Source organism: Cynara cardunculus, assembly GCF_001531365.2.
Source record: "Cynara cardunculus var. scolymus isolate 2C chromosome LG 3, CcrdV1, whole genome shotgun sequence".
Taxonomy (NCBI): Eukaryota; Viridiplantae; Streptophyta; class Magnoliopsida; order Asterales; family Asteraceae; genus Cynara; species Cynara cardunculus.
This window is the reverse complement of record NC_037530.1, coordinates 2,305,707-2,361,122: the sequence shown is the minus strand read 5'-3', so window position 1 is coordinate 2,361,122 and position 55,416 is coordinate 2,305,707. Positions and strand designations below refer to the sequence as shown.

Genomic DNA, 55,416 nt, shown 5'->3' with positions numbered 1-55,416 from the left:
TATATATATATATATATATATATATATATATATATATATATATATATATGAATATGAAAACTCTAAAATTTGTGAGATTCATGAGAACTTCTATTTTAAGGTTTGTTTCATATTATTTTTTTCATCTAAGTACAATATTTAATGTATTGATCATTAACATATAACTATTTTATATGTATTCGTTTCACAATGTGAAATTTTTTCATGCGAATTTTTTGTTTTACAAACAGGCCAAAGAGGTTCACATTGTGAACTGAGTACATATGAACCAAACAAATTGTGAAACAAATGTAAGTTATAAAATTTTTAGTCTGAAATTAAAAAAATCATATGAAGAACACACGATGCATTGATTATCAAAGTGTCATGATTTAGAGAGTTCTCAAAGGAAGGTCATATATATATAAGGTTTACTTTGCAAACCACGTTATTTATACAAACCGTACAAACTTCATTCAATTAATCATAATTTTTCATTTTGTTCATTTTTTTTGTAATTATGAGAGGTTGGTTAATCATTTTTATTATGGAGGGTGTTAATCATGAATATTATCATCTTTATTATATTAATTTTAGATAAATACATAAAACAGTTTCATTAAAATTTCATAAACATTATATGAAACAATTTCATAACCATGTATGAAACAACTTCATAAAAAAAATATTATATAAAACAATTTTATAAGATTAAATAATTTCATAATTTTTTTATAAAATTAAATAATAAAATCAACAAATAAAAATGATTTACACGATTTATACAAACATATGGTTTGATTTTTAACGCTCTTCTCTCTCCATAACAAAAGTCAATTAAAAAATGACAGCAGTGCACGAAACAAACAAGAAGTTGCAATGGTCGACTTAAGAGCCACCGATATTCCAATAATAGCGTCTATCACCACATGTCTTATATAATATTTTATTTTTTGTTCAATTATTCATATATAATATTAAATTAATTCTTATTTTTTTCCCATATATATTTTACATTTTTTTATAAATATAAACTAAAAATTAAATGTTTTCTTCATTAGGATTCTAAACATTTTAATATGATACTTATGGGTCGTTTATCAAACGCTTGCTGAGTAGGAACTTATCGACAAGAGTCACAATTTCCATTTATCTTATGGGAGGAACAATATATTCCTGACCATCAAAATGGATTGATGGTAAGCATTTATACCCGTTAATATTTTATTGGGTATATGTATATGTATATGTATATGTATATGTATATGTATATGTATATGTATATGTATATGTTCGAGAGAGAGAGATTTAGCCGTTGGTTTATTAGTTTGGGGTCCGATAGTCAGGATCGTCCCTTAGCATGTTAAATGTGAGATTTTGGACAGGGCCCCCAAAATTTTGGGGCCTAAATATACATGTGTATAGTGTCTTTTATCGACCTGTATAAAACTATAGCCGAAATTATTTAGGTTCAAATCATTAATGGTTTATGTTTAGTTTCAAATTATTAATCGTTTTAGGTTTAGCTCATTTTTGTTCTTAACATATATTATATGTTATCTTATTTATGTAATGTAATCAAAAGTTTTGGATGTAACAGGACCTCCAAAAAGATTGGAACGTCCTTGCCGATAGTTGGATGAAGGGTTCTTCCTGCAGAAGAAAAGACGACAAGTGCAAGGAAAACAATAAAAAAAGAAAGTGAGACGATTGAATATCATCTTGTGAAATCATGTACTGATTCTTACATCTTGGGCTGATGCTTCGAGATAACGGCTAATTTTCCGGAGCAGTTATCATCTTCTTCAAAAACATTTCTTCAGTTTTCTTGAAAAATAGATATCAGAAGTATAATATTAAGCGATACTGATTGCAACACAATTACCATGACGCCAAAAATCTTCTTAAAGAAAACAACCTCCTCATAAACTCAGCAATCCAATTTGATTTTTTGATAGTTGACCAAAACACATCAACCTTCATCTTCACTTTCAGTCATCTTCACGAACTTTAACGTATCTTCAATCACTTTCGAATGCATGAATTTGCTAAAGTTTCAGTCATAGTGATAAAAATAGGTAAATAAATACAGTTAAAAATAAATAAAGGTACGTAAAAGTTTTGTTCTCAGTAAAAATTCATTCTCATAGGGATCCAACCGTATATAACTGATAATTTTGAGCATTAATAATTGATTATTGAAGAGAAAAAAAAAACGAGAATTTCTTTCATCGTTTATTTATATTATCAAGAGTACATTCGTAGCATAACTACATACATGAATCATAATTTGGCGTTCTAACTTCTTGCTAGTTTTTTTTATGAAATCTCCACCGTTCAAAAAAGACATACATGGATCAACGGTAGAAACTATTGAAGACGACGATCATATGTCTGTTCCAACTGCCCCATCCACCATCGTCACTATGTGTATGAGCTACTTTATCTCGTTTCACAACAACATTCCTTATGTACATAAACAAAAAAGAAATAGATATGTATGTCCTTGCATATACACATACATTCATATATGTAAACAAAGATGACAGATATGTGATAATTACAGATGATATAAGGGTTCATTCAAGGGAGAACTGATTAGATCGTGGTAACCGTGAGATCCAATGTGAACCACTCGTTTGAGATATTTAAGGATATTTTTTAAATAAGCTAAAAGTGTAATATAGTAATTCTATTTTTGACAACTAATCAAAATATTTAATTAAATTTTTTAGAATGAAATATTTAATTAAAATTAGTTAATTAGTATATCAATTACCTAATACACATTGTATTTTAAAGACGTTTGTGAATCAAAGTGTATCATAGTGATAACGTTCACAATGTTTCAAGTGTATCACAGTGTATTTTCTTTGTTTTATGAAATGTATCATAGTGTGCATTTTTGTTATTCTCATTGTTTTACAAAGGGTATCACATTGTGCATTTTGTATGTATATCTGGGTATCACAGTGAATGTCGTTTGTAGGTATCACAATGTGTATCTTGTGTTCACATAAGGTTCATCGGAATAAAGATTCGCCGAATAAGATTCGCCGGAGAGGTGAAAGAGAAAAGACGAGAGAGGATATTTATAAAATCTCTAAAATATCCTTAATTAATATTTTAAGTTAAAATTACCAAAACTATTAATTTCATAATTTAAAATTTGATTTGTGTTTGAAATTGAATCTCACGGTTACCATAAATAAAACAGTTCTCATTTGATTATGACTCTCTCTCTCTCTCTCTCTCTCTCTCTATATATATATATATATATATATAATTACAGATGATTGTAATTTCTATTTTGTTTAAACACAAATGTTTGATTTTTATCTTTAATAAATAATTAGTTTTTTTTTTTAATTTTCGGTTTACAACAAAAATTTACATCCACTATATCATACGAATACAACTGGTATTGACATTGTACAATACATGGCTTTAACCGTTTAAGTGTTTTAATATTGTCATCTTCTGTTATAAATCAAAGATCAGACGTAAACCATCTATAATAATAAAATCAGATATTATAGATATATTTATTCAGAGTTCCGACATACTACAAACAACAGTCTCTTATAAAGGACAACACTCGAAACAAACATACAAGTTGCAATAAGAGTCTACCCAAAATCCAAAAACAGAGGTGTCTTCTATCACCAACAGTCAATAACTAAGACGACATGTCTCGACTGATTTATACAAATTTGAAAGAATATTAATAAAAAAAATAGGAGGAGAAATGAACAGTGACACAATAAGTATGGAGAGTCATTGGAAATTGATCTGCATATTAATTTCAGGACCCCATAAAATTAATCGATGTGCACAAAATTTGTCTTGGATGTTTAATGTTATAAACAAAGTAGAGGGCCACCATTCACAATAACCGTTTAATGATAATTTGGCGGTGTTCTAAAAGGCACACTGGACGACAGTCGACGTGTCTCAAGACTTGTGTCTTACGTCATGTTAAGCATGTGGCATGCCATAGCTTAACGCACGGTTTTTATAACATGATGATTGATATTTTTTACATTTTTAATTTCTTATTTGTTAGGTTTTAAAAGATAGTTTAAAATTGTTAATAGTATTAAATCATTGAGTAATAGTATAAAACATATGTTTATATATATATATATAGAAGACTTGGGATCACGTGAGACCAGTCTGTTTTCGTGAGACTCGTGAGACCACTCTTTTACACTTGAAACTTCACAGCAAAATGCTGAAGGTTCGACTTATTTTTTTTTACCTTCACAGCGTTTTGATGTAATGTTTTAAGTGTAAAAAAGTAGTCTCACGAAAACAGGGTTGGGTTCACGTGAGACCAATGGTTTTTCGTGAAACTCGTAAGACCAATTTATGTTCATTGATCAACTTTATAAGCTAATGATCTAATGGTCTAAAGTTGTACGGTGACAATTTTGTGATTATTGAGAAGTCTCGTGACAATTTTATTATTATGAATGTTCAGATTGTAGATCTAATTCAAGGATTGAGAATTGGTTTTACGGGTCTCACGAAAAATCCTTAGTCTCACATGATTTCAAATATATATATATAGGTTGGTTCAAATACTAACCAAAACTATTGTGCAAACTATGCTAACCAACATCAACCAATCATGTTCCATCTTTTAGTTAAGTTCAAATGTAACTCACATATTAATTGTAAGGGTATTTAGGTAATTTATCATTCTTATGTAACTCCCAAATATTTTAATTTGGAGTTACAAATCTTAAAATATCACTAATTGATCTTCATGTAATAATGACATTAAGTTTCACATGTGTTCATCTTACTGAATTTTACATTTATTCTTCCTATAATGGTTTTGATATTGTAAATTTGAAAAAAATTCCCTTTTGTAAAGATTCCGTTATAGTCCGAGTAATATGGATAATCATACAGTAAAATGGATCGACGACAATGAGAATGAAAAAGCTAAAAGCATCTACTAATACATTCGGAATTTGAATTCCGAAAGTAAAGAAAATAATCAATAAGTGTCCCAATATGAACATACGATAGCTATGAACACGCTAATGTGAACACGCTAATGTGAACATGCCTACATTAAAGATTTGAATTCGGAATGACAAACAATATACATTGTTCACTAAGTTTTGAATTTCAGTAAATCCACATCCTTGTTGCTCTTTTTAATTATCTACTTTGTGTAATAATAGTTTTAGTTTTGAAGACTAACTACATAGGGGTTGTTCATTATGTTCATTAAAGATTTGACTTCGAGATGGCAAACAATATACATTATTCACTAAGTTTTCAATTTCAGTAAATTCACATCATTGTTGCTCTTTTTAATTATCTACTATGTGTAATAATAGTTTTAGTTTTGTTACTGTTTTATGTCATATAGCACAAATCATATCATGCTTATATAGGGGTTGTTCATTATGTTCACTGTGCTATGTTACTTGATCACACACATAACGATTACATTTTTCATACTAGGATGCATTAAGACATTTGTGCACAGACACACATATATTAACAGATATCAAATCAGCACAAATAACACAGACGTAGACGTTGGGATTCGTTACTGTTTTATGTCATATTGTTGATGTTCATTAGGTTCACAAATCCAAACTTGTATGTATTTGTGAAGTGTTACGTGTGTGTGATGTTCATTAGGTTCACACATCCAAACTTGTATACATTTCGCCAAAATCATCCATTGTTTTGATGAATATTATGAACCAGATTTTTCGCTAATGATATACACTATTGATCGTATAGATTGGCAGTTTCGTAGTTGATTGGAGGTTACGAAATCGTCTGAATAATATAGGTTCACGATGTGATGCGATTGTTTTTTACAAAATTACTCTTTGAACAGTTGTTCATAGACATCTTATTTAATGCATTAATTAAATGATTATTTTTGTAGTCTCATTTAATAGGGACCGTTTAATGAGAAAATGAACGATCAAGATCGGTTAGCATAGTTTGCACAATAGTTTGGGTTAGTATTTGAACCAGCCACTAGATATATATATATATATATATATATATATATTATAAAGCATTTGACAAAAACTCTTAAAAACCATTTTTATGCGTAAAGTACTGTTTATTAATGCATATTACTTAAAACTCAAGATTACAAGTGAATTGTGCGTAAGTACAACTTATTAAAGMTYYATRTYTRAATTCGTGTAACTAAYTGYAGATAAACATAATCAAATACAGGATAAACATCTCATTTTAAATATAAAAATCTAAAATATAATTAGGATAATCATTGAATTATAACATAATATTTAATTATTATCTTTATAAAATGTTATATTATTAAACCAAAAATAAATTATTTTATTATTAAACTTAAATTAAATTATAATAAAAAAATAATGAAAACTTGTAAATAGTTGATTTGATATTAAATTGATATATATTTTTTAAATTTTTTTATAATATATTCAAATTTATATTTTATTTAAAAATAAAATCATTATTGATTTCTTAAATAAAACATTAAAATCAAGATGTGTCTTGTTGTATTATACGAGTACTCTTCTAGTATATATATATAAAGAGAGAGAGAGAGAGAGTATGTGTGAGTGTGTATGTGTGTGAGAGTGTGTTGCCATTGTCACATGCCCTCTAAATATTGTCTCCGCAATTATTGGGTGTGGGTGTATCTATTACTTCCAATCAATCGTACGTTAAAACCACTATAAATCAGCAAATAATTTATCATACTCTTTTAATACAATACTTATGGGTCGTTTTACCAAATATTTATTGGATAAGAGCTTATTGGTAAGAGTCATAACTTCCATTTATCTGGGGGAACAATATTTTTGGCCATCAAAATGGATTGATGGTAAGCCTCTCAATTCTTGCCTTCCCTCTAACCGATAAGATTTTTGGTCCTTGTTATTGTCACACTGTAAGGTAATCGAACATAGAAGAGTTTATCAATATAAGTGTTTAATAAATGACCCTTTAATCAGATATTATAGGGGCAATGGCTGTACATCCTATCTAAATATGTACTTCATATTTAAAGGCGTTACAATAAGTTGTTAGATTGAAGTTACCTGATTTAACTATCTAAAAGCATTACAAATAAGTTGTTAGATGACCAAACCATATCTTAAAAACGTCATAATAATTTGTTTGGACGAGTAAAACGATTTAGTATAACATTTTCAAAAAAGTATCGTATAAAAAACTAATATGATCCCCATGCACTTTTGACCTTCGAACACCAAGCTCAAACCAATCAGACACCACCCATGTGGTTAAAGAAAGCCTAGTTTTTGTGTAACATTTAATTATAATATATATTTTCGAATAAAATTAGGAGTTATCTATTTTAATTTAAAACTAAAGTTCTAAATATTAGGTTAATCACATCCGTTGATTCTTTGAATCAAATTAATCTAACAAATATCGGTTGACGTTTGTTTTCTATTGACTAAATCTACATGAAACATGTTGCTAATTCATCCAAAAAGTTGAAGTCGGACTCTTAAAATAATATCTGAAATTGTTGTCTCATGAAAACATTTTTTTTATTAACCTGGATATTCAACCTGTTATGCGAGCCAACTAATCTCAGGACGACCACCCGTTTTATGGATAGTCCGGAGTTATCGCATTTGAACCTCCATGGTCACAAGAGGAATTTTTTTATTCCTCGTTTGATTTAAACATGAGACCTGCAAGCACTTTTGATCTTTAGAGACCAAGCTTAATTAACCAATTAGACACCACCCTCGTGGTTAACAATAACATCTCTTACGTACCAACAAAAAAATCAACATGCATGTCCTTGCATATGCACATGTATGTATGAATTATAAAATTTGTTATTGAATCATTCAAATACACTTTAAAAATGCGTCTTATTATAATTAACGATCATACAACGGCTATATTTTTCAAAAAAAAACGGCTACTTTTTAGCCGGGCCGGTCCCTCGAAACCCTCCAAAACCATAACCAATCCCGGTCGGCAGTCCTATAACTGGTCCTTACCGATCCTAGATCAGGCCGGTCCTTTGCCGGTCCCGAGCCGGTTTGGCCATCACTTGTACATGTAGGGCCATATCCCCTACGATTTTTTATCTTTTAGGTAGATAAAACTTAGTCAACTATATTAAAGATTTATTTTTTCCACTTCTGCTTAAGTACAGTCACCCCAGTTAAAAGACATGTGTTCTACTACTGGTGTCGACCCCATCAACCATTTTCAGTCGATTAATCATTTGTTATTCACATACTGATGTACTCGTGATAATTTAACTTAGATTATTAATTGTTGTTTAACTTGGACTTATTTATTGTTAAATTACAAGATAGTTTTAATTTTGGCATGATAATAATTTTCAGTATTTTATAATTCATTAACTAATGTGAAATACGAGAATTATTTAATCATATAATTTATATAATCGTGAGTACATTTGTAGCATAACAACATACAACGATTGACCCATCTCTGAAGCTTAGATTATCAGAGACGACGACCACGCTTTGGTGGCCAACAACGCCAACAACCACAACAACCGGCTGCTTTGTCTGGTTGAACTACTTTCTCTGCTTTAACCACATCGTCACCTGCATACATACACGAAAGAAATCAACATGCTTGTTCGTGCATATACACACATATGTTTGTATGCATCGTGATCGAATTACCTTTTGGTTTCTCGTTTTGCGATTGGAAGGTTGTATCGAGTGTTCTTCCTGCAGACGAAATGAGGACAAATGCAAAGAGAACGACCAAGAAGAGAAAGAGACGATTGGACTTCATTTTGTGAAAGTGTGGGTTGATATATACAATATCCTCGATTTATATAGTGATACATGTGAAGTGGTGACCCCATCAATCATTTCTAGTTAATAATATTATCTTTTTGAAGTATATAATATAATTTATATACGATAAATGCAACAAATAAACTCACATACCCTCTTCATTATTGGTGAGCTTTGAACCCGTGACCTACTAGAAGGCAAGAGGCTCAGATACCACTAGGCCAAAGACTCTTTGGTTAGTCACTAGTATTTTGTTATACATTTATTGATGTATTCATGATCATTTATCACAAATTTACACAACCAACAACAAATGATAATAAATGTATTGGTATTATTGGAGTCGGGTTCCGTGTGTGGCCGGTTGGGATTGCTGAGAATCAACTTTGAACCAGATATTAAGATACTTCACTCTTGTAAGTAGAGATGGTCAAATGGGCCCGATCCGAGATTGGCGGAGGACCGGCCCGGTCCGGGGACCGATTGGGACTGCCGGTTAAGGACTGGTTGTGGTTTTCATCCAAAAACAAGGCCCGGGACCGGTTATAGGCCCAATTTTTTTTTCCCAAAAAAATGTATTTTTATATATTTCTAACAATTTAAGTGTATTTGATTGAAAATAAAATTACAAATTTACAATAAAACATATTTTTAAGTGTATTTGAACGAAAAACCAATTATAGAACTATAATAAAACATAATTTTTAAGTGTATTTTATTGAAAAGCAATTATAAAACTACAATAAAACGTATTTTTTAAGTGTATTTGATTGATATARTTAGATATTTTAAAGTGTATTAAAATAACATTAAAGTATTTTTAAAAATTTATCAAAAAAAAATTTAGGAAAATATATAAAAGGAAAATGTTTCTTTTAATATAGGACCGGTTTAGATTCGGCCCAGGACCGGGACCGGTTACCTTAACCGGTTACAAGTACCTTTAACCAGGCCTTAATATTTTGGATAGAACTGGGATCAGGACCGGTTACAACAGGATCGGTTCAGATTGTTACTGTTTCAACCCAAGATCGATATGGGCCCGTCAAATCTTACAAATAGAACCTTACAAATTTCAAATATTTGACATGCTTGCTTACAAAGTCGCGTAAAAGGATAAATGAGCAAACAACATGTTGCAACGATCGACCTAAAAGTCAACCCAAAATTCAATAATCGAGCTATATATTAATACATTAAATATTAATATATTAAATATAAATTAAATATTCATACAAAATCCTTTTATTCACTTAATGAAACGAAAATTACACGTAAAAAATATTTAAATGGTGAAACAAATGCATCTGAAAGTATCATATTATGAAACAAATCTATGTAAAATAATATCTTAAATCCTACCACTTGGAAAAAAAAAATCATGTAATTTCTGCTCCCACAAGTTTATAACCTTCTTTTTGGTTCTCATTGATTTGATATATATATATATATATATATATATATATATACATGCATGCACACATATATATAGATCAATGTGAAAATTCTAAAATTTGTGAGATTCATGAGAACTTCTACTTTAAGGTTTGTTTCATATTTTTTTTTCATCTAAATACAGTATTTAAATGTATTGATCATTAACATATGTATTTGTTTCACAATGTGAAACTTTTTCATACGAATTTTTTGTTTTACAAACATGCCAAAAAGGTTCACATTATTAACTGAGTACATGTGAACCAAATAAGTTGTGAAACAAATGTATGTTATTAAATTTTAGTCTCAGATTAAAAAAAATCATATAAAGAACACACGATGCATTGGTTATCAAAGTGTCACGATTTAGAGAATATATATATATATATATATATATATTGGGATCATGTGAGACCAGCCTGTTTTCGTGAGACCCGTGAGACCAGCATTTTACACGTAAACTTCACAGCAAAAATGCTGTGAAGGTGACTTTTTAAAACCTTCACAGTGTTTTTGCTGTGAAGGTTCGGCTTTTTTTAAACCTTCACAGTGTTTTTGCTGTGAAGTTTACGTGTAAAATGCTGGTCTCACGGGTCTCACGAAAACAGGCTGGTGTCACGTGAACCCAACCCTATATATATATATATATATATATATATATATAGAGGGAGAGAGAGGGGGGGAGGGGGAAGGTTTACTTTGCGAATCATTTATTTATATAAATCGTACAAATTTCATTCAACTAATCATATTTTTTTATTTTGTTCATTTTTTTTTTGTAATTATGAGAGGTTGATTAATCATTTTTATTGCGGAGGGTGTCAATCATGAATATTATTATCTTCATTATATTAATTATAAAGAAATAAATAAAACAGTTTCATTAAATTTTTATAAGTATTATATGAAACAATTTCATAACTATATATGAAACAACTTTATCAAAAAAATATTATATAAAATAATTTTATAAGATTAAACAATTTCATGAATTTTTTTTATAAAATTAAACAATAAAATCCACAAATAAAAATGATTTACACGGTTTATACAAACATAAATTGTCTCATTTTTAACGATCTTCTCTCTCTATAACACAAAAGTCAACTAAAAAAGACAGCAGTGGATGAAACAAACAAGTTGCAATGGTTGACTTAAGAGTCGCCAAAATTCCAATAATTCCTTCTATCACCACATATGTGTTATAAAATATTATACATTTTTGTTCAATTATTGAGATAATATTAAATGAATTCTTATTTTTTTTCCATATATATTTTACATTTTTTTATAAATATAAACTAAAAAATAAATGTTTTCTTCATTAGGATCCTAAACATTTTAATATAATACTTATAGATCGTTTATCAAATGCTTACTGTGTAGGAGTTTATCGGCAAGAGTCATAATTTCCATTTATCTTATGGGGGGGACAATATATTCCTGGCCATCAAAATGGATTGATGGTAAGCATTTATACCCGTTAAGATTTTATCGGGAGAGAGATTTTTACCTTTTGATTTATTAGTTTGGGTTCCGACAGTTGGATGAAGGGTTCTTCCTGCAGAAGAAAAGACGACAAGTGCAAAGAAAACAATAAATAAATAAAAAGTGAGACGATTGAATTTCATCTTGTGAAATTATGTACTGATTCTTACATTTTGGGCAGATGTTTCGAGATAATGGCTAGTTTTCCAGAGCAGTTATCATCTTCTTCAAAAACAAATCTTCAATTTTCTTGAGAAATAGATATCAAAAGTATAATACCAAGTGATACTGATTGCAGCAGCCGAAAATCTTCTTAAAGAAAACAACCTCCCCATAGACTCGGCAATCCAGTTTGATGTTTTGATAGTTGACCAAAAGACGTCAACCTTCATCTTCACTTTCAGTCACCTTCACGAACTTTAACGGTATCTTCAATCACTTTCGAATGGATGAATTTACTGAAGTTTCAGTCATAGTGATAAAAATAGGTAAATAAAGACAGTTAAAAATAAATGAAGGTACATAAAAGTTTTGTTCTCAGTAAAAATTCATTCTCATAAGGATCCAACCGTATATAACTGAAAATTTTGAGCATTAATAATTGATTATTGAAGAGAAAAAACGAGAATTTATTTCATCGTTTATTTATATTATCAAGAGTACATTTGTAGCACAACTACAGACATGAATCCTAATCTGGCTTTCTAACTTCGTGCTAGTTTTTTTTATGAAATCTCCACCGTTCAAAAAAGACATACATGGATCAACAATTGGCGGATGCACATTATAGGTGTAGGGGGCACATGCCCCCAACAAAGTAAGCCTAAAAACAACCAAATAAAGCATTAAAGGTAGGTTTTAAAAAAAATTAACAAAAAATTATTAATAGGCTCCTAACAATTAAGGGGCTGTTTGTTTTTAATAAAAAAGCTCTTAATATCCTCTTAAGTCTGAATCGGTCAAACATAAGAGGATTTAGTATGTTTTTTTTTCAATTAAGAGCTTAAAAGCTCTTATTAGGTTTGAAAATTTCAGTGGTTGAGAAACCTCTTATTACCTCTTATTTCAAATCGCCGCCTACCTACTCTGATCTCTTTGCGCTCGATTTCTCTTGATCAACTTTTCTGTCTCGATCTCTCATCTCTCAACTGTGTCAACTGTCGATCCATATCAACTCTCGATCTCTTATCTTCAAACTTCAGATTTCAGACGCAAAAAACAAACAGTCTGACTGATTCAGATTTCAGACTTCAGCACCTCTTAAACATCAGAAGTGAATTCAGACTTCAGACTTTATCACTTCTTAAAAAACAAACGCCACCTAAATGTAAGGTACCAAATCTAAATTTATGCATCTCATTTCAATTAAACATCCTTAAGTTCCAAATCTCAATCTATTGAAAATCATTTTGATTAATCACTATTTTGATTTTTTCCAACTTTCTTTTTGCATTTTATTGTTTTACAGATTTATATTTATTGCTATTTATTAATTATTAATTTCTCTTTCTTAACTGTTATTTGATTTAGGATTCTTTAATTTGTTATTTCATTTGGGTTTGTTATTTTGATTTAAGGTTTGCTACTAGTTTGTCTTTTATTTTTGATTTCTTGGCCTTTTGCTATCTGATTTTTTTTAATGGAATCTGAGAGGCCGTTTACCAAATACTTAACTGGTAAACACTTACCGGTAAAATTCAACACTATCATTTACTTGTCCGGTAAGATTTTAGTTCACGAAAACGACATTATATGCAACAATTTACCTGCTAAGCGTTTACGATGGTAAAAGCCATCGCCCTCACTTATCGGGTAAAACTCTTTTCCTTATCTTGCTCTTACCAGGTAAGATTCTTGGTCCTTACGACATTCATCCGGTAAGGTAATGTGACTTGGTAAGCTCTTACCCAGGTAAGCGTTTGGTAAACAATCCCTAAGTTATGGGCCTCTTGCCCTCTAATTTCTTTTGACTAACTATTAATGTGTAGTGTGTTCATTGGCTTTGGTTTTACCGAAAAGTAAAATATGTACATAACAACATGATGTCTCGGTTTATCCAAAATAGTCAAAAATTAATTGAAAACCAAACCAAATAAGTTATATTTATTCACACACATATATGTATATATATAGCAAAGTAAGACACTTGAGCTTCATTTTCTAAATCTATGTTTTGAGCTTGATACTTGTGATATACATATATGTATATATATATATATATGTATATATATGTGTATATATACACACACACATATACACATGTATATATATATATTCGACAACTTGCAATACAAGACTTTTAAATCTACCAAAAACTGGAGATTTGTTTCATCAGAATTTTTTTAGTTTTTTATGGACATATTTGGAAATGGTAGTTAATCAGTACAATTTTTGTTATTTGTTTATTGTCGATGTATTAATAATAGGGTAGTTAAAAGCTCGTGTTTTTTTAGCAGTTAGATAAATGATGAAATCAGCTCATCTAAATGCTCAAAAGTACTGTAACTTATATTCTCACTTTGTGTGTGGAAAAAAAAGCAGTCATAATTTTAAACATATGAAACAACACTATATAAACACTGTATTTTTACATATGTTGTTTTATATATTACACAACACATGAAATCTATTTTATAAGAATATATGATTTATTGAGTTCGTAACGATTATATGTAAGTCATTAACTTTGATAATTTCATTTTAATATACAACAATTTCAATTTGCTCATGTTTAATTTTCATGCAACAAATAGCTATTTAATTTAATTTAATTAATTGCAAATATATAATTTTTAAATGAAAAACGTAAAATGATACATTACATTAATGGATAATTATTTTCAATTTATCTGGTAAGAGGTAAACCAACTTTTTATATGTCTCTTATTGTTCTTCAAACCATCAACAACAACGTTTCTCAATCGATTAACCTTAATTGATCATTTTTCTTATAAAAGTATTTTAATTATTCTGATCACTTAATCATTTTGCACCAAACCATTCAACAAATGGGTTGATCCTCAAAAGTCTCATTAAACGACGACACTTTTGAAAGGTTTGACTTCAAATTTTAGGGTGCGTTTGGTTCATTTGTAGGAATAGGAATGAAAATGGGAATTAATATATTAGGAAATAGGAATGAATATATTCATTACATTATTTTATATTCCATTATATTTCTTTATATTGTTGATGTTTGTTTGACGAAGGTATTATCAAACAAGACATTCACCAACAACATCTATATAGTTGAAGGGATCTGCATCTTTACACCAAAAAAAGTCTATCTCCATCTCCAATACATCAGCACATAGCATCCATCAGCACCTARCATCCAACAGCAATACTTTTCCATCATCAATACATTATCTYCATTMTTTATCATAAAAAGTCTATCTCCATCTCCAAGCTACCAACAGCACATAGCATCCATGATTTCTCTCTTTCTCAGAAAACCCTAACMGAGTAGAAGAGAAACCATCCCTTATTTCTTTCTTCATCAGAAAACCTTGAACCGAGTATAACGAAAACCGGAACAGAGATGTTATCTATGTGAAAATCGGAGGAAATAAACAAATCTATGTGAAAATCGGAGGAAATAAACAAATCGATGTGATAAATCAAATCGAAATCTTCGATCCGATGGAGAAAACCGAGTTCSCCYTTTTTGATYGAGATGGAGAAAACCSTAACTGAAATGGAGATTAATCTTCGAAAAACTTGATCGTCAAACAAGATTTGTATCAGATCTGAGGTGTAGGAAGAGATAGATGGAGAAATGGTAAGGGAGAAGAAGATACCTTGAGGAGGATAAGGGGAGACGATGGTAAGGGAGAAGAAGATACCTTGAGGAGGATAAGGGGAGACGATGGTAAGGGAGAAGAAGATACCTGAACAAGATTTCTATTCCCCCCAAATTGGGGAGGAATGGTTTTTAATAAAATCTATTATAATGATTAATTAATTATCTGTTACCAAACACCATTTTTCATTCCATTTCCATTCCTTGTTTGAAACAAACACAATCAATGATTATCATTTTCATTCATTACCCTTTAATACCCCTAACCAAACACCCCCTTAGAATTGGTTTTCTTTAACTTGGAAAAGGTCAAAGCATGAATATTTGCAATTTTTATAAAATTACAAAAAAAATTGTATTATTTTCAATTATATATTGTAATAAAAAAAATTAATAATTATATATTTTTTATATTTAATGTTATTTTGTTTAATTCCAATCAAATTATAATATATAAAACAAGAAATTATTCCGTCATTTATTCATATTATTTGGAGTACATTTGCTCGTAGCTACATATATCGACTGACTCGACCATAAAGTTTAGTCTGTAGAAGTCGACGACCACGTGTCGGCGGCCAACAAGGCCAACAACCACCTTCAACGTTTGGTTGAACTACTTTCTCTGTTTTAACAACAGCGTCTCCTGCGTATATATAAACAAAAAGAGATCAACATACATGATCTTGCATATTGCATCGACACTTATATGTATATAGGATCGTAAATGAATCGAACGAACACGAGCTGGGAGTTGTTTGTGTTCTTTTGTTTGAGTTAACGTAACAAACACAAATAGTAAGAGAAGGGGATTTTTGTATTCGTGTTCGTTTGTTTAGAAAATGTGTGTGTTCGTGTTTGCTTATGTTCGTCTGCTAAAATACTAAACGAACAAACAGAAATGAACAAAAAGCAACCACCATTACCCATCATTATAACATAATAAAATGAAAAACTGGTAAACTTAGGAGGGATAAAAAGGGAATTCTAAATGATTAATTTTAATTAATAATTTTACGTATTAATGTCATAATCTATATATATATATATATATATATATATATGAGGTTTCCTTTGCAAACCACGTTATTTGTGCAAATCGTACAAACCTCATTCAACCAATCATAATTTTTTATTTTGTTCATTTTTTTTAATTATGAGAGGTTAATTAATCATTTTTAATATGGAGGATGTTAATCATGGATATTGTCATCTTCATTATATTAGTTTTAGAGGAATACATGAAACAGTTTCATTAGATTTTCACAAGTATTGTATGAAACAATTTCATAACCATATATAAAACAACTTCATCAAGAAAGTATGTATGAAACAATTTCATAAGATTAAATAATAAAATCGACGAATGAAAGTGGTTTGCACTATTTGTACAAATATGAGTGGTTTGCATTTGATCACTCATCTCTCTCTCTCTCTCTCTATATATATATATATATATATATAATAAATATAAACAAACAAACATAAATGAACGAACAAGGTCATTGTTCATGTTCGTTTATTTAACTAAACAAACAATAAAACATTTTCATGTCCGTTCACTTATTAGATTAACGAACTTCACATTGAACAGTTCGGTGAATGTTCAGTGCCGATCTGTGGCCACCCAACCGATAGAGTTGGCTAGACCCCTTGCCATGTAGAAAACATTAAAATGCTTAATTTACAGCCCTATATGTATGCGATCTATTATACCTTTCGGTTTATTGTTTTGGATCCCGAAGGTGGCATGTGGTGCTCTTCCTGCAGACGACACGAGGATAAGTGCAAACAAGACAACCAAGAAGAAAGAGAGACGAGTGGACTTCATCTTGTGAAATTGTGCGTTGATGCATATAGTTTGCTCGATTTATATAGTGGTGCATGTGAATTGTCGATCCAAAATCAATCTTTTTCAGTCGACTGATATATAGTTATTCATTTATTAATATATTCATGATAATATATCATAAATTCATAGACATAACATATATCGAATAATAACAAATATCTGACAAGCCACAAATAAATGACTTAATTTTTATGGACATAAAGATAGTTGACTTCGTGAGTTTACTTCAAAAGAAATGTAACCAACTTACTAAAGGGTTTTTGGTCTAGCGATATCGTAGTTCTTGGTCTCGTAGGAGGTCAGGGGTTCAAACCTCACCAAAAAAGAGAAGAGTGTGTGAGTTTATTTGTTATATATATATATATATATATATATATGTGTGTGTGTGTGTGTGTGTGTGACGTTTCAAATGCAACATATCACATTTGTACAACCAATGCAACTCAATCAATTGAGATATTTATGGAAATGGTGAGAGCTCATTTATTATGATTTGAATATTTATAGAAGATGACTAAGGTTTATTAATTATGATCAATTTTTTATATTATGAAACAATCAAAACTTTTATGAAATTACATATTCATTAAATTAAATGGACGATTGAGATTGAGTTGTATTATTTGTACAAATATAAAATGTTGCATAATAACTTATATATATATATATATATATATATATATATATATAGGGTTGGGTTCACGTGAGACCAATGGTTTTTCGTGAGACCGGTAAGACCAATTTATGTTCATTGATCAACTTGATAAACTAATGATCTAATGGTCTAAAATTCACGGTGGCAATTTTGTAATTATTGAGAAGTCTCGTGGCGTTTATGAATGTTCAAATCTAACGATTGTATATCTAATCTAAGGGTTGAGAATTGGTCTTATGGGTCTCACGAAAAACCATTGGTCTCACATGATCCCAAGTATATATATATATATATATATATATATATATATATATAATACTTAATAAAATGTAACTAACTTTAAAAGAAAAATTAAATTTTTTTGAAATCTAACTTAAAGAGGACCACATTTCAAAGAAACAACCAACAAGTTGGAAGGGTTGACTTAAAATTCTACTAAAAATCCAAAAATAGTTGAAGGCTTGAATGAAAATATGGTCAAATAAGAGAATGATCGATCATACGTGATTTTGTATTGAAATCACATGTATTTACGGAAAATGGTCAACACAAGAGTGTGTGGCCGACTAGGTCACGACCAAGATCACGCGTTATCAAATGTGATTTTACATATTAATTTAAGGACCATTTACCGAACGTTTACCCTGGTAAGCAGTTACCAAGTCACATATCTTAGCGGATGAATATTACGAGAACCAAGATTTTTACCATGTAAGAGTTAAGGCAAGGAACGGGAGTTTTACCCGGCAAATGAGAGTGACGACTCTTACCACGGTTAGTGTTTACCTAGTAAACTACTGTTTTGGTGGACTAAAATTTTACCCGGTACAGTAAGTGATAGTGCTAAATTTTTACCGGTAAACACTTACCCGGGTAAACTTTTGGTATTATTTGACATTCAATTTTGAGCCGAAGGTAATAAGAAGATAAATCACTAACTGTTACGAAATTTAAATATTCACAACATAGAAGTAATTCTTACTGTTTTCTGTTTCGTTCATCTCCATCATTGATGGTATTTAGAAACTCTAACACCAATGATCAGTAAGTGCTCTCATATTAAGAGTTAAAGGTTGTTTGACAGTTGCTAAATGGTTTAATGCAAAATGATTAAGAATTTTCATAATATAATGTAAAATAAAATATAACTATTAAGTAATTGTTTTCGATGAAATTAGAGCGCTAAATGGTTAAGAAAGACCCCATGATATAAAATCATAGGGTTTTATAACTATTAAAGAGGCACACTTTATTTTATCAAACAAGATTCACCTCTTAATGCTTCAGAAATTACGTCTTAATGTAACTGTTAAAAGGTAAACAAATAACTCATAACCACAATATTTTAATCGAAGAAATTGACCAAGCATGAAATGCTGAACCCTAAAATGCGGCCAAGCATGAAACCAGTTCTCTAATGGGGATGAAATCCATTAATGGTGATGAGGATTTTGCCTCCTTTTCCTTTGAAACCACTAGCTGATTTGCTTAATTCCCTTGTTGATTTCCCTGTAATTGTATCGTTATTTCGGAACCCTAATCGTAGTTCTTCATTTACTTCCTTTCATTCTCTGAGGAATTCTGTAGAAATTGACCTACAAAATGACCTAGCTTTATACGATGAATTGGTTTCTTTCAATAAATTTGTTCAATTCCAACCTCTTCCCTCCATTAAAGACTTCTGTAAATTATTAACTCGTATTGTTAAGATGCATCACTACTCTGTTGTTATTTCCTTAATTCAACGACTAGACGTTTTAGGAGTTAAATCCGACATTTATGCGGTTAACATCGCCATTAACTGCTTCTGCCACCTGAATAGAGTGGATTATGGTCTCTCTGTGTTTGGTAAAGCCTTGAAACGTGGTTACGAACCTGATTGTGCTACGTTTAACACTTTGATTAGAGGACTATGTGCTGATGGCATGCTTGATCACGCACTCCAACTGTTCGACCAAATGCTTGAGAGTGGGTTCAAACCGAATGATGTAACTTACGGGACGATGATATATGGTATGTGCAAATCGGGGAACACGAGTGATGCGATTATCTTGCTTAGAAAGATAGACGAAGAATCGAAGAGGGTTCGTTCACCTGGCATTATTGTATATAGCACCATCATCGACACCCTTTGCAAAAAGGGGAAAGTTATTCATGCTTTGAATCTTTTCTCAGAAATGATTCAGAAAGGCGTAATGCCGAATGTTGTGACTTACATGTGCCTGATGCAGGGGTTATGTGGTTTCGGATTACGGGAAGAAGCCAACAGATTGTTGGATGATATGATCGGTCGTAACATCTCACCAGATTTGCAGACGATTAATGTGTTAATAACTGCGATGTGTAAACAAGGCTGGGCAACCGAATCACATAGCTTTCTTGATTTCATGGTTGGAAGAGGTATCATCCCCAATACCGTTACTTATAACGCATTGATAAACGGATATTGTATGATTCATAGAGTTGATAACGCTAGGCGCTTGTTCGATGTCATGACCAGCCAAGGTTGCGCTCATGATGTTGTTAGCTATAATGTTTTGATCAATGGGTATTGTAAGAACGAAGAGATAGATGAGGCATTAGGATTGCTGAACGAAATGTCCCGAAAAGGGGTTGATCCTAATGTCGTTACGTACACTACTCTTATTCGGGGTTTATGTCTTGTTGCCAAACTTGACGATGCCCTTATAATGTTTCATAAAATGCAAGATTGCGGCCAGTTTGCTAACGTTGTAACTTATAGTACTTTGATAGATTCCTTCTGTAAACATGAAAGACTCGATGAGGCTTTAGGTTTGTTTAAAACGATGGATTGTGCAGGGGTGGCGCCGGATGTGTTTACTTTTACTAGCATCATCGATGGGCTGTGCAAAGCCGGGGAACTCAATACTGCAAATGAACTCCTTGTAGAACTTTCTTCCAGAGGGTTAAAACAGAACGTCTATACATATACTGCGATGATTGGTGGTTTTTGCAAGGGTAGGAAATTGGGTGAAGCTAAAGAGTTGTTCTTGGAAATGCAGGATCGGGGTTGCCCGCCAAATGTTCATACGTATACTGTTATGATTCGTGGGTATTGTAGGAATGGGGAACTGAACGAAGCAAATGAGTTGCTCGTAAAGATGCAGGAGAATGGTTGTTTACCAGATGGTTGTACTTATAATACCATCATCCAGGGATTTCTCGTACACAATGAGATATCAAAGGCGATTCGTTATCTTGAAAGATTGAGGAACAACGGGTTCTCTGTAGATGCATATACAGCAGCCTTGTTGCCGAGATTTCTGTCGTGTGGACGATTAGAAGATTCATGTAAGAAAGTTCTTGAAGTTTTTGTTGACGATCATCGTAGACCTTAACGACATTGTGAAAGAAGGGTAGTTAAGGGGTATAAAAGGTATTGTGCAAAATTTACAGGAAATTCTTTCATAGTTTCATGGACATTGGCTGATACTTGAAATGTGGCATAGAGTGTGCTTACTTAGCGCCGTTTATCAAACGCTTACCCGGGTAAGCGCCTACCAAGTCACATTACCTTACCGAATGAATATGATAAGGACCAAGAATCTTACCCGGTAAAATTAAGACAAGGACTAAGAGTCTTACTGAGTAAGTGAGGGTGACGACTCTTACCACGGTAATCGCTTACCGGCTAAATTGTTGCATACAATGTCATTTTAGTGGACTAAAATATTATCCGGTAAGTAAATGATAGTAAATTTACCGGTAAGTGTTTACCGGATAAGTGTTTGGCAAACGGCCTCTTAGTTATCTTTATAAGATGAACGGGTAAAAAGGGTATTACCACTTAGGGGATGGGTCCAGATTTTGGGATCCCAGATCAGGAACGAACAATCAGAACTAAAGGTTGCCTTGTAAGGTATTGGGATGGAACAAAAAAGGTTTTGAAGAGTGAGATGTATGCAAAACTATTAAGACAAATAGATTCAGTATATGTCATTTTCATCTGGATATGAGAAGATGTATGCAGACCTGACATCTATTACATTGAAAGCAGCGGTTGTCTCTATGAGTATTGTAATTTAATAATTTTAGTTAGGATGTTCTCTAAACCGTCAAATCGCAAACCGTCTACACCATACCGCACAGTATAGAACATCCATGATGCGCTTTGTAGTTTGCAATTTTACCAAACCGTTCGCGGTTTACAGTTTTGAGTTATTAAACCGCGTTCAAACCACGAGGCACCGTATATTTTATATATTTTTTAATTTTATAATATTTTTGGATTTTGAGTTTGAAGTTTATTGTTTTTACTTCTTAGACTATTTTTAATTTATGCAATATTGTATTCGAGAATCAGATTTTTTTTTGGGGACTACGATCACGTTATCGTTTGATATTATAATGTATTTTCAAACTTATAATTATTGGATCATAGACATAAAGTGTGATAAGTACAAAACATATAAACTACATCGCACCGTGTTTTGCGGTTTGAGGTTTATGTGGTGCAGTTTGATAAGATGCTCAAATCGTATATACGATGCGGTTTACGTTTTGATCCCAAACCGACCGCGAACACCCTAATTTTAGTTATTAAATATAAAAAATCAAATATAAATGTTTTTGTGACCACAAACTTCTCAATATAGTTTTATGATTTATTCCTTACGTAGATAAAATTTTGGTAAACTACAAATTTGGTCCTTGTGGTTTGCCAAAAGTAACACTTTTCGTCTCTTTAATTTTGAAGTTATAAGATGGCCATTATGAGTTACAAAAACGTCCAGATTTGGTCCCTCTCTTTAATTGTTGTTAAAAAATTATGTTAAATGAATGACATTTTCGTCTTTTTATCGTCCTTTTTTGTCTTTTAACTAATCATAATTAGGGATGAACATAGGCGGGTACCCGCCCTTTTTGACAGGAACCGGAACCGGCGGTTCTTGAGATATTGGAACCGGTTAGAGTGGTTCTTAAATTTTTGGAACCGGAACCGGAACCACCGGGAACCGGTTCCGGGTACCCACTTCCTAAAATATTAAAATTTTGTTATTTAGAAATAAAAAATAAAACATTGCCAAAACACTAAATAAATAAGTAAGAATACAAATTATACAGAATAATGGTTACAAATATTGTTTAACGATTACAAACCATAATAGACAAATAAAAAATGTTCAAAGTTTAACGATTACTACTATAATGATAAATATTTAAAATTTAACGATTACATACTATAAATCCAAGTGAACACATAATTTGAAAAAATACGAACCATTCTATATGAAGAATTTAGATGAAGAATGAAGATGATGGCGTGTTTTCAAGATGTAAACTTAATATAAATTTGATATTAAAAAATAATTATTATTTTTTTATTGAAAATACCGGGTACCCGGCGGGTAACGGTTCCGAAAATTTGAGAACCGGAACTGGGACCATTCTCAATCGGTTCCGTATTTTAGGAACCGGAAACAGAACCACTCATATCGGTTCCGGTTCCGGTTCCATAGCCAGGTACCCGGTTCCGCAGTTCACCCCTAATTATAATCTATTTATAATTTGGTCCTTGTGGTTTTTCATTGGATCAATGATAAAAAAATAGATAAAAAGACAAAAATGTCTATTATTTAACGGAATTTTTTGACCATTGTCAGAGAGGAACCAAATCTGAATGTTTTTGTAAACTATAATAGTCAATCTTATAATTTCAAAACTGGAGGGATAACAATCACAAATCATGGAAACCAGAGGATATATCTTGGAAAACGACACCGTTTAAGTCAAAACCCCTCGGCTGGCTCCATCGACGCTCGCCGTCGTCTCTCATCACTCGATAGGTAAGTACTCTCTCGATCTATACAGCCCTCTTTTCTGTGTTTTTCTTTTCGATTTTCTCGATTTCTACTCTCTAGTTGTTTTAAATCAAAAAAAGTTCTGGGTTTTTTTTAGTATAAGAGATTTGACCTTTGTTGATCAACACTCTACTTTAGTTGTTCACTTGAACGATGGAATGGGTGTAATCGTCATGCACAAAATTTGTTTGATAAAATGTCCAAATGAAAAATCTTGTTCAAGCATGAACTCGAATTGCCTCTTTTTTCTTCTTAGAATGATTATGTTGGGAGCTCAATGTCAGATGAATGTACCAATTCTCCTAGATAGCACTACTTTTCTGCAGAAATTGAACCAGTTCGCAATGAATATTATACCATAAAATGGACATGTGAGAATATAATAAAATCAAACTAATTGATTATGGGTTTGGACTACTTGGTTGGAAGCTGTAAGGGTGGTTTGACTCCTGGTACAATAATCCTTTTGCCTGATTGATTATGGGTTTGTGGGACTTGGTAATTTGGTGAATACTGGAAAATATAATGTCTGATGTTTATACCTTATTTAAATATTTGGGATTTTCTAAGAATGGTTTTGAAAGTTGGTTTTGTAATTTATGGTGTGAGTTCCAACATTTGATGAAATGCAGTAGCAGTGCCGGTGAGATGTTACCGTGAAAAGACTTTATAGGGTATTTCTTACTGGAATATTGGCAAGAGATTGTCTTTCAAAATTGTATGATAATGGAGGCAACGGTGAAAAAGTTTCAGCAGAAATTTAGAAGGGTGAAAGATGACATGGATCGATGGGACGAGCTCCAGACTCGATTAGTTTCACAGTTCAGAAATGCTTCTTCCATCATTGGAAGGTTACAGGTCCTTCACATTTCACAGACGTAGTTATAGGGTTGGCTTCTCGTGAGATCAACCTGTTTTCATGTGACCTATACCGCAAAAATAACATTGAACTTTTGCAGTAAAACAATATGGAGGTACAAAACACACCCGAACCTTCATAACAAGAACACGAAGGTTTTGCTGTGAGGGTTCAATGTTATTTTGTGGCCTCATGGGTCTCATTGGAACAGGCTTCACATGATCTCAAGTCCATACATACATATATATATATACATATATATATATATACATATATATATATATACATAGATATATATACATACATATATATACATATCTATATATATATATATATGTTTCAGTCTCTTGATTCTTCTCTGTTTGATTTCCTTTTTCCCCTCTGATCAGTTGCTGGAAGATCCCAAAAATTATGGTTCCCTGAAAAATCTTGATAACATTAAAGATGCCATCTTGACAAACCAGATGGAATCCCTGCAGAAAATCATGCTTTCAATGAATAAAACTCTGTAAGTTTGTTGTTCAGTTACTCCAATTTCATTAAAGAAAATCTATGATCAACGTCATATTTGCCTGTTACAAGATATTGATTGGCGATATTCATTTTGGTCCACAAGATTTTTCAAATTTGTTTTATTAGGATGCGTTTGGTATGCAAGAGAGGCTAAGACAGAACATGACAAAAACTTGTTATCCCATGTTTGGTATACCATCAAGAATGGACATGACATGACTTAGCAGGACAAAAAAAATATTTTTTTATCCCACTAAAATAGTTGGAACAAAAACCAGGGAGATAAACAAGATTGATAAATCATGAAACTTTCCATGTCAAATAAAAAGTCTAAAACCTTGCACAATTCTTTAGCCCACCTACCTCACCCTTGCCCGTGCAATCTTGTGTGCGTACCAAACACCCCTTAAGGAGCATTTTCGGTATTTGATTATTAGTCAAAGTCTCTCGTTAAGTACGTGCACATTTTCTTTTGGTACGGAGGGTGTATGTTATAGAAGCTAGTGATTCGTGTTACATGAAGTAATTGTTATATTTTGCGGCTTGTACTTGCTAGTTTACTTCACTTGTAGATGTAGTTTAAGGAGTTCGTTTTCATTGATTTATTTCATGGGTTGAATCACATTTTAAATTTCAAAGCAAGTTTACTTGACTAATCTTGATGTCGCCAGGGAGGAATTAAGCAGCGTTGTTTACTCACTTGCAAAAACTCTTCGTGATGCTAAGCAGCAAGTGAAAGGTGGTTCTGTTCAGCCCTCGGTGAAACAACTTCATCAGCGAATTGGCATAAAACCAAGTATTGTGGACTGCTTGGAAGGGCTTCGGCTTCTTCACGAGATGTATCAATCAGAGTATGGATACACATACTTTTCAGTATTGTTTTAATGTTCTCCCTTAAACTTGTCTTTCACTTTGTGAAACCTACTGTATTATTCCCTGTCCCAAAATAAAAGTCCACATTCCACGGTGAAAAAGGCACACATTAAGAGTAGAATTGGAAATTGGAAAGTAAGCACATACTTTTGAAAGTGGACACTTATTTTGGGACAACTAAATATAGAAATGTAGACACTTATTTTGGGCCGGAGGGAATATATTATGATCGACAATAATTTGCTATTTCACGATCGACAATAATTTGCAGCTTTAATTCTTTTCGTCTAATGGTCCAGGTACCTGCTTAAATCGTCATTGATATCTGCACTTGCTAGCATCACCTTGAAGCCGAGGTATGCCTCTAGTAGTTGTGTCCTACATCTTTTGCTTTACTAGAATATAATCGTGGTCATTACATTTATTTATTTATTCCCGTTGTTCTTAAAAGAAAAAGGGATACATTTACGAGTTCTTGTGAAAAATGTGGTACTTCCCGTTGTTATTCCAAACTGATGTTTGAATTGCTGTGTACGTATCAAGAATCGTGTCGAATTGTGTCGTAGATTTGTTTCAACTTTTCTGAGAATAATCCATATAAAATGTATAACTATAAGCACAATATGTAATAAGTATAGTTTCAGCTCTAAAATGACTCCTCACATGTGGTTCCTAGGGGACGGGTCCCATGTTGGGCCAGTCAGGGTTGCGGGTAATCAACCTTTTGCTCAAATATCAGTTGCAGTTGTCAATAAGTTGAAAACCTTTCTTCTTTTTCTAAAGTGGCAAAGCTCATATGATGATAACATTAGTTATGATTCTAAAAAACCCATATGGAATGCAGACGGTGTCTGAAAATTGATTTTAAATCTGAGTTCTGTAATGGGTTTGAGGGTTCATTCTTGTTCTTTTCTTTTATAATAGTGTTTTTAACTACTATGTCTATCAACCGTGTATAACAACATTGAATTTTTATTGTTCGTACAGTGATGTAGAATTTGCTTTTGACTAACTGCATTTCAGTGTTAGCGATATACATGCTCTTGAACAAGTCTTGGTGGATCAACCAAATATTCCCAAAGAAGAAGGTAAAAATAAAGTCCCAGCTTAAAGAGCTTAATGAGACTCACAACATATTATGTTAGCTATACATGACTGTTTGATAGTGACTTAATGATATAGAACGTGGCTTATTCAGTTTGCTTCTAGAGGTGAGCTTTATGGAGAAAGCCAAGTTTTTTCCCTTTTCCATTTAAAAAACACGCTCATTCTATCTATGAAAAAACCCTTCCAAACAAAAGTCTTCCCAATCTATACAAACACATTAATCCACACAGATAGTTTTATCCATGCAGGACTTAATGGAAAACCAACCAAATAGCCCCTTAGTTTTACTTGCTTTGACGGGTTGCTAAACGTAGTGCTCCCCCTGGATTTAGTAGTTTATTTCATCTCATCGTTCCTATTATCCGTTTGCACATGCTTGTTTCCCCATTCTTTTTGTTTTGCAAGCCGGGGTCTTCACGGAAAATCCTCTCTACCCCTAGGCGTAGAGATATGCGTACATCCTACCCTCCACATAGCCTACCTCGGTGTGGGATATACTAGGTTCGTTTGGTTTTACAGTCTTGTAAACGAAGTGAGAATTAAAATACTAGTACAAGATTTCTAAGGATTTTTAACCCAAACCCAACTTTCGAATGTGATATATTGGCTTCGTGTAGTTTGGTTCGCATACATAGACTTGCCTCCCTAACCCTCGCAAAACAAAGGAGCTTTGGTGCATGTGGTTTTTTTTTCTTGGTAACCATGGGTGTTTGGCTAGTTTACACCCATCTCAACTAAATCCCACATGGTCCTGAAGATAACAGTCATGAAAATCCCCACCTGAGTAGACTCAAACTGGCGAGTGGCGACCTATAGGAAGAAGCTGTAAGACCTGGTTTTTTATTTGTTAGTTGAGTTGTTCCTCAAAATTCTTGATATTCAATGTAGGCACTTGCGGTTTCCTGGGACAATCCTTATCTGTGATTTGTATGCTTTATTTTTCTATTTACATGGAACCCAAATCATCTTGAATTTTCCGTTAAGTTGAGAATCACGAACGAGCAACATTGTTGGCCTTTATGTTATCTAGTTTTTAGAGGTCGACTTTTTTGAAGCTAGTATTCAAATTTTCCTAATGGTGTTTGTGCAGTGCAATCGATATACGATGTTATATTTGCTGAAGAAATTTGATGGATGACGGAGAATGGGAGTACTCTGATGAACACCAATACCAAGTATTAGACTAAAGGGTGATTGGACCAGCGCAATATCTAGGTTACCAGTAAATCACAGCTTTTCTGGAGGTCGATGGTTCAAACACTACCAAAAGTGTGGAGGGTGTGTGAGTTTTGCTGTATATAAATATATATTTCAAAAACACTAAGCAACTGGTTTTCGTTGCTTTGCCACCCTCGGAAATACTTGAACTCCATGTTGTACCGTGTTCTCATGGCTTTTGTTGATCGTTGTTGGTCTTGAGTATTAACCTCTCTTTTTCTTAGATATGGATTTTGGGAATTTTTGTTCGATTTTCTAATATAGTTATGGGTTGTTTGCTTGGTTTTCCATCAAGTCTTGTATGAGTAAAGTTGTCTATGTGGATTAATATTTCCGTATGGATTGCATTACGCTGCTAACAAGCAGGTCCTTAGTTTGCTGCAAAAAAACAAGTATGACAATTTTAATAATCGATCGTTCTATTTTTTTATCGACATGGAGTCGTCTCTAGGGTGTAGTTCAGTTGACAAAGGGATGTGTCAACTTTGACCAAATAGACGTGGAGTCGTAGAGTGCCGGTGACCATTTTGATAATAACATATCACTAGAAGGACTGTTATTGACAAAATAAAAAGATAAAGATGAAAAGTGTTGATAATTGAATACCTAAGGGACCGTTTATGTAACTTCTGTTTTTAGTTCTTCTTTTAGTATAAACCTTACCGAAGTGCGAGGGTTTAAGGCAGAAAGAGTATCTGCAATTCCGGCCGCCGCTTCTCTGCTCGAACATTGAAATCGGCGGTCGCCGGAGAAGAGAAGAAGAGATGGGGAAGATATCGTACATGAAGCTGAAAGGTAGCCAAAACCTAAGGCAACGTCTGCTTCTATCAACTCTCTCTTCAACTCCGATTCTAATCGAGGACATTCGTGCCGATGCCACCTGGCCGGGACTCCTTCCGCACGAGGTTTCGTTCCTACGCCTTCTCGAGACCGTTTCGGATGACTGTCACGTCGAAATCAACGAGACTGGTAATCCTAGGGGTTATTTTTATGATATTTATGTGTACTTTGACTTCATCTATTGAATCGATTTGGTTACATACGATAAAGCAGAAATCTGAGGGAAAAATAGGCTAATTTTACCTTCAAGTTGATACGAATTTATATTGTATTTACAGAAACATATCGATAATGGAAGTTTGCTAATAAAGCATGTTGTAATCTGTTTCAATTTATGCATTTAGGGTTTGACTTCTTAAATAAAAAGAATGGAGTGATTTTTGCAACTTATAAGAATCGATGTCATTTTGTTGCTTTTGCAATGACAAATTTCAATGACCAAAAGGCGTAATTTCATTTGTTCTTTCAATTTAAATGATGTGGTCGTCGTATTTTGCTTGAGAATGTGTATTGGAGTTGAAGTTACAAGTCTGTTCATTTGAAGTGAATGGTATTTTTGGTACTGATGGATTCATTATTGAAATTGCTGCTGTGGGAATTGCTAGGGACGAAGTTGAAGTACAAGCCCGGGATAGTGATGGGTGGGAAACATCTGGAGCATGATTGTGGATTGAGTAGATCAATTGGCTATTTTCTGGAACCTTTGATTGTGCTTGGTTTGTTTGGGAAGAAGTCCCTTTCCATTAGGCTCAAAGGTACCTTGCTCCCTTCATGCTTTCTGTTTATCTTACATCCGATTAATTTAGCTGCAAAATTTTCTAATTAAGGGAATGCCCTACTGGTTTTTATTGTTTTGGTGCGATCAACATTGAGTTCTTTCTTTTATGGTAATGGTTTCAAGAGTTGGATTAGATATTTAGCAATTAAATCGTGATTCATTGCCATTTAATTCAAATTCACTCACCAAAAAGATATGTGCTTTCGTGGTTTTTTTGTGTGTGTGAATATTAGTTTTTGGGTGACTTAATCTTTTATGTATATTTGAAATAGATGAAGTGACTTGCTCTTTAATGTATATTATGATCTATTTTGTAATCTAAACAGTTTTAAATCCAAGTGTTCCTTTGTGAGTATCTTAGACGGCTGGTTTTTAATAGTACTTGTGAATAATTGAAGGAATTGCATTTTGACACTATAGATTATGGATTACTGCAAAAAGATGCTCACTTACAAGACCCTTTGGTCAATGGCCTCCATCTACCAAGTGTGCTTTACATACGGAGAATTTAATTGCAGATTGGTCTTTGTTACTGTAATCTTTATGATTTTGATGTAACAAATTTTGAAACGACTGGTAGAGATCGATGAACATATCATATGTTGCTTTCAGGGATCACAAATGATTCTAAAGACCCATCTGTTGATACATTTAGATCAACCACCTTACCTTTATTAAAGCGTTTTGGAGTTCCTTCAGAAGGATTGGAGTTGAAGATTGAAAGCCGTGGGGTTGCTCCCAAAGGCGGTGGAGAAGTTATCCTATCAGTTCCCATTGTTCACAATAGTTTAAAGGTCAATTTCCTTATCTCTTCCATGCGAGTATGTATCTTTCATATCTCACTCCTTTCACGTGGTTTCGGTTTGCAGGCAGTCACGTGGACTGATGAAGGGATGGTTAAAAGAATCAGGGGGATCAGTTTCTCCACAAGAGTATCAGTTCAGTTTGAAAATACAATGATACATGCTGCTCGAGGAATCTTTAATCGCTTGCTTCCGGATGTTCACATATTTACTGATCATAAAGCTGGTGCACAAGCTGGAAAGTACGTATTTTTAAAGCCCATGTGATATGCTTTTGTGTGTATATCCGAATTTTTTATGAGTGTTTGATGTCTCACACTTCTCTGTCCCATGAATATTGCAACTATTTCCTTTTGGCATGTCGTGTGAAAATTGCTAACATTTTCTTTTCTGAGTAGTGTGTCTGAGTTATAGTTATTCCCTTCGTCCCAAAATAATGCCCACAATGAAAAAGGCATGGTTATTATACTTTTTAATTGATTTAATGACAATTTTATCCTAATAGTAGAGGAAGTAATGAATTTCTCCTTATCATAAGTTAAGGTTAGAAATGGAAAGTAGGCACTTATTCTGAGACAAACTACAGTAGAATTGTGGACACTTATTTTGGGGACGGAGGATGTAATTATTTACTCATAACAATTAAGGCGAAGCAGGTTTAGGAACGACGAATCTCTTTATCATCGTTACATAAAATGTGTATGGTATTGTTTCTGTGCACAAGATTCTTTTATTTCTCTTTATTGAAGAGTGCCTTGGATATCTAAAACATAATCAAACAATCTCTCTAAAGCTATGTACCAACTAAGTTGCAATTTTTTTGAAGCATTATATAAAATCAGCATGATTGGTGGATTTGATCATTTAGTAATTTGCCATTTTCACAGTTCACCTGGTTATGGAATTTCATTGGTTGCTGAAACAACTTCTGGATGTTTTCTATCTGTTGATACCACAATTTCTTATGCTCGAGGGAACGATGAGATGGATATTGATGAAAAGAAAGAGCTTATGCCTCCAGAGGACGTTGGTGAGCAAATTGCATCCCTTTTACTCGGTGAGATTGAACAAGGCGGTGTCGTAGATTCTACACATCAGGTTTGTATCTGAACACTATAACACTCTCATGCATGACTTTTTATGTGAATTCAGATCATGGAGTTCATTACTCTATTCCAGTGATGCACAAAAAGCCCAAATCCCCAAGCCTGGCCCGACCCAAACCGCCCGGGCCTAGCAATCCCGGAGCCTAGGGCCAGCCCTAAAAGCTCAATAAGGCCATGATTTTTCATGAATGCCAAAAGCCTGGGCCTGACAGAGCCCGATCAGGCATATTTTTCAAACCCGAAGCCCGAGATCTTTTTGCTTACTGGAAACGGGCTTGAAAGGCCCGGGGCCAGGCCTTGTGCATCTCTACTTTAAATCATTCAATCTTAGATATGAAAATCTTTCTCCTATAAAAATGTTGCAAAAATAATTAAAAATGTTTACTTTCAATCACATGTATTTTTGTCGATTTTCAGTCAGAGTAACCAACACGAATCGTGTTTGCAAACAAACCATGATTCTTGCAAAAAAGCTCGATATACATTTGCTGATGGTGATTATATATGTGTATGTATATATTGCAGGGTTTGTTATTTATTCTTTGTGCATTGTGCCCACAAGATGTATCGAAGGTTCGTGTAGGAAAGCTTGTACCCTACGGGATTGAAACGTTGAGGAATATAAGAGATTTTCTGGGTGTTAAATTTGTAATCAAGCCGGAGCCAGCAACAGGTACGGTAGAGCTCAAATGCATCGGATGTGGATTAAAAAATTTATCACGAAAACTATCTTGATGTTTCAAAATATTTCATGTCGAAATCTTGTTTCATTATTAAGTTCAGCCTTTCAGTAAGATGAAAATTGAGCGATCGATTTTATTGATCTCATTATATCGTATTCGTTCAAGCTTTTAGATCCATGAATGCAAGATATGTTATGTTAATCTCAGTCTGGTTTGCGGAATTTGATGGAATCGGAATGATAAATTCTTTTGACCAAATTCATTGATTTCTTGAACCAGTTGGATTCCGTAGAATTCCGCGATTGAATTCCATTTCTTGACAAATTTATCAGGTTTCATAATTTGGTTTATAAAAACACAAAATTCACCATCCCCTGCCACCCCACTACAGCATTATAAAAGTTCTTACTAACTTATTAAAAGGATTGTTTGTTTACCTTTTAATAGTTTCATTAAGAGGCAGTCTCTGAATCGTTAAGAGATGAATCATGTTTGGTAAAATAAAAGTCTGGCTCATAATGGTTTCAAAACCCTCTGAATGATTTTGTATTCTGAATCTCTTTTAATCATTAAGAGCTTTAATTTCATTGTACATAATTATCAAACAATTATATTTCATTTTGCATTATATCATGAGTCTTTTAATCATTCTGACCATTCAATCATTCTACACCAAACCATTCAGCAATTGCCAAACAACCCCTAAGTTAGAATTGTTTAAATTCTTCAAAAACTTCTTATTACTGGTTTGGCACTGTTACAAGCTGTTTATCCAAACATTCAAAAATGCTTATTACCGGTGTCATACAAGAATAAGTCAATAAGTTGTTTTTATAAGCAATCCCAAACATTACCGTTAGTCACTGTTACTAATTTAATATTCATATCGTATTTATAATCTAATGAAAAATATAATAAAAGTGTATTTTGATATTTTATTATTATTTTATTCAAATTCCAAAGTTGCATTCTGCTTACAAAATGTGATTTTGGGAGATTTCATTCCAATTTTTATTATAAAATGTGTTTTTGAGGGATTTAATTCCAATTTCTATCAATCAATTGTGTAGTTGAATTTCATTCCAATTTCTTCAAAATCAAATTATTTTGATGAATTTCAATTCTACCAAATTCAGTTTTACAAACAAATCACCCAAATGACCAAATATTATTGTATTCGAGCACCAGCCTGCCTACTGTTTCCTTTAACAAAAGTAAGCTAAAATTAACCAACTCTTTAACATTGATTTCATGCTAAGCACTTGATAATATGGCCTCTGTTTTCTTTACTCATGAAATAGCTGCTACTTGTACAACAGAACTATATGTATATATATATATATTATATATATATTACATGGAAATATCCATCCATATTCGATGCTTCCTTTGCTAGGTTCTTCAGTCCAGTTAGTTAGTATGTTACTCGGTCCGTGGCAACAAAAAGCTAAATCCCGAGTTCTCACGGATCAAAGGCGGAGGCTCCACATCCGAGATTTCTATTTGTTCCATTGACTTTGATATATCATCAACCGAAAACGGAATGCTGCATCATCCAACACCAAAAGGTCACAACAACATATACTTGGAAGGAATTCACTTTTTTCAAGTTCCAAATGACCATCGTCCGTTTGGAAATGCCAAATAGTTTGCGACAATGAAAAACAACTCCTGAATGTGGTGTTCATTTTCTGGGGCAAAAACCGATTATATAAACCAGACCAAACCAAACCAGTTTTCCCAAAGGAAGGTAGGGTCTGGGGGTAGGATGTCTACCCCAAGGGGTAAAGAGAACGTTTCCGTGAAGACCCCAACCTGCAAATGATAATCAAAAGAAACACTCGAGCACGCTACAACTGACAACATTAGCAGGAGAAGCTACGGAGTACAGTTAACAGGAACAAAAACATCAGGACGGATGTGAAGCAAAACCCAGACGATATTTTTACAACAAAAAATCCAAGTATGATGGTTTCAGGTCAACCACGCAAGAGAAATGGCCAAGTGATCAGAATAAAATGTTGTGTTCTAGAGATATATAAAGAAAATAACAAGAAACAAAACAAGAGTATATAAGCAGGAGAAAAGTAACCTGGAATCATCATCCAACAGGAAAGAATTGCTTATCGCATTGTTTTCTTCAGTCATCATCACCCTCATGCTGGATATAACCTGAACGATGATATCAATGAGTACATAATGCTATAATTGGTTTCAATGACAATCCAGTGTTTCGGAAACTTGAGCGATTCCAAGAAAGTGATTCAGGGGCATTTGGTTCAGGCAAAGGAATGAAAATGAAAATGACAGAGAATAAAAATGAGAATGAATTTTCATTCCCCCCAGTTCAATCTGAAATGAAAATTTGGGCTCCCGTTTTATTATATAAAACCAAATAGTTTCTTTTATCTTCATTCCCATTAATTATTACTTCATACCTCCAACCAAACACCTTGCCAAACTTGGACTGACTGATGACATCTATACAAACTTACATCCGGGGACACACTATGCGTGCCATATTTGTCATCCCAATACATTGTACTAATCCGGTACAACTGCTGTACACTAAGAACCTGTAGAACAAAAGAAATAGCTAGTTGAAAACCAAAAGATAACCAAACCAAATCAAACGAGCCCAGTATCTCCCACCAGAGGAGTAGTTTGTTGTGTTTTTGGGGGGGGGGGGGGTTATTCAGACGTGACCTCTACCACAGAGTAGAGCAGGTGTGTTTCCATGAAGACCCCCGGCTTCTGATAAGTGCACAAAAGAGATGAAGTTTGCCCAAATTTTTTTGAGGAAAAAGAAAAAAGAGATGCGAAAAAGAACTGGAGACAGGTGATGCAGATATGCTAAAATTTGAAAAACAAGAGAGAAGTAAAGAGTTAAAGAAATTGGATTGTTTAGCATATATCACTTACAGGACAGAGGCCACGACTTATTTCTTCCAGGCTTTTCTTCGGCTTTTGATGAACAACCTGAATGGAATCACATTTTTTTTTGTGAGGACAAATTTGTCACAAGTCTCTCCATAAATCCAGAATTAAACTGTTACAAGAAAAGATAGTTATTCACCAGAAACCCAATAGCCTGCCGTATATGTTTCAACTCATCCCATGCTGAACCTGCATACTGCAGTTCTTTTTGTTTAGCAAATAGATGTATCAAACAGTATGAAAAGTTCCAGACGAAATACCTCATCGGTTGCATGGTAACACCAGCGTTGTAGTTCAGCAAGTCCTGCTTTCACATATTCACCGTTGCTGAATGAACAGCATTCACGTCTCAAAAGAAGACTGCAGTCAGAAGTTGAAAAAAAACACAACCACCTTGTTCATATGTGCATATGGATAACCGAAAAACGATACAATCTGGGCAGATGAAGCATACCTGTTAAACAGTTGAACATTGATGAACGAAAATATTTGTGTGAAAATTTTGCGGACCAAAAATGGTGGTACCTGAAAAAAATCAACAGAGTCAGACATATACAAAGGTTACCAGTGGATAAACAAAGTCTCAAAATTAATGCAGCAATTCCTTTTTCGGGGTTTTGAAGAACAATATATCCTTTTCAAGCAGAGTCTTGATCCAAAATGGATGTAATGGAAATCTCATCTTCCCGGGTTCAAATCCAGGTGCTCCGAAAGCCCTTGTGGCCATGGAGGTTCACCTGCGATGTCTCCAGGCCATTCATGGTCGCCCAGGGGATTAGTCGGTGATTGTAAGCTGGCCCGGAAGACAAACCTATGATTACCCAAAAAAAATAACAAAAAGGTTGAAGAAACAGAAATTTCACTGACATGATTTGTTTTTAATGTGTTGAGGAATTCTCCAAGGCTCTTCACAATCCCTTGCCAGTGAGCAATCAAAGCTTGTTGAGCTGCGCTATTAACCGAGCGTGATGCTCCCTTCACTAGGCTTGCTCTCGAAGTTCTTGGTGCCTTCGATTAAATATCAATTAGTAGAAGAAAAAGAAAACTAACAGAAAATAAAATGATCCAAGTACCTGAATACACAACCCAAGCAATGGAGATATCTCTTTCTTCAGATTATCTCGAATCATTCCATAGATCTTTTCAACATATGCCGTAAGTTGCTGCTTAAAAAGCAAAGCAGGATACTTGGCTTCTACTTGGCTTACAGCATCTAGTGCACTCAGGCCTCCGTCTACGAAAGAAAGATTCACTCCCTGAGGAGCTCCACGGAAACTCTAACAAGAAAACATTGAAGGTCTTTTAAGTAAGAATAGTGTTAAAATGTGCTTTCAGAATACAGAACTTAAGAAAAAATATCAAATTAGAGTATTCACCCTCCCAAAAAGAGTAGCTGATGTTCGGCGACGTTGTGGACCCATTCCAGCTGCTGTACCACCTGCTTTGAGAGTGCGTTGGAGGAGAAGCAAAAGAGTTGAGGCATTCGACAACCAATATGCCAGTATATCGTTGTTATCCTGGGATTTCTTTTGATACACAAAAGATCAAGAAGACTTAGCTGGAAATACTTGCAAAGAATTACTACCTTCATCCCAAAATAATGTCCACCATGAAAAAGGCACACTATTTTAGAAATGTGTTTTACACTTTTCAATTAACTGAAAGACAATTTTACCCTTAATAATAGATGGAGTAATGAATTTCGCAAATCGCAATCTCATAGTAAAGGGTAAAATTGGAAAGTAGGCACTTTTGAAATTGGACACTTGAGGGGCTGTTTGGTTGATTTTCCATTAAGTCATGCAAGTATAAAGCTGTTTGTATGGATTAATCTGTCTGAATAGATTGGGAAGTTTTTCTCATAGATGGAAGGAACGTGTTTTTATAATTGGGAGGGGCAGGTTTGGAAACAACTTGGCTTTCTGCATAAAGCTCCCCATAAAAGCTTACTGAATAAGCCACTTTCTATATCATTAAGCCGCTATACTAAAATTTTTAGTTTAGATGGAGAATAGAATTCTTGGGCCTATCAAAAGTGGAATTTGTGCTTGTGGAAGGATAGCTATACTGATTCGGTATASTCTAAAGACGCCCTCGGTACAATATTGACGATCTCACAAAGATTTTTCAGTGAATTTAAACAACCATGAACCATGTATAGCTGACTGAACAAGCTACAAGTCCCATTAAGCTTATTAAGTTGCTAACAAGCAGACCCTTATTTTGGGACGGAGGGAGTACCAAAGAAGAATAAAATTTATCATTAACATATATTGGAACCTCGATTGCATGGCCTATGGTTTGGATGATGCGATCAAAAACCAATGTTCGTTCGACTTCAAAAGATCTCCATTGCAGAAGGCATTTGTATATGATACAGGCTGCAATTGGTCGGTTCCCTGAAAATCCTACATGTTGTGCAATGCATTTGATAAGCAACTCTTGATTCTCAATCTGTTTCTCGTTAAGTGATTTTTGTGGTTTGTCCTCCATTTCCGCAAGATCCCTTGGGTTCATTGACACACTATGCAGATCCTAGTAAATAAGAAAACAACAAAACACACGGTTACAACCACGCAAGAAAAGGGTACATATTTTTATGACTTTAGCATTGTGTTCAAGAGATATACTACAAAATGTGGCTTCCCATCTCCAAATATATGACCACTATCATTCCTCTGCAAAGATTGAAAGTTGGAGTTATCATAGAGCCCCACAGGATTGTTATATGCCACATTTAACGAGTAAGATTTCTCCAAGTATACCTGAAGGATAGATTTGGACCGCAAGAGGAACTTATTAGGTCCCATTGAAACAGCTTGTTGGCGGAAAACTTTACTCTCTGATTCCAAATTCTGGAGCTTCTCTTCCATCCTGGGTAGAATGGAAAAAAGTTTAACTTCTTGTAATTCCAAAGTTAAACTGAAATTGTGAACCGTGAAAATGAAAATCTTGGAATGGGTCTGCTAACCTGGTCAGAGATTCCTGCAATTGCTGGACTTTAATTTCTGAATCTTCCAACTTCTTGCGTCTTTCCTCATTAAGCTCTTGAGATTCAGCATATTTCTTCTCTAGATCAGCAGAGTGTTGCTTTTCTGACTCCAACGATGTCTGCATGGGGAAAAACAAAGTAAAAGATCAACCAACAATATGCATTTCATAATCTTAAAAAAGAACACCAAGCTATATGCTCAACAAAATTACTTGTTCTTTTTTCGGATAATTATCGTGTAAAATCCCATTTGTAAAATAGAAGTTGATGAGTTCAGACACAGTCAAATTCATTAATTTAGCAAAATATTTGTTAGAATTGATAAATTTAGGGACGGCATCTTATTTATAGGAAATTATGTTTATTAGGACATGTTTTTTATGGGAACCCTTCTAGGGTCAGGTCCAGGGGAAAACCGGAATAAAATGAAAAATTGAAAAACACCTTTGTAGTCGTTTATCTGGACAGTATGCACATGTGCATATAGTAATTTGTAAGCAATTTGTCCGGTATACACATGTGCATAACATGCACACGTGCATAAAAACTAAGAAACAACTTCAATTACTTGTATGCACATGTGCATACCGTCCAAATGTATGATTAGTAGGGTATTCCTCAGTTTTTCATTCTTTTAGGGGGTTTTCCCCTGAACCTCCCCTCTACCCTTCTAATAACAAAACAGCTAAATACATTACACTATCCTAATTCCCAATTAGATAATGAAACAACCCCTGATTTCATTCACTTTTACCAAGTAGGGCACCATGAAGCATCCCAATAGAAATGATTTCTTTGTTTCCCTAGCTTAGTGATCTCATCATTGATTAAAAAACTTGTGGCCCCACAAGTTACCTCGCCAAAACATAGATAGGGAAACCTAAGTTGGATGAAATTATAAATTTGGTAACAACTACAACCCTACAATGTTATGCATTCAATTTGCTAGAATAAAGTAGGGGGATACTCCATTTGAGTACATTACCTTTAAATCATTGACCTCTCTAGTCAAGGATTCAATTTTTTTGGTATCTTCAATGATTACTTCCTTTTCCTGAATAACAGGAGGTGTTTCTTCAATAGCTTTCCTGGCTGCCTCTTTTTCTTTGATTATCGTCGCATTTGCTTCATCAAGTTTTTTTTGCAAAGATTCCAAAGAACTTTGAAATTTGGCAGCCTCATTGGCTTTTGCTTCTTCCAAGTCAGTCTGGAGACATGAGCTCAAGCTTATTAGCCATTAGAACATGTAAATGATAATGGTTTCTTTTAGTGGTGCAAACCAAAGGCGGACCCAGAAATTTTTCTGGGTGGTGGCACAATTTGACTATAAAAACAAACCTGTCGAAATATTTCACAATATCAGTATAGATTGGTTGGTTGGTTCCTTGTCCTTGAACAGAAAGGACCCATGTTCAAGTCCAGGCTACATTTTTTTCTAAAATATATAAAAAACACCAAAATTTAAGCTGAAAACTAAAAATGTTGACATTGGTAGGACTTGAAGATGGGGTTTTCATACAAAGTGAGCAACATTTACCAACTCTGCCATTAAAAACTTACGCCAGAGTTTCAGTTTAAAAAACTATATGGTGGCACCAAACAAACAATACATAGGCACCCTTCAGAAACATAATTTTTTTTTCTTACTACAGAACCATGAAGGGTGGCCTGTGCCACCATATGGGCCTATGTAGGTCCGCCCCTGGTGCAAACCTTTCTCACCATAAACTTTTTCAACAAAAGTTTCATTAGATATCAATACATTACCCTTAAGCGTTTTTCCAACTGTAAACGCCATGTTAGTTCCTCCAACTGTTTTTCGAGTTTATCTTTTGCTTCTTTAAGTGCACCTGTTTCCCTTGCAGCCTGTAGAGAGGTAAGCTGGAGTCGATATCTAATTTTACCATGCAAAGAACTATGCTACCTATGTTAATGGAGAAACCTTACTGGTGGGTCATGGAACAATATTAAACATGAGCAATGAAACAAGATATCATTAATCAAAATCGGAATAGATATTGGAACTGACCATTTTAAGTTTTCGTAACTCTCTCTTTGCTAGTCTCGCCCTCCATCTGCATTGTGTAACTATGGCTCCCTTCCTTAGCCTTTTATAATGTGAAGAACTTCTGTGACACCGCCATCGATTCTGGAAAAAGTATAATTTAGAGCCTCAAAAGTTTATAAGCTACAAAATGACTGGTTAAAATGCATGCTAGTAATCGGGTTAACCTGAATCTTGATCGAGGCTTCAGTTTGTTTCCGCAATTTGAATTGCTTGCAAGCTCTCAGCGCCCGTAGGGCTGTTTGCACCTTAAGCACTGACACCCGAAGTTTACTATATGCCTTCCAATCACGGTATTTACGAAAGTTCTTCTGGATTTTTATAGCAGCTGTTATCCTTCTCAGTTCATCAAACCGTTTGCATGCCAATCTACCTAAAAGTCATTGGAGTTAATCACGTACAGTTTGAAGAATAGTTCAATTATTGGAGTACGAGACTGTAGTTTAGATGATGACATGAAATTTGAGAGTAGATCATGTAATAGATACTCTAAAGGCCCACCTCTGCAAAAAGATTGTACTACAGCCGAAGCCTTCCGAACTTCTTTGAACTGTTTGTGAGCTATATGAGTTCGTATCCGCCTTTGAATAATATTTGCCGCACTGCTGAGGACTTCGGTTCTCCTCGCATCTAGTTCAGCCATCTGGCCAGCTCTCAGGAATACCTTTGTTTTACCAATCTGTATAAGAAACCAGGTGGTTATCAGAGATTATGCAGTCAAGCTTGCCACTAAACACCAACAGGAAGCTTCTTCAAAACCATGGGCTTCATGTCTGCCATTAACATACTCCGTGTAAAGAGCAATGGCATAGTACAAAGAACTATACGCACACATATATAGATATATCACACATGCAAACATGGATATATACATACACACATACGTGTATAGGGTCAGGTTCAGGAGAAAACCACAAAAAAAGGAAAAATTGACAAACACCCTGGTAACCATTCATCTGAACGATATGTGCATGTGCATACAAGTAATTTGTCCGGTATACGTGCATAGAAACCAAGAAACAACTTCAATTACTTATATGCACATGTGTATATCGTACAGATGAATGGTTACCAGGATGTTGCTCAGTTTTTTAATTTTTTTGGGTTCTCCCCTGAACCTCCCTCTAGTTATACATGTATATATGCATGTTGTGTGTATACATACCTGAAAGCCTTTGATTCCCTTCTTTTCTAAAATCTTTCCACATGCAGTCTTTTCATCAAAGCTGCTTGAGAAGTAATGAAATGTTTTAAAGCTATGAAATAACTCCAATTAAGGGACGCAGTATGTAGAAATCCTAGAAGATGAAGAAAATAGAAGGCAAATAACAACAATTCATCAATGGTTACATTTCAGGGTGAAGGGAAGTTCTACCATCCTGTTACGGCTTCTGGGGCAAGAAGTCCAAATCTGTTTATAAACTCAAAGAAAGCACGGCGAGTAGGATAACCAGCACAACTGATTCTGATTGCCTCTAAAACACCCTAAAGAGGAGAAAATTAGTCACATACAAGTGCAGAAGAGAGGACACATAACCACCATAAATAGTTTTAGCATACTCACACCACAGCGCAATTGCTGCAAGATGTTGTTGTTCTCAAATATGGCAGGTTTCAGTTGATTATTTGGTTTTACACACCTAATATAGTGAGGTTCCGTAGCATTTAGTGTTTCCATCAGTTGTTGCAATTGATACTGCATCAATTAGTCTCAAGTTAGTGTACCAACATGCAGAACTCTCAGAATTACACCATCCTCAAGAATGACATAAAGAAAAAAATAGAATAAGGCATAACATCACCTTTTCTATTCAAGAACAGAACACATTGACAACAAAAAATAAAGATACCTTAAAACGAGTACCAATTGAAGAAAACTTGGAAGACTTGGGAGACTCTTCAGCAATTGGAGGGAAAAGGCCAGCTACAAAGGAACATCCAGAAGCACCCAACAGGTCTTGGTGTTCAGGGACTACATAGTCTTTATTTTTATCAAGAAATTGATTAGATTGGTATTGGACCTGAAATTACATTGAAGGGGGTACAATCACACACAGAATTTTACAGCATTTACTACCACAATTGGACTAAAAACGTACCTCTCCAGCATAATGCGCAATTGTGAAATCTGTACGCGACAGCTTGGGTTTGATAAAGCGTTTGTGATTTTTGAAGGTCTGATAAAGCTTGTTTGCAAATGTTTCATGTGTAGACTTTGGGAACATGCTAAAAGTAACAAAAGTTACAATTCATATTTATGAAGAAACAGAAATATGCTAACAGGCACTTCATGGCCAAGACTAGTGCATATGAAAATTAAATTATAAAAATAAGGAATATCTTACCAAGCTTCATCGAGGAGAGCAATGATTCCACCAGGTTTCTGCGATACAAATGCAACTTCAGAAGATTATACAGTTGATGAGACATAAATAATCCTGTATTATATATGGTAGTTACCTTGTTATAAAAGCTTTTATTATTAGTTGTAGAAACAAAATAAGAAATCTATTTTTATACCAATTATATTCTCTATGTTATAGCTGGACCTTTGCATCCACTTAGTCCTAGCTTAACCAATTAAGCTCTAGGTGTCAATCAACCGCATAGCTGCACCTAGAGCTATGAGAACACTGATTTCAAAATTTTGAGATAAAGTCATCCCGTTTGAAATTACTTGGCATCAAGTAAAAAGGCAACATGCTCGAATAGGGTCAAGAGTCGAGGTAATTATAAAAGTTGAACCACTAGTACAACATATACGTACACACACATACACACACACACCACGATTGTATGTGTGTGTATATTTATGTAGTAATTTCACAGGTATTAACATTAAGCACCCAATACTCATGTTTTTGCACCTTTGCAGGTACATTAATTGTTGAGTTGTTGAGTCTGATGTTGCCTGACGTTTGTGAAGCAGTGATGTAGTTTGTGTGTGTTTTACATTCCTTGTTGCGGTGTTTATTGTTCCAGAGTGTAAACCATATCCCTATGGGTTTGTGATTCCCTAACAGTAATTTTGCCCATTCTACGAGGATAGGGTTTGTGATCACAGCCTTCATGGCTGCTCTCATACCAAGATATAATTATGGTTGTAATGTGTTTTTCCATTGATGAATAAGAGAATATATATATATATATATATATATATATAGAATACATCACTCACTGGCCCTGTCTTATGCATCTTATATATATATATATACAATAAATCAGTCACTGGCCCTGTCTTATGCATCTTGTCTACATTCAAGAAACCAGTATGCAAATCATTTACATATCCCATGTGTCATCCAGTGAGTCATTTAGTCAAGAATATTCCCGCTGTTCTACATCTTCCAAGACATAAAACCAAATTAATTGTTGACAAAGCTGTTACCATAACAGGACAAATGGCAGCCTTTTTGTCTCAAGTCCACAAGGAAGGATATATCTGTGGCACAATGGCTGTGTGTTCGATCCTAATCAGGTGCATTTCTTGTTTCTCCTCAGCAAGGAGGTAATGTCTGACTGTCTGTGTACATCCTACCCTTCCCAGACCCTACTTCATGTGGGATTTACTAGGTTCATTTGGTTTGGTTTTCCACAAGGGAAGAATATGACTAAAACATGAACCAGTTAGTTAAAGGAATTTAATTTACTTAGTTGAAAAAAAAACCAGAAACCCAGTCTTAGAACTAAGAAACTTAACTCCAAATTATCATGCAATCCAATGAAAAATTTACTTCCATTTTTGAATATGACCAGCCAACTCGTAATAGCACGCCTTTATCTTCATGCATGCAAATAAGATCGCAAAGACAAACATATTTGTAATAATTGAAAATGGGGAAAGATAAAACCTATTTATCTTAAGGTACGAAATGGGTAAATACAACTGAAACTACGATACCTTTTCAATGAGATCTAAAACATCTTGGTTATCAACAAATTCAATGTAGCTCCAGTTAATAGCCTCTTTTGTATATTCCTCTTGCTCCATCTTAAACACATGCTGAAACTCAAAAGGACACTCGTCAGGCAATTTATAAATAATGCATTGTACTAGCCATGATGAGAAGACCTAATGTTTACCTGGTTAAAGTGTTGCTGCAGTTTCTCATTTGTGAAGTTGATGCAAAATTGTTCAAAGCTGCACATGTAGGATGACAATAAGATCAGAACTGCCAAGATGAATAATCAGATTGTAAGTTTGACTATTGCCGAAAGCAACAAGAATTTTCCTAGAAGGAAGGGCAGCAATGAAGAGTTTTATCTCTATATATCTCGGAGGTTCGTTGTCCTCCATCAATGCCCACGGTATCACACCTTAAAGACTTATAAGCCACTTATTCAGTACCACAAAAGGACCTAGTCTTTGATGTCAAACAGGTACTTACTAAATTTAAAGATGATATACCTCTTTTGAAGAGCTCATTGATTGTGGCTTTATTAAGAAAAAGGTCATTGATTTTGATACTAGTTCATCAGGAATAGTTTTCAATTTGTAGTGTTCATTAAAAAGTGTAATGTAGCTATAAATAAAAGTTTTTATTCTCAAGTATTTCAACTTGCCAATTAACATTTACTTTTTTGAAGTCTAAAGGTAGCTATATTTTTGGAACTTATGGAGTATGAAAAGATATGCTTGGTTGTCACCTGTTGTTCTTGAAGCTTTCAAAACCGTAGATATCAAGAACCCCAATAAGACATCTTGAGGTACGATCTTGTCCAATTGAGACATTAATTTTTTCCACCAACCTGCAAATAATGAAGAAAACACATCTTTTGCTTTATAAGTTCATCAAAGAGGTTTTCTGATGGAAATTGTAGAACCTGCTGTTCAGCTTAGTCTTAAAAACAGCTTCATACCAATCAAATAATCTGGAATATATTGTTTTAGCTAACCCATCTCTGCTGACTGCTGCACTAAGAGGGTCAAGACTTCTTCGTATAATTTCTTCAGGAGTGATCATCACTCGTTTACACAAAGCATCTTCCAAACCCATAGAATCACACCTGACATAAAGCTCATAAAATTCACCAGGACTCATAATGATTTATAGGACTAGCAAACTTTAAAGAATTTGGAAAAAGATATACATAAGAAGTTCTGCAGTCATCTTTAAATGAAATTTAGCTTTATCGTCTTTTAGAACTGAAGAATCAATCTCTTTCCCTTTGGAGAATTCAATATTGCCAAGATGAAGAATAGCAGCAGTAACTCTAAAAATTGCTTCCTGTGAGAGTAAGAGTAAAAGAAAGGTAAGAACTCTTCCAGATGTCATTGAATAAATATATATATATATATATATATATTCTGAGAGAAATACCTGCTCTTCTTTACTTATTCCAACAACATCCATAGCTCTCCTTGTCGCAAGATATTCATGGGCATCATTAACATCAACCAGCTCATAGCATTTTGACTGGTTAAGATAGTGAAAAGATTTTGGGCTTCCCAACTGATACTTCTCAATTTCCTGAATAACACAAGCAAATATAGCCTGAGGTTGGAAAATTATGTTGCTAACAAATTTACTTACTAAAAAATATACCTCTTGTGGTGCTGCACATAGAAGGTAAAAACAGTGATAATTGCGCTCTGGATCATTTATTTGGCAAACACGAGACCTCTCTAAAAGATAAGTCCTGATGGCCGCTCCTGATATTCTCCCATGCTTATCAAATTGGATCTCAACAAATTTTCCGAAACGGCTGAACCATTATTAAATACAAGAATCTTGATGTCAAAACTGAAGCAAAGCAGCATAACAAATTTGTAACTTGTTTTTAGATTCAAATCTACAGGACACGAAAAGAATCCTACTTTTCTCTTCATGGTAGCTACCCTAGCATCTATATTTGGCTTGTTTAAGAATTTATATTAAAAAACACTCAAATGTAAAAATTGAAGCCTAAAGAAAAAGGAAAAGTTGGCAAATGAAATAGAAACATCCCTTCATTTTACATAACATAACATCAAGCAAATCACCTGGAATTGTTATTTCTAACAGTTTTTGCATTGCCAAATGCTTCAAGAACTGGATTTGACTGCACTCACGATGGTAACATAAGCTTAATCAGGATTATATATATAATATATGTCAAAGTGCCATAAACTACAGAGTAATTAAGTAGTCTTAATATAGAACTATACGTCATATATCATACTTCGAGGACTTGTTGTTCAACTGTGCGACCTTCAGTAGCTTTCCTGCCACCCAAATAGGCTAGGTACTGCATAAGCATTTTGGTTGTCTCGGTTTTACCTGCTCCACTTTCACCACTGACCAGAATCGAATTGCTTTTTCCCTCATTAATCATAGCCCTGGTTTCATCAAAGATAGAATTTTACACTGAGGACACCACACATAAGATTATGACAAAGTCGTTACTAACTCGTTCATACATATATATATATGGAGAGAGAGAGAGAGAGGTGGTTTATTTTACAACCTATTCTATTTGTACAACCAATGTGATAAACCTCCTTTGAGGTTTACGTACAGAAGAAGGAGTTAGTTGAGTCTGTTTAATCTTTGCTTTAAACATGAATAAGGGAGGGGTAAATTGGTAATTCTGTTTGCTTAAATAGTGAGTTGTTGGTAGTAGTCGAGTATTCTGTTTTTGATTTCGGTTTAGTCAGTTTGGAGCGACAGCTCAGGGAGAGAACCCAGACCTCTCGAAAGTCTGGGAATTGCATCGATTTCATGTTTCAATAGATTGGCCGACGATTTCACTATTGTATGTTACAATCGACGTGTTCTAGCTACTATATTTCAGCCACTGTGTGTTTACAGCTTGCGATTAGGGCTGTGGAGTTCGATTTCTGTTACGATTCAAGCTAGAGTATAACACAATGCAACCCCATCTTAACCATCAATTAGTTCATCTACGGTCAGCAGATGAGGTGGAAAAGGTAGTTACAGATTATCAATTACAAAAAATGAAAAATAAAATAAAATGGACGGTTTAGATCAGGGTTTGTATTGGTGGTACAAATAGGATAGGTTGTATTTGAAACGCGCAATATATATAAGGTTGGGTTCACGTGAGATCAGGTTGGGTTCACGTGAGATCAGGTTGTTTTCATGAGACCCGTGAGATCACTTTTTTACACTTGAAACTTCACAGCAAAACGCTGTGAAGGTAAAAAAAATCTGAACCTTCACAGCAAAAACAATGTGAAAGTTACCTTCACAGTGTTTTGCTGTGGAGTTTCAAATGTAAAAAAGTGGTCTCACGGGTCTCACAAAAACAGGTTGGTCTCACGTGATCCCAAGTCTCTCTCTCTCTCTCTATATATATATATATATATATATTTCCGCTGCACTCAATTTTTATTGATTTATACTTGGGATTGCTATTACTTTTATAATCTGTTCACTGAGCTATGTCACTCAGCCGTGCGTGTTTTTTGTGCACGGCAGGTATATGATGTACAATCGCGATTGGGTTCAAGTGATAAGAGTGACGGAAGCTACTTTTTGAGATCCTTCCTAGTGACGGTTTCTCTTTTGGCTATGAACTTGTAGTTATGTTAACCTTTTGGATTTACATATGTAAAGTACATAATACTTAGCATTCTCTGTATGATATCCAACCTACTTCTATGGATGAGGTTCTTTTGAATTTATGTATATATATGTGACGGGAACCCTGTCCTAGATCACACAGGACGGGGGTCAGGGGTCATTACAGTGCTGGTATCAGAGGAAAATGACAGTTACCTGTAAGAGACATCAGCAACTGCAAATACATGGGGACTAAGTTCTCCAAATGGTGCTCCCTTGTATTCATCCATCATATGACGATCATACAAATGAGGTAATTTTTGGAATGGATTGATTGCGATTAGAATATTTCCAGTGTAAGTCTGTCATGGCTTGAAATAGGTAAGGATTGACTTTGCAGTAGATCTCCATTAAGAAGCAAACAAAAACAATCTTAGATTTTAACATGAGAAGGAAACTTACATAAATTTCATTGAGTTCATATCTGATTCTTAAGTTCTGCAAGACTCCTGGCTCATGTAAATAGGATAGTTTTGTCATGTCATCAACACCACCAGCAGGAGCTTCCATATCCTTCGGATATACTTTGGATAATTTAGCAACAACCTGAAAGAGAAGCCTTAAAAATGAATACAATGATGGTACATCATTTAGTTCAAATAAATTATTAAGAAACCATTGTGGTTTTTCTTTCTTGTTTTGATTATGAGGTACAGTTCTCCTCTTCTTAAATGGAACTCGTATTATTTCTAAGCTGCTAGCAAACCATAAAAATGAAGTATCGACTGTCGAGCAATTATTGATCCTGCTAATAGTATCACAATGCACTATGTGAATTCTAAAACAACTCATTATGATGACTTGCCAACAGGACCTGCTGATTGCCTTGCTTATTTTTTGTGTGCAGTTGGTAGATTTTTGCATGTATGCATAGAAGCTCGATTCGTGTCAAGTCCAAATATAAGAGTAATATTAAAGTAATAGCTTGAATCCGGGGTCATCCTGTAGAGCTAAACCCCTCAAGCTTTTGCACAGATGAAAGAAGTTTGAAAACAAACTCGTAAGATCTGAAGCCCCCAACCTATGAATCAAAACTTGGCTAATTTTGAATATGAACGGCACCTTTTACTGGCCATCAAGACAAAACCAAGATGGGTAGGCGATCAACTGAAAATTTTAAGAAAAATCAAGATACATCCACAATCCCAATCTATATTTTTATGCAACGAAAATAGGCCGTTTAGCATCAGAATTTGCACAACTCACTATGAATTATTGTGTTTTTACTTGTTAGAAATAAAGGGGGCACCATCAGCTACTCGTATGACAAAGGACAAATACTATAATCAGTCATTAAGAATAACATGAATATAATTTTCATAACGAAATATGTATGACAAAGGACAAATACTATAATCAGTCATTAAGAATAACATGAATATAATTTTCATAACGAAATATGAACTACCAACCTTTTTCAGGTTAGGAGTCTCGATCTCAGCTTCTTGCCCAGTAATCTTTGTTACTTGCCCATCAATCCATGCCTGATCTGGATCTTCGACCCAGACATGAGATCCTACTATAATATTCACCGAAGTGCTCTGTGGTACATAAATTAGTCAGCAGACACAGTGTAAGTCTATGCAATATTGCCGACAATCATATATGTAGGTAATCAAGTATATACTTGCACACGAAACAGATGGATGCATGTTCGAATAAAAGTTTGCCTGGTGAGCTCCATAACAGCAATTAGAAACTATTTTGGCAACATGCATACTAGATTGGCAGTTAAACTTGTCAAACATAGCATCTAAGATATGCTCTAAAATGTACATGCATCCCATCAACAAGTGCCTAATCTCTTACATGCCGAATATGGCAGTATGGAGAAACATAAGGAAATACATAACCAAAAATGAAGAACTTTTTTTTTGGAAGGGTGTCCGAGGCTATGCCAGGACTAATTCGGGCAAATTGTGACCGGAAGAAATTAGTCCTGATGAACTTAGTTTGCCAACTACAACCAAATTCTGCATATCCACATCAACATGACTGTTGAATCTCAGTAATATGTTTTAAACAAACATAATGAAACTATCAATTTATTCAAAGCTGATATAATATTATTAGAACCCAGGCTTTGGTACCTCCCACCCACCCTCTACCCCTCCGCCCCCGCCCCAAAAAGCACAAGTCCTTACCTGCAATTTGCTACCCGAGTCAAGCATCTCCACAAACACCTATCTGAGATCATGTCTTCCAAAATGCTTAAACTGCCATATCCAGTCTCAATTGCTCCTCCCTCCTCCTTACACCCTCAACCCTAACACTCTCCGTCCTCCTCACTGGTGGCGACATCTGTCTCCTATGAACATTCCCCAAAACCGTGAGTTTCCCTCTTGCATGTTATCCATGATAACTCGGGTCGAAAAACCTCTTTTGGCCGTTCAGCCTTAGCTGGACCTTTTTGTCCCACAACACTCCCGTGGCAGCCCTCCATTTTAATAGTTATAATTAATTACAACAAAATCTATATCAATTTTTCATCTGAAAGGAACTCCTAACCATATCCCTGATTTAGGAAATGATAGTACAATAAATGTATGAATACACCGAGTAGCATGAATATCAGAACGAAAAATTCTATAGCAGTTAATAAAATTAAAGATGAAGACGAAATTTTGCAGAATGCACCTACCATTTTCAATGTTCAACGAAACCCTAAAATTCCTCTAGCGATTTCTATATGATTCTTCTTCTTTCTCACAGATAAATCAGAGCTCGCTTCGTCTTGAGCCAGCTCTAAATCATTCCCACCATTATTCCATTCCGGTGACCACAGCTGATCTGCATTGCAAAATTTTGAATATTTCCGGCTGATTCACAAGAAATCCATCAGATTCATCGTCTATAATTTCTTCCGTGTCTGTTGTTTACATGTTGGTGATTTTCCCTCAACCTTTTTTTTTCCTTTTTTTCCCCAAATTTTCTCTCTTTCTTACCACATCCGTCTCTTCGGTGTCTCCTTGTTTGTGGAAATGACATCGTTCAATAGCTACCCTGTGAAGTCGGATCTTCTCACATAATTCTCGGAGATTCGTGGCCATGAAACACGTCTCAGTTTCTCCATTTTATCTCCAGTCGTCGCTCATGCTGCTGCAACTTCATATAAGGTTTTGCCCATGCATGCAATTCACCGACTCATGTTTGTACCATTCGCATCAATAATTGTACCATGTCATAATTACATTTTCATTCAAACTTTGGCAATTGATGAATGGTTTGGTGCATTAAAAGACATGATATAGTGTAAAATAAAATAAAATTGTTTGGTAATTGTGTACAATCCGGGATACAAAATCATTCAGAGAGTTTTAGAACCATTAAGAGGTAAACTTTTTTTTGTCAAACAAGATTCACCTCTTAATGATTCAAAGATTACCTCTTAATGAAACTATTAAGAGATAAACAAACAACTCTTTCAAAACTCGCACAATGCAACAAGATATATCTCAATTTTAATATTTCATTTTTTTTTGTGTCTCGGTCGATGTTATAAAAAATTAAACAAAAATACTGATATTAGAGTGTTCACAGTATATTCACAAACTATAATATTATTTCTAAGAAAATGTTCACAATGTGTCTACCGTTCATATTATATTATTTATATATGCGTATGTCATGGAGAGATGATAGATTTAAGTTTTTTGGTTGATTTCGAATAACTTTTTCTAATATTTTTATATATCTTGTAAAAATATAAAAATTATTTATTTTGAAATGCTTTTTGAAGATATTTCTTCTAAAAATACAAAGATGTACCTGTTTACAGGGCTGTTTACCAAATGCTTAATCAAATAAGCGCTTACCAAGTTACATTACCTTACCAGATGAATATGGCAAGGATTAAGAATCTTATCCGGTAAGAACGAGACAATGACAGAGAGTTTTACCCGGTAAGTGATGGCAATGACTCTTACCATGGTCAATGCTTATCAGGTAAATTATTGCATATAAAAAACTGAGAGACACATTGATAACTATTGTATGCAAATATGCATACAAGTAACTGACATCGTTTCTTGGTTTTTATGCACATGTATATAACTTGCTTACAAATTACTTGTATGTACAAGTGTATACTGTCTAGATGAACGGTTATCAGGGTGTTCATCGATTTTTCATTTTTTTGTGGTTTTTTTTTTTTGAACCTGACCTTATGCATATGTATATGTATATGTATATGTATATGTATATGTATATGTATATGTATATGTATATGTATATGTAAGGGTTCAAACGAGAATACATTCATTTCGCTAGAACACCCTTTTACTATAGACAATCACATGTGATACTATTATTCCATCACATTTGGTACTAAATCAAAATCACGGGCGATTTCATGCGATATTGGTTGCGGGTCAAGTCGCCCTTACACCACTAAGTCCCCTCACAAGTATTATTACATGTGATAAAGATGTTGATATGATGCTAAAATCCATCAAGACCATCACATGTGATATTAAATCATAGATGCAGACAACCTTTGGTGCGGCCTAAGTCGCATAACACGTCGTCCGCACATCACATGGTCCTCTCACGCGTATTATCAAATGTGATAAAGGGTGTTTTCGTGTTCTCGTAAAATGGAGGTGTTCTCGTAAAATAAAAGTTTTCTCGTATTTTCATATGTATGCATGTGCATGTGCATATATATAAATAAAGAAAGAGGTTTCAAATACAAATCATGTAAAATGTTACAAACCTTATATTAGCAAACAATCGAGAATCGTTATATGATCCAGATGTTTATGAAAGATAATAGAGTTTAGTTATTATGTTCATTACTTTAGGGGCTGTTTGACAGTTGTTGAATGGTTTGATACAAAATGATTAAGAGGCTCTCATAATATAGTGTAAAATGAAACATAATTGTTTAGTAGTTGTTCACAATGAAATTAGGGTGTTGAATGGTTAAGGAAGGTCCAGGATACAAATCATTCAGAGGGTTTTGTAACCATTAAGAGACAGACTTTTTTTTACCAAACAAGATTCACTTCTTAATGATTTAGATGATGTCTCTTAATGAAACTATTAAGAAGTAAACAAACAACCCCTCAGATTTGTACGAGAGAGATTATAAAACCAAATATCTATTAGGGTATATATACGATTAAGAGCTTGTTTGTTAGCTGCTTAATAAGACTCACAACTTATTTGGTCAATTATACATGACTTGTTTGGTAATAGTTTTATTCAATAAGCTTTTAAAATGAATCTTTATGTAGAAAGTCAAGTACATATTCATTTGGGAAAAAAAGGGGAAATGCCACAAGGAAAAAAAAAGACGGAACAAAAATCAATACATAAATCAACCCGATCTTAATAATATCGACGTATTTAAAACACGTACGGGATCACACACTTGACGTTTTTGGGGAAATCTTCAAACTTGTTTACGTACCATTTTCTCGTCATGTAACTCCTTGAAATCAGATATATGGAGTCGCCAAAAGCGCAAGCAAACGCCATCGGTGTCTGACTGATAAAATAAAACGCCCAAAAAACCAGTATTTCGAATAGATAATGAGGACATATAACGAGATTAAAGAGTCCTCCCTGCGGGATCTTGTACACTTTTTCGTTGGGTTTCCTTAGTTTCGCGAGTAGGTTGTGGTGATAAAAGTTGCCGAAAATTCCCAACGTGAACACGATCAAACCGATGTATTTTAGATCGAACGAAGGCTCAGGGAGACCGAGACTCAGATAGTGGACAACGATCAAGCATGCGGCAATCGAGAAATACGAGATAGAAATGAGAATAGTCGAACCCAAAATCACATCACCACTGTACTTGTGAACAAATATAACCTGGAGATGAAGATCGATCGGATAACAAAAATGTCAAATAATATCTATTTCAAGTATTTTAAACACGTTTTCATTTAACGAAAAAAATGTAAAAAGAATTTTATCTGACATTAAGGGGTTGTTCAGTAACGGTTTAACAAACTGCATTATATATACATACGTGCATCGGATAACGGCTTATTTGCTCGACCCACACAGGAGAGTCATATATATTCAGATTGTGTTGAACGGAACAGCCGAACAACTATTTAACCTAACTCACACAGACAATTAGTGTTCGGGATTGCTTATTTAAAACAACTTATGTTTTTTTTTTTGTAAACGTGTTTATTAACTTATGTGGTATCAAAATGTAGTTTTGTAAAAAGTGTTTGGATTAGCTTATAGCAATACCAAAAAGCAATAAGCTGATAAGTTGTTTTTTTAGTGTTTGACAAATTTTTGCTTGTATATGTAAAATGACAAAAAAAGGGCAGTCTTCCATATTATTGACAAAAATTTATATCAATAAAATTAATAATTAACAAACATTAATAAAACAGGGTTATAATGGTAAACTGGTAATAAGCAGTTTTTCATAAGTCAGAAAAGATTAACTTATCAAAAACTGCTTACTACCGGTTTGGCACCGATATAAACAGTTTTATTTTTTCTCATCCAAACACTAGCATTCAGCTTATCACCGGTGTCAGACTGAAATAAATAAAAAAAACATCTAAAATAAACAATCCCAAACACCCTCTAATTTTCATACAAATAGCTTAATCCATACAGAGCAAGCTTGATGAAAAAACAACCAAACATCCCCTAAATTAATAGAAAATGATTGATTGTTGACATATTCGTTTAGGAGTTTTAATCAAGTTCAGAAATTTACCCCGTAGATTTAAGAAATGATACTTATTTAATAAAACAAGAAAATGGCCGAATCAGATATGATTTTATGGTGCATATAAAATCACATATGATACACGCGACTTTATCCCGTGGTGTCTGGTCGTGCCTAAAGTCCTTTGTGCCCTTTTTTTGCCCCTTGTATAAAATCATATGTGATTTTGTATGTAATTTGACCATCTTTTTATTTTTTAAATATGTATCATTCTTGTATGAACCCATCGTATATACATACATAAGGAAATATATTAAAATAGTCATTTTTCAAAATTGGTTTCACCCCCTACCCATTTTCTCTCCAAGTTTACCAAAAGGGGTTTTCTAACCCCACCCCCTCCTACACTCTTCCCCTATATTTTCTATACCCCCTCCTATATATTATTTTTCAATTTTAACCTTTTGATATTTTCAATTTTGACCCTTCAACTTTTATAATATTTTGTTATTATATTTTTTATGTTTTTAATTTTTAATATAGATTATAATTATATAAATTAATTAACTTTATATTATTATTAATTAAT

The 55,416-nt window shown here is 34.0% G+C and overlaps 5 protein-coding genes and 2 long non-coding RNA genes across 10 annotated transcripts in view; 3 read left to right on the top strand and 4 right to left on the bottom strand.

Moving 5' to 3' along the window:
* Positions 1-8,373: 8,373 nt before the first annotated feature.
* Positions 8,374-8,785, bottom strand: LOC112510477. Its single transcript, XR_003068940.1, has 2 exons — positions 8,664-8,785; positions 8,374-8,582 (listed from the first exon to the last, which is right to left on the bottom strand). It is a non-coding gene; the product is annotated as an uncharacterized LOC112510477 (long non-coding RNA).
* A 7,178-nt stretch (positions 8,786-15,963) lies between these two features.
* On the bottom strand, positions 15,964-17,358 carry LOC112510546. The gene is made up of 2 exons (XR_003068950.1): positions 17,227-17,358; positions 15,964-16,156 (listed from the first exon to the last, which is right to left on the bottom strand). It is a non-coding gene; the product is annotated as an uncharacterized LOC112510546 (long non-coding RNA).
* Positions 17,359-19,432: 2,074 nt separating this feature from the next.
* Positions 19,433-21,426, top strand: LOC112510104 (pentatricopeptide repeat-containing protein At1g63130, mitochondrial-like). Of its 3 annotated transcripts, none has more exons than XM_025115404.1 (2): positions 19,433-20,417; positions 20,838-21,426. In XM_025115404.1, the coding sequence occupies exons 1-2, from the start codon at positions 19,454-19,456 to the stop codon at positions 21,374-21,376; spliced, it is 1,503 nt and encodes a 500-aa protein (XP_024971172.1). In that variant the 5' UTR covers positions 19,433-19,453; the 3' UTR covers positions 21,377-21,426. The 3 variants fall into 3 exon arrangements, with proteins under 3 accessions (XP_024971172.1, XP_024971171.1, XP_024971169.1); XM_025115403.1 differs by having other exon boundaries at positions 19,433-20,943; positions 21,041-21,173; XM_025115401.1 differs by having other exon boundaries at positions 19,433-21,426.
* A 2,357-nt stretch (positions 21,427-23,783) lies between these two features.
* LOC112509831 (uncharacterized protein At5g43822) lies at positions 23,784-28,709 on the top strand. Of its 2 annotated transcripts, XM_025115008.1 has the most exons (7): positions 23,784-23,824; positions 24,472-24,697; positions 25,088-25,206; positions 25,883-26,062; positions 26,384-26,440; positions 27,108-27,172; positions 28,282-28,709. In XM_025115008.1, exons 2-7 carry the CDS (start codon positions 24,560-24,562, stop codon positions 28,320-28,322), a joined length of 600 nt encoding a protein of 199 aa, XP_024970776.1. In that variant the 5' UTR covers positions 23,784-23,824; positions 24,472-24,559; the 3' UTR covers positions 28,323-28,709. The 2 variants fall into 2 exon arrangements, with proteins under 2 accessions (XP_024970776.1, XP_024970777.1); XM_025115009.1 differs by lacking the exon at positions 27,108-27,172.
* Positions 28,710-29,173: 464 nt separating this feature from the next.
* Positions 29,174-32,794, top strand: LOC112510189 (probable RNA 3'-terminal phosphate cyclase-like protein). The gene is made up of 6 exons (XM_025115516.1): positions 29,174-29,378; positions 29,855-30,004; positions 30,640-30,821; positions 30,897-31,072; positions 31,718-31,928; positions 32,462-32,794. The coding sequence occupies exons 1-6, from the start codon at positions 29,174-29,176 to the stop codon at positions 32,669-32,671; spliced, it is 1,134 nt and encodes a 377-aa protein (XP_024971284.1). The 3' UTR covers positions 32,672-32,794.
* A 1,221-nt stretch (positions 32,795-34,015) lies between these two features.
* Positions 34,016-48,703, bottom strand: LOC112510210 (myosin-11-like). Its single transcript, XM_025115543.1, has 36 exons — positions 48,581-48,703; positions 48,335-48,480; positions 46,776-46,932; positions 46,597-46,655; positions 46,160-46,319; positions 45,935-46,084; positions 45,705-45,841; positions 45,474-45,620; positions 45,261-45,362; positions 44,697-44,754; positions 44,515-44,616; positions 42,959-42,996; positions 42,713-42,839; positions 42,464-42,634; positions 42,178-42,309; positions 41,989-42,098; positions 41,779-41,839; positions 41,115-41,292; positions 40,781-40,986; positions 40,578-40,697; positions 40,316-40,414; positions 39,534-39,755; positions 38,528-38,667; positions 38,322-38,430; positions 38,190-38,234; positions 37,837-38,091; positions 36,933-37,082; positions 36,630-36,833; positions 36,424-36,564; positions 36,011-36,081; positions 35,817-35,916; positions 35,696-35,752; positions 35,542-35,598; positions 35,115-35,195; positions 34,712-34,791; positions 34,016-34,165 (listed from the first exon to the last, which is right to left on the bottom strand). Exons 1-36 carry the CDS (start codon positions 48,686-48,688, stop codon positions 34,042-34,044), a joined length of 4,404 nt encoding a protein of 1,467 aa, XP_024971311.1. The 5' UTR covers positions 48,689-48,703; the 3' UTR covers positions 34,016-34,041.
* Positions 48,704-53,377: 4,674 nt separating this feature from the next.
* Positions 53,378-55,416, bottom strand: part of LOC112510331 (3-oxo-5-alpha-steroid 4-dehydrogenase 2-like) — a 3,753-nt gene continuing 1,714 nt past the window's right edge. The window contains exon 2 of the mRNA XM_025115718.1: positions 53,378-53,998. Within this exon, the coding sequence (XP_024971486.1) occupies positions 53,528-53,998 (471 nt within the window). The 3' untranslated portion in view covers positions 53,378-53,527. The remainder of the gene's footprint in view (positions 53,999-55,416) is intronic.

Bases quoted from the DNA above. Each gene is read 5' to 3' on its own strand.
- LOC112510104 (XM_025115401.1), top strand. From the start codon at position 19,454: ATGGTGATGAGGATTTTGCCTCCTTTTCCTTTGAAACCACTAGCTGAT.
- LOC112509831 (XM_025115008.1), top strand. From the start codon at position 24,560: ATGATAATGGAGGCAACGGTGAAAAAGTTTCAGCAGAAATTTAGAAGG. The intron at 24,698-25,087 runs GTCCTTCACATT...CCCTCTGATCAG, and splicing joins CCATCATTGGAAGGTTACAG to TTGCTGGAAGATCCCAAAAA. The intron at 26,063-26,383 runs GTATGGATACAC...CTAATGGTCCAG, and splicing joins CACGAGATGTATCAATCAGA to GTACCTGCTTAAATCGTCAT.
- LOC112510189 (XM_025115516.1), top strand. From the start codon at position 29,174: ATGGGGAAGATATCGTACATGAAGCTGAAAGGTAGCCAAAACCTAAGG. The intron at 30,005-30,639 runs GTACCTTGCTCC...TGTTGCTTTCAG, and splicing joins CCTTTCCATTAGGCTCAAAG to GGATCACAAATGATTCTAAA. The intron at 31,073-31,717 runs GTACGTATTTTT...CCATTTTCACAG, and splicing joins GCTGGTGCACAAGCTGGAAA to TTCACCTGGTTATGGAATTT.
- LOC112510210 (XM_025115543.1), bottom strand. From the start codon at position 48,688: ATGGAAGCTCCTGCTGGTGGTGTTGATGACATGACAAAACTATCCTAT. The intron at 37,083-37,836 runs GTTCCAATATAT...GTGTATCAAAAG, and splicing joins CCATAGGCCATGCAATCGAG to AAATCCCAGGATAACAACGA. The intron at 36,082-36,423 runs GTCAGTGAAATT...GATTTTTTTCAG, and splicing joins ACACATTAAAAACAAATCAT to GTACCACCATTTTTGGTCCG.